Raw genomic sequence first — 72,089 nt, 5'->3', positions numbered from 1 at the left:
TAAAATGGGTCTTGTCCTCAAGACCACTTGTAGGAATTTGAATTTCATGGTTTCTAAACCTCCAAGTTGCTTCAACCGTGAAAACCTTGCCAATGAATAAGGATTTAAACTTTCTTCTTATGAATTTATCGGTGAAGGAACTCCTTAGAAGAAACTTGTACACACTAAAAGACTCCTCCTCCACCATCGTTTATCTGGCTCTGATACCCCTCGATGCGTGTGTGGCCGATCTCCTTCTTAGGATGTTGATAAAGTGAGTAAAACAGAGAGAAAATAGGAGATAGAAGGAAGAAGATAAAAAAAGAAATAAATTAAGAAAATTAAAGGATAGATAGCTTTACTGGCAAAGCTATTATGTCTTGGCTAATTGAGAGGTAGCCAACCTCTTATTCTTATTGAGGAAGTCATGACCTCCTTCTCAAAATAGAAAAAACATAGGAACCAATTGTCATTCAATGTTGCCTTTTCATTCAAGATTATCTCTATTTAATAGGATAAGGGGAAATTACATCCCCTCCCCTATAGTTTGCCGAAATTATACGTGGATCCAAGGGTTTGAGCGAATTACACCCCCTCCCCTGAAGCATGAAACATTCTTACATTTGAGTCCAATCCGTTAAAGACCGTGAATTTGAATATGTTATATGGTGAGGTCATTTTTTTATACTTAAAATACCCTCATAACGAAGTGAAGTGATTGAAATACCCTTCATTTAAAATGAGTTTGAAAGGGGGAAATCCTCTTATCGTCTCTTTCATCCAAAAGCTTCTTATTCAACTTAGTTCTTCTGCAACCTCATACTTTATTCTTCAATCCTCAAACTTTGCTCGCTCTACTCTATCGAGGTACCAAAGCTTCGATTGAAGCTACAATCAAACCGTTCAGGATCGTCTTCTTCCTCACCAATTTCATCATCATTAGAGCATAAGAGAAAGCAAAATTGCAAAATCTCTCTTTACAACTCCGTTTTTCCTATGATCAACTTTTAATTGTTGTTCACTCCACAGTTTTGATGCTTTTCTCCATTAGATTCGATCTTCTGCTGAAAGGTCTAGTTGATCCATCGCCTGATATTCCTTTTGGATTTCTTACGATAGGACTTTTTAGGGTCAGTCGCTGGATCTTGTAAGGTTGAATCCATATTTAGGCTGCCTGTGTTCTGAGATCTCCTCGATGATAATGGTGGTCTGGTGTCATCTTGATTGCTTGAATTGGTCTTTGCTGGCTGGAGAGTCCAATGATGAGGGGATATCTGTGGATGGGTTTGATAACTCTGCATCTCTTGGTGTAAATCTACAAACAAGTGCCATAGATGTTAGATCTCTGTTTTACATAACCCAATTAATGAAATTTGTGCTTTTGAACCTGAGTCAGAACCTTCAACTTTTCGATCAATAGGGTACCTTCAACTTGTCAATCGGAGACGAGGAACCTTCTCCAACGACTCTCTATTTTGAGGGCAATACCCATTTTATTGGTTTTTTTCCCAAAGGGTATAATGGATATTTCCGCTAAAGGGTATAATGGTCCTCTCAGGAAAAGACTTAGATTAATAAAAAGTTATTTAAGTGTTTTCATGTTTGAACTTAACATAATCCTCACAGCATCAACTTCAGAGGAGGGGGCATAATTCGCTCAAACCCTTAGATCCATGCGTAATTTCGACAAACTATAGGGGAGGAGGATGCAATTTTCTCATAAGATAGTAAGTAGTTACAACTTGTAAGTATTGACTCTACCCACCCATGTACGACACTTTTCACCTAATATATAACTCTAAAACTACCCAATAACTATTTAGAAAATAAATATAAAACTATAAAAATAACTGCTAACCCACTCCCTCAATGTCACGTCATCCGCGACTCCCATACGTAACACCCTCCTGGCGGCTGAGTACGACCAGTCACCTTAGCCTCAGATTCATTCCGAATAGTGGAGGTCTGAGTGTTGCCCTTATGAGAATGAGTCCTCTTCGATGATTCTCCTTCGCCACTTGTAAAGAGTTGCAATGACAGTGGATCATGCTCATCCAGATTCACCAGTCTCTTTTTTGGGAGGACTAGCTTAGGTTCTGCTCTTGCAAATCCAGTCTGCAAAGGAATGCCTTCGAGGAAATTCCATTAGGAAAAGTGATGATAGGTGATTTTCCCTTATTGTCCTTGAAACCGACCAGTATTTGATTTGTATTGAGGTCTCCTTGAAATTGGAATCCTGTGATTGGAACGCGAATGTCGGTATATATCCCATGGGATTCATGATCTGTGTATGAACTTTGGATGTGCGCATATTCTGCCCTTGTTGTGTATGAGGTGCTTGATTGTTCCGTTTCAGATAAGGAAGGAAGTTGATCCCAAATTTTATAGTTGGAGTCACACAAGGATTAATGATGGGATTAGATTTGAAAAAATCCTTCATTACCTTTCTTGTGTTGATGGTTGTAAGGGGTAACTCAATCCCAAGCTCGAATGCAATATGGATGATGCTCTGAAGTATCTCATTCTTTATTTTTTGGGGGAAAGTTGGTGGAGACTTATCCTTGTGTGGCTCTTTTGGCTCCTTAGGGTTAATTTGATGGGTAGCACCATCTGTGGCAAAGAATTCATCATAAACCACACTTACCTCTGTTAGCAGACTGGTTCTTCTTGGTGGGACTGCCGACTTGGGAAGAAGAGCTAGCTCCGCTTCCGAATCACCTTGCGCTAGAGCACGTAAGTATTCTTGATGCGGTTTTAAATGGACAATCTACTCCATGGTGTCCAATTCTCAGGCAATTAGTGTAGATTTGTTGTGGTAGGCTTTCATAAGAAAAGGGGACTTGGGTTGGCGTAGGAGCTCCCAGGTTAATCGAAAATCAATCTTGCTACAGGATAGTTCGACGAGTTGACTGTACCCGATGGACATTCGATCTCGATGCATCGCCCAGCCTTGGAAAAGATGGATGTTAGGAGTTCCTGCTCATAGTACATCCAGTGGAGATTATCAATTTGTGACTATATGATTACTTTGGAGAATGGAACTCTTATAGATGCATCCTTGAGAAAGTGAATCTCCATCCCCTTGATAGATCTAATGCGACCCGCTCTGCTGAACATTGATCTGAGTTTAAGGATTGAAATGTGAACGCCATCAATGATGGTAAAGGGAACCAATAAGCTACATGATGATCGCCCTAAAATCGCTAGAGATATAGAAAAAAAATATCATGCTTGTCAGGCGCTCTGAAAGGATCAAACCAATAGACGAAAGACAATGGGTGGGCGTTGGGAAAAAAATTGCCTGTAATTCCGATCTCGTACAATCCCGTGAAATACCACCTTCAGGGTGACACGTGTATTGATACCAATGCAATGGTCAAGATTCGATTTAAATGTCTTTTCACTGATTTAATATTTTATTAGTTGTATCATATCTGGACCATTGTATTAGTATCAATACACATGTCACCGCCTGAAGATGGTATTACACGGAATTGTACGAGATCGGAATTGCAGACAATTTCAACCCGTGGCGTTGGGGAGATGAGCGGCAGAAGAATCCTAAAATCAAAATGATGGAGGAGTTGAGGCTGTTGTCAGAGATAATGCCATGGTGGATGAAGGGTTTCCTTACGACTACCCAAGGCCCAATGGATAGTATGAGGGCCTATGATTCATGATGAACCATCCGCAAAGGTTCCCGATCTGAAGAGGCAGAGCAGCCAGAAGCAAACGGTCGGGAAGTCAAGATTGGGAAGCGAGGTAACTGCTGCAAGGTTGCATCTTGGGAGAGTCTGCTTTGTCTTTTCTTCGCCCACACCACTAGAAAATGCTCGAGGATCATAAATTCGTCCTTTACCCTAAGGCAAGGACCCATGGTCGCTGCCTCATCGCCTCCGGCCACATCATCCCTAGTCCAGCACAGTTCCATTCTTCGTATTTTCTTCAATTTTATCTCTTGCACATTTTTTCATTTTCCATCGATACTAAGATTCCAATTTAGTGTATTCCTATCTGGGAAAAGATAATTCTCGCTCCATGAAACTACTCCGACTGGCAATCCTATCGAACCCATCAGATCCACCATGTTGGATGGTTTTAGATGGCTTTATTACACTGTCAGTCCATAAATGCCACAATCTGTTATCATTTATCACCACTACCCCTAATACTTATATGCTTAACTATCGGTCCGCAACTAGAACCCTTCAAATAGGCCCTTTGAAGTCTGAACTGGAACGATCCATCTCTGGTCATTCTTGTACAGATGTAATTAATTACTTTAAACACACTTCAATCTCGAGCATAGTCAAAAGAAATGGAAATGGACGGTATGAATTTTAAATAATGAAAAAATTTTCAAACGATATGGCCAAATAAAAGTTCAAATAAATAGAAAACAGTAAAAAATGGAAAACAGATTGTATGGTATGGATTTTAAACAAACAGAACTAAAAAAATGATAATATACTCATAAATTAAGGAATTATTATATGAATACCTGCATCTAATGTTCAAAACAACAACAATATCCAACATATATATATATATATATATGTCTGCATGTCTTATTATAAGCTTTGAGACATACCATTGAATATCATCCAACACCATTCTAAATTCATATACCACACATGTCCAAAATCTTATTGAGCAACGTGGCTCGATTATGTTGTTCATTATTGTCAACATAGTCAATACACTCTCGAAGTGATGTATGTTCAATTGGATTTGAGAGTCATTACTTTAGAAACACTTTTTCAACTAATGTATCACTTGATATTGCATCCATGCATTGAATTTGAGTTGAATGTGATATTATGAGAAATATAAATCATTTGAGTTAGCCACAAATTGACGAATGAATCAGATCGATCGTAGTTCGGGAGAGAGAGATGATCAATTACGTAAACACTATGTTCAACAAATCCAGTCTTAAAAAACGTCAAAAAAAGGAAAACACGTTTTAAACATGTTTAGAACGGGAATGCTTATCATTTACCATTTTTTCCCTTATCTTTGGTAAGCATAAAGGAATACATGTTTTAAACGATAAAAAATGAAAACGCGTTTAAAACGACGTTTCTGCTAACAATGATCTGGTCCATGGCTCCTCACCGTGCAAGACCCAGTCACCTCCTCCTCCCTTTCAATTGAATCAATAGGGACGAATAGGCCATTTTATAAGAAGAGAGAAACACAAGGGAGCAAGAGAAACTACAGTGTGAACCCAATAAGGGTCTCGAGATGGTATAGACTTAACATAGGATTGACAATCATAACAGGTGACAAAATGTTAGTGTGCTCCCCATTATATTATGCAGGGTATATTCGCAAACGGCATAGTAGAACACACCATTGTAGTGCGACAAAATGGTATCCCATATTTAGAGGGCAGCAAGATCTTTTGAAGAGAGAAACACATAAACACTCAGGTGCTAATGTACCCTATCTCAGCTTCAAGAACTCTTACCTATTTTACATTAGGAAAAAGGTTCTATGAGCCAAAGGTAGACGGCACTCTCTCTCTCTCTCTCTCCACATGAAATTACCCCTCTAACCCCCTCCTTCCTCATTTGTGCTTTCTCAATGCCACTTGTTCAGTGAATCCACTTTATATTTAAACAGAAATATAAGTCAAAAATCATACCAAACACCCAAAAAAAAATTATGATAAATAATGGAAATGAATTTCTGCCCACGAAATTGGCCTACATCATCAGCACGTCCCGTGTCTATTCCTTTCCTCTCCCAAAATAAAGGGTAGAGATGTCTTTCACATAGGGAGGAGAGAGAAATACATGGAAACACTAACATAAGCCACAGTTTTAGACAGTTCTTTTCCCAAATAAAAATATGGGATTAAGTTCCTTGTCCAGCTATATAACATATGCTAGTGCCTCCTCTCTCTCTCTCCTCCACGAGGCAGATTTGACATCTCATTTGGGGTTGGGGGGGAAGGAGAGATGAACACAATGAAAGCTAACTAGCATAGGCTAGTATAGGCTAGGGCAAGAGAACCCTGCTAGCACAGTTACACACCAGCATGCATGCCAATGGCAGGGTGCATGGGAGCATCTTCCACACAGGGGCAACATGATCATTCCACAATCACCATGTCTAAGCGTGTACCTGCACCAGCGGGTAGCATTCTTCCTTAAATATTACTGACCGCCTACACTATCAATCATTAAATCAAGGGAAAATTAAATAGTAGAAATATCTAATCTGTCAATCCAAAAGATAAAATAACTAGTTTGAAAAATTATACCTGCAGCCTCACATTAGCCCCCGAATTCTTTTCCAGTTTACCTTCATCTAAATAGCAGCTCAGTTAAACCAGTTCTGCACTGCTAGTAGGAGTTTCTATAGCACCAGAAGATTAACTAAGTTTACTTTGAAAAGCAAAATTTCAGTCTCCTACAAGAACAAAGTCTCACATTTCACGGTATAAGACCATCGCACTTCCTGAATGAAAATGACCTCAATCCAAAAGCTCAAGCAAAATTTCAGTTCACCAATAAGAAAACATAATCAAGAACAAAACAGCATCACAGTGAGATAGAGATGCATGATAACACAGTACGCCTTTTATGCCTCTGTAATTGGGTACTCAAACACAACATCTTTCCCTGAAAGCTTCCGGTAAACTCCTGAAAATGTCTCCAACTTGAATTCAGTGAAGTTCCGCTCCTTTGCATCCAGGTAAATCTGCCACAAACCAGAGACACCAGCTTATTAGGGCAGGAAACAGAGGAAGAAAACTAGCACACTATACTACAGAAGCAGAATAAAAACCAATATAGAAAAGAACTCATAGCTCAAAATAACAAACTAAATACAAAAGCAGCTACAGTACAACACTAGAATGAACAAACAGGCTATACCTTGATTATTTTGGACCCATCAATGCGGTATCTGACACGCTTCCCAATAATCTCTGAAGGATAAACAATATCCTCCAGCATGGCATCATGCACAGCAGTTAGAGTGCGGCTGCGAGGTCGCTGAACAGCAGAACCCTTCTTTGGAGGTCTCAAAATCCTTCGGGTGGCAATAATGATCACTTCCTACCAAATGATCATATAGATAAGTGGAAGCAAAAAAAAAGAACTGGACCAATAAAGAATAATTCTATAAAGAAAAGAGCTACACAGAGCACGAGGCTACCACTACTGCAGGGTTTGGGAGGGGGCAACTGTATGCAGCCTTACCCCCTGCTACGCAAGAGAGGCTGTTTCCAAGTTCTAAACTTGTGACCAATATGTTACAATAGTGCAACTTAACTGTTGTGCCACAAGACTGTCCACTAATAAAGAATAATTCTATGAAAGCCTTAAATTTATACATCATCCTGGATCCAATTAACACATCCTACTCAATAGTCTATATCCCATTGCAATAGTTACCCATGCAAATGCCATTAATTGCCATTCGTTATTTGATTAGGATCTTAACCCAAAACAATGGCATTTGATCAAGGGTATCAAGTATCAACTTTTTGTTGTTTTACAGAAGGTATGCTTAATCATTCTTCGTTGTTGATGCTGTCAAACTAGTAACATGAACAGTCAATTAAATATTCTTGTCTGCATACAAATCAAAGAATATGATTTCTGTTAGAGGATAACGATGCATGCATTCAGAAAACTGAGATCCACGATCTTCAGATATAGGAGAACTTGGCTTCAGTGTCAAGCCAACAATTCTTTTTCAGTACTGACAAGTTGAAGTAGAAGTCTTCTTGAGGAGGGTCATGGTGCTGATTTAGTGACTAATTCCCATATCATAACTGGCTTCCATTTTAACCTCTTCGAGCTTAGGTCTCATCCAAATTTACAATCAATGAAAGGTCTTAGGGCCTCCCAATAACAGGATCATTTTTTCCCCTTTTAAATAAATTCAAGTATGTACATGAAAATGGAAACAAATCATCATTAGGAAGTGGGAAGTAAAGCTTCAAGTACCGTGCCACTGAACTTCTTCTCCAACTCCCTGACAAGCTTAGCATGAATTTTGCGGAAAGCTTTCCTAAGTCTGTAGGGAACATGGACAACAACAGCCTTCCGATTCCCTGAAACATCCATCTGACTGCAAGAATGCAAAAAGAAAAAAAAAAATTGACTTTCCATGGAAGTTAAAACCATGTCTAGCTATATAGGCAGTTCACTTTCTTACACAGCTGAATTTATGTAGAGATCCTTCAAGTCACTTTTGAGTTCCTGGCTGCTAGTCTCCAAGTCAAAGAGTGCCTGCAAACACAATGGAATCAGGCTGATTATCATGGGGTAATATACACTAAGTTACAAGGTAAGAGTTAAAAGCAGTGGGAATGACCTGAGCAACTGACTCCTCAAACTCAGAAGGCTCGACATCCTTGTCTTTCTGGATTTTCCTTCTAAAAGTATACATCTTGGAAAATCTGGACTACATGGAGTAAGGGTACAAGGCTTCATCAACAGAGGCAAATATGAATCCAACAAAGAGAGAACATGCTTGATAATTACAAGAGCAGATAATACTCAAATAACAAAATTTTCATCCTTCACAGTTAAAACAACTTTTATTGTCGGTTGCTATTTCCTCACTGATAATACATCCTCCCAGGTAAGTAACTTTTTTTCCCAATGATTAAGAGTACAACAGAGTGTAATACAAGCAGAGAACCAAAATTATCTAGGAGGGACTTTAATGTCTCTACACTAATGAAAATCCCAATCTCACAGTTGAATACCCAAGAAACCAAAATTTCTGAATTGAAAAAGGAATAATAATGGAACCGTTAAAACAAGTGGGCTGGGAAGTTCAAGAAATATAACATAAAAAGTCAGAAATCCCTGAAGAACAGCAGATGGGCATGCAAAACAATCATTTGTGCCAATGATACTATCATTTTGAAAACTGAACTTCACATGCAACTTAACTCAGATACAAACCCATTTTACTTATCATCTCTCCTTGTTTCTTAAGGTCACAAGGAAATTCATCCAGAGTCTTGAATTTCGATAGGAATACTACAACAGTGGCAAGGTACAACAAAAACGCTTCTAGCCAATATTTGCGTATAATATCTATATTCCCGTGCAGCAGATATCGTATAGTTCAGTTTTATGCAGATCATTATAACCACCCAATTCAATAGACGCTATTCAACGAAACACAAGTTTGATCAATCTAATGCCATCAACATCCAACATGTAAGAACCAAAAGGGCTAATACATAATCTCACAAACCATCTCAATTCTCAGCTCCTCGGAAAAAAACCAATCAATCAAACATGAAAAGGTACATCACCCTCTTTTAATTCATTTAGACAAGAAGAAAATATAATAGAAGATTAACAACCTAAAACCCTAACAACCCAATTGCTTCGATCCCAGAAGATAAAACTTTAAGATAGTAGATGATTTATGAATAGAATACGAAATCTAATTCATTTAGACAAAAAGAAAATACAATAGAAGATTAAAAACCTAAAACCCTAACAACCCAATTGCTTCGATACCAGAAGATAAACCTATAAGATAGTAGATGGGTTATGAACAGAAAACGAAGTTCAAATCCAAAACATTAACGATTTACAAAGACCATTCATGAACAAATCCAATTGAAAACACAAAAAAATTACATTCCCTATGCACTTGCAGACTCATCTCTTACCTGATCGCGGTGGTATCATCTGATATGTTAACAGTTAATGTCGTCTTTTCTGTATAAAAAGGCCATAGAAATTCAGGGGTGACAAGCAGTCAGGCCGGGTCGGTCGGACCTAGTTGGGTTCGGATAATTTCTACGGCTGAACCGGAAACCGCCATGTAGCTAAACAGGCTTAATAAGGGATAAGTTTGATAATCAAGTCAGTCGGTCTCAGGCTCTAATCAAACTATCATAAATGGGCATTAACTAGGTTATAGGCCTATTTAATCTTAAACGCATTTAAACAGACCCTCTTTAAAATTGGTCTCTTAAATGTGCATGAAGAAGAATACCAATAAAATGAGGTAAAGATAGACATAAGAAAAAAAGATTCCACAATTAAAATGGATTAAGCCAAAAATAGGCAAAGCAGTTAAGTTACTAAGGTACTAGGTCTTTAATTTATGTAACCCATATCAATTAAACTATGCTTGAAGAAAATTAATGTTAAGATAACAATCTCCACCATATCACATAGCCTTAGCACCAAATACCAACAGCATAACAGAAAAAAAAAAAAAAATAAAAAAAATTCAACCAAAGGATCGAGCTTAAAAGAGTCGGTTCAAGTCAGGCTTGTAAATGTGTTAGGCTAATCGGGCTAGGATCAAGCCCAACACGTTTATTAATCGAGTCGGTCTAGGCCATGCCATAAATGTGTCAAGCTTGGTCGGGCCTACCTATGTGGGCCTGGAATTGACACCCCTAGGTATTCTTACACTGACAATGTAGAGTTTAATTTATACATAAACAGTTGACCTATGGTTAATTCTGCCACTAAGAGACTTGACCTAACTCACCGTTGGATAACAAAGGCAATGTTATGTTGGGTTGGACTTCCATCTCAATGCATCATGTATTGAACACTTTTCTAATAATTTTTCAGCCGGTGGATTGTTGATACTATCATATGGACCGTAGGATGGATATAGAACTATGTAAACTGATCATATTCCAAATCTTGGGTATCCAAATTCAGTCATATGTTCTGCTCGGTTAGGAATAAGATTTTCAAGTAAAATCAAAATCAAATCATTTATTAATAAATGGTATCAATGGTTTCAATTTAAATTGTTCGATTCAGTTCGATTTTAATTTTAAACTTCTAATTAGGTTTTTTTTTTTTTATCCAAATGACTTATTTTTCCTTTAATTTTTTATTGAAGTTCACAAGCACTTGGAGGAAGAATTGCACAAGGAGGAGGAGATGTGGTGGAAAAATTCAAAAATTGATTGGTTGCAGGGTGGTGACAAAAATTTTTCTTTATTCCACGTATCTACTATGAGGAGACGTCACCGGAATAGAATATTGAAGCTGAAGCTAACATCAAGGCAATGGTCTTCTACTAAAGCTTAAGTATCTAATGTTTTTTGTAACCATCATAATCTTTCTTTACTTTGCAAAATGCCTTTCTTAATGAAATGGATTATCCAGCCACTCTAGGTCTTCTTTCAATGCTTGAAAAGCAGATGAACGAGTTTCTATGTTTGTTAATAAGAGGATTTGGCTAAGGATCTTCCACTTAGTAGGATCCTGCTGAGAACCAACCTGCCTCACCGACAAAGGAAAGGCATCGATCGGTGAGAAAAGAAAGGCAGTTAGAAAGCCCATTGACTTTGCATAGTACTCTTTCTAAGTCAATGGCTCGTTGATAACTTGGAATTGTGCTGGTTGACCCAGAATCAGCAGATCTCACAGATCGAGATCGATACTCGCACTAGCGCTACCCCTAGAGGCAGCACTTCCCCAGGGAAAAAAGCTTGAATAGCCTGTTCGTTTTGGTCTCACTCTTTTATAGGGGAGGAAAGGTATCCTTTGTCATAGGAAAAAAAAAACCTAGAGGTTTTTAGTTTTTTATTTTTTTTATTTTTGAATTAGGATCCTCTCCCCATGTGCATATAACTAAATTTTGGTTGAACTAACGTGCACTGTAGTTTTTCAGCTTGGTTCTGGCACGCGCCTAACTCTCCATTGGGCTCCCTCCGTTGCTTGTTTGCTCAGGGAGTTGCTTCTTTAGGTTGAAGCACATTAGCACAGTAGTTTGATTGCGTATTATGTTAGGTGCTCATGTTTTTTGGCTTTACAAGAGTGCACTGGACAATAATGCTTTAAATTATATTCTTGATGCAGTTCAGCCAGTGGTTACAGAGGATATCGATGAATTCCCACCCACACTAGAAGACATTCGGCATGCCCTGTTTGCCATAGCTCCACTCAAATCACTTGGGCCGAATGATCTCCCACTTGTCTTTTTTTAATGATATTGGGATGTTATTAAAGATGATATTTATTCCTATGTAGCGGAATTCTTCACTTCAGGTCATATCCCTATGGACTTAAATCGCACTTTTATATGCCTTATCCCAAAGGTGGGTAGTCCTGAAACAACTGATCAATTCCGTCCAATCAGCTTGTGCAACGTTGTATTCAAGATCATCATCAAATTGGTAGATGATCACTTACATGGAGCTTTGGAGCATATTATAGCACCTACCCAATCAGCTTATCCCTGATAATATTCTAGTGGTGCATGAGATGTTTCAACACATAAAGAAGCACAAGAGAGGTGAGGATAAATTCATAGCTTTAAAATTGGATATGCGAAAAGTATATGATAGACTAGAATGGAACTTTATTGAAGCTATATTGTTGAAATTGGGTTTTAGCCAATTTTGGGTAGTTCGTGTTGTGGTTTGCATTCGTACTATCTCCTATAATTTGCTTATTAATGGTTGTATCAAGGGAGAGATCCTTCTAACCCGTGGCATAGGTCAAGGGGATCCAATTTCCCCTATAATTTTTATCCTATGTTCCCAAGCCTTCACTTCTATCATCAATCAAGCAGACAGGCTAGGGGTGTACCTATTACACACCTCTTCTTCGTCGATGATTGTCTTTTGTTTTCTCAGGTCAAACTGCAAGAGATTACCACTCTTAAACAGTGCCTTGATTTATACTGTAAGGCAACAGGACAGGCTATTAAATTACAAACGTCTGCCTCACTTTCAGTCCTAATACCCATATGAAGTTCAGAAGATGATTTTCTAGAGTACTCAAGGTACCGTATGGGGATGGCCTTACTAAATATTGGGGATTGCTGACTGGCTTTGGCATCTCAAAATAGATTATTTTTCAAGAAATGAAGGAGAAAACTTTGAATAAATTACAAAGGTGGAAGGGAATCTATTCTCACATGCAAGGAAGGAGGTTCTTTTGAAGACATCTATGTCTCCCATGGCAAATTATGCTGGTTTGCATTTCAAATTACCTGTCTTTTCATGAGTCTATTAGAAAGGCATCCTCTAATTTTTATTGGGGTGAATCTGAAAAGGGGAACGAGATACATTGGATTTCTTGGGCTAGATTATGTCATTCCAAGAGTAAAGGAAGATTGGGGTTCAAGGAAAATCAAGCTTTACTTGTAAAAGCGGCATGGAGGATTTGGTCTTCACTGGACTCATATTGTGCCCATTTTGTAAAATCTATATATTTCCCAACAACTGATTTTATGCATGCTAGGTTGGGAAATAGGCTATCATGGGGCTGAAGGAGTCTCATACAAGGCAAAAATACTTTGCAAACTGGCTTGCTTTGGAAAATAGGAGATGGTAGTGTTGTGAACATATGGGCCGATAAATGGATTGCCTCTTAGCCCCAATTCAAGATTCAAAATCAGAGGCTAGTTGGTTGCACTTTGTCAACAGTTTCTGAGTTGATTGACCCTATTACACAGATATAGAAAATGGATATGTTGCAGCAACACTTTCAACCCTTAGATAGAGAGGCTATAATGAAAATTAAACTCAGTCTATTTTCTCAAGATGATATTCAAGTATAAGGGGCATGTGCTTCTTCATCTCGGTTCTATACATGGGATCACATTCCTGAATCGGTGTGGAAGAGGATATGGTCAATCCAAACATTACCAAAGATTTAATATTCTATTTGGTGGGTTTATAATCAAGGTATTGCTACTAGAGAAAGACTGCACTCTCACAACAGTCCAATAATTTCAGCTTGTATCAGATGTGGAGAGGAAAAGGAAACAGGAGATCACTTGTTGCTAGAATGTTCCTTTGCTAGGGTTGGGTGGTTCGGGAACGTGGTAACGTATTCACATCCATCAGATCAGCATCCAAAAATCTCTGAGTGGTTGAGTAGCTGTGATTTATTGTTCTGACAAGACAAGAAGATGGCTCGCGAGTGTCTTTCCTATGCTTCTTTTATATGTTGGTATCTTTGGTGCACAAAAAACGATCTAGCTTTCAATACCAAGAACAGGACCCTGGTGAAGTTATTTCTATTGCAAAGAAAGCTTATCTAGAGTATCATTTGGTAGCTTTTTCTCCAACCAGGCCTAGTGCATCTCCTTTCCCCTTTCCCAGCTACGGCCAATTAGGGTCAGCCCAGCCTAACCCTGCCCTGAGTGTGGGTCAAGGTTGGATTTTTCAAGTCCTGAATTAGGATCGGATTAGGCCCAGGTTCTGCTAAGGAGAGTCAAGATTAGGCTAGGGTCTTCAAATGCCCGACCCAACCCGACCCTGTTGCAACCCTATGTCCACCTCACTATTAAAGCATAGTCGACAAAAAATGGCTAGTGAAGGACTTAAGGAGGGGAAGTTGAGAGAGATATCGTATTGTGCTTTAAAATATATAGGGGTAATTCTACCAAATATATATATAGAGGGGTAATTGTTTCCTACAATATAATCTTTTTGTTTTTTGGTTCTCTTTCCTTCCAATGTGCTCAATGGGTTGCTATTATTTTATCACCTCACCCTTAAATTGATTTATGGTATCAACTCTTAAATTGTCTCATGTACACTCATCCCTACCTAGAGTTATACACACTCCACTCATTTAATTGATTAAGTGGATAGAAGAGGTTCCATTCTTAAAAAAATAAATAAGGGAAGGTGTTCCATTGTAAGAAAGAGAAAGGTGTAGCATCATGGAGAGGACAAGTCGAGTCTCATGAGGAAAGGACATCGACTCAATATAAAGGAACTCAGTTGAGGTGGGAGAGGGTTTTGCTAAAAATGCTAATGCCCTGTCATCATTGCCATTGAACCACCTTTAACATGATTCTCTCTCTCTCTCTCTCTCTCTCTCTCTCTCTCTCTCTCTCTCTCTCTCTCTCTCTCTCTCTCTCTCTATTACACTTTGTATCTCTCCCCAACTGTTATGAATCAAGATGATATAGTAAAAGAAGGCAACTTGACGGCTGGCATGGAAGGTATCACACCATCTATGACTCCGAGTAATAGGTAGAAGATGAGGTCTATGACCTCAAAGAATCATGTGTAAAGCAATTGGGAGGGAATATAATTTTAGGGAAGTTAGTCATAACAAATTGCACGAAAAGGCTATATAATGTGTAGAAGCCATGAATGAAAGAGGCTGAAAAATATTTACTCTATTTTCTCTTCTCTAAGGAGGTCACTATCCTCGAAGTAGTGGATTAACTATTGGAAACTCTAACATTTGGCTCTTTCATTAGGAGGAGCCACTCCAACTATGGCCGAAGGCACTTGTTTCCGTCAGCTTGATAAGTCCCTCAAGACTCAAAGAGAAGTAGCTAAAGCACATGGTGATCTCCTAGATTACCTTTAATCCACCATCACTTTGCAACAACAAACCATGTATCAGCTTATGTTACGGATCACCACTATGGATGGTCACCTTAAGCAAGCATTGCACCTCTCATCATCATCACCTTCCCTTGAGATGTCCGATGGCAAGTGAATCATTTTACGGATTCTATTTTCCACACTCACCATTGTTGGCTCTGGCCATTCATACCTATGCAATCCACCTGGATTTTCCTCATTTCATAGTATCGATCCAATCGGTTGGATCTTCAAGTCTGAACACTTTTTTGATTACCACAGTACCATCAACAATCATCGGCTTTATATCTCATCATTCTATATGGATGGCCCTGCTCTTATGGTTTCAAAGGATGTTCCATGCCACTTAGTTTCTACATGGTCAACCTTCACGAGAGCAATAAAACTTTGTTTCGGCCCCTCTGAATTCAAGGATCCATAGGGTGGTTTTGCTAAACTCATGCAAACATCCATGGTGGCAGGTTATCGGTCCCGATTTGAAGCCTTGGAGAATCGTACCACTAATGTATCACCATCATTCTTGATTAGTTGTTTCATCTCTGGACTACATTCAGAGATCCGTAATGAGGTTCTGGTCTTCCAGCCAAGTTCTATGTCTCAAGCAGAAGCAGTGGGTCTAGCAAGATTACAAGAGTCCAAGTTCAATGAGACATGTCATCTCCAATACCGCCCTATTGTGCAGTCCCATGTGAGCCCCTTTTGCCGATCCCCACTATTTAACCACAACTTTACCTCATCTATTATGCCATGTATCCCTATCATACGCCTTTCTTCGATCAAGATGCAGTAGAGGAGAGAGAAAGGGTTGTGTTACAGTTGCGATGAGAGGTTTTCCCCATGACATATCATTACAAAATTGGACAGTTATTCCTCCTGGAATACGACGGTGAGACGAATCCGATTTCTGGGGTACCAAAGATTCTTGTGGAGGAATATCATGACAACCATCGACTGAATCCCTTTCTGTGACCGAGTTATCTTACCATGTGATGTATGACCAATCATCATTGATAACCCTGCGCTTTACAACCTATATAGTTGGTTTTCCTGTTCAAGTCCTTATCGACAAAGGGAGTACACACAATTTCATGTAAACTCATGTGACCCACCACCTTGACCTTTTGATTGAGGCCACTGAACCCATTCAATGATGGTAGAAAATGGGGCACGACTCCCTATAGAGGGCGAGGTTAAGTATTTTCCAGTCAAGCTTATTACTCATCTAGTTTTAATTGATGTTTTTATTCAGCCTCTCTCAGGAGTCGATTAATGTTGGGAGAACAATGGTTGTCTTGATTGGGACCAATGCTATTTTACTACATTAAACTTACCCTGGAGTTCACATCAGGCAATAGCAGGGTTATCTTATAACACAATTCAACTCCAGTACCATCACAGTTACAATTCCATTAACTCATGCGTCTAGTTGACACAGATGCTCTAGAGGCCTTGTTCCAATTGGAGTTCATTCCGGCTACAACCCTTGATTCTCTGAACGTGAATACTGATCTCGAAGAGCTTTTCATGACTTTTACCTCGATGTTTGACGTTCCTAGAGAACTTCATCCTTCTTGACCACAGGACTATGCGATTCACCTTTGCCCGGGTCATAACCTGTCAACGTCCGACCATATCGCTACCCCCATTTTTAGAAAATTGAATTAAGCGCATGGTGGCTGAGGTGTTACAAACTGGCATCATCCGCCCAAGTACCAGCCCCTTTTCATTGCCAATGCTCCTAGTCAAGAAGAAAGATGGAATATGGCAATTCTGTGTGGATTACTAGGCAGAACTATTAGAGATCGATTCTTAATTCCTATTGTCGATGAGTTACTTGATGAATTGCATGGTGTACAATACTTCTCCAAATTGAACCACATAGTAGGGTATCATCAAATTCAAGTTTGAGCAGAGTACACAAAATTGCCTTTCTGACACACAACAACCATTTTGAATTCTTGATTATGCCATTCGGCCTAACTAACATGCCTTCTATTTTTCAGGCGACAATGAAATCAATTTTTCGGCCATATTATGAAAGTTTGTTTGATTTCTTTGATAACCTCCTTGTTTATATCCCTTGATGGTCAGCACATCTGGAACATCTACACACGGTCTTCAAGTTCTAAGAGACCATACTCTGTATGCCAATTAGTCCATGTGTATGCTCAACCAATGTTTAGTTGAATATCTAGGCCATATTGTTTCAAACACCGGAGTTAACATGGATCTCTAGAAAACCGCAACCATGATAGATTGGCACATTCCCACTTTCCTTAAGGAATTACGCGGATTCTTAGGTCTAACAGGGTGTTACTGAAGGTTTGTTCATAATTACGCCTAGATTGACACTCCTCTCACTGATTTACCAAAAAAAGGTGCCTTCTTATGGACTTTGACATCTCAAGCAGCCTATGATTCCTTGTGAGCAACGAAGACTTCAGCCCCAGTGTTGGCCTTGCCGAATTTATAACTCCTTTTGTGGTAGAAACAGATGCATCGGGGGGCATTGGAGCGTTGTTGTTGCAAGACGGCCACCCAATTGCTTATTTATGCAAGAATTGTCACCTTGTCTGCAAGAAGCCTCTACTTATATGAGAAAAATGTATGCTATTACTTACGTGGTCATACGTTGGTGCCAACATCTATTGGGGCACAAAGTCTAAATTAAGAATGATCAATAGAGCATGAAGAACACGATCGAGTAGATTGTGCAAACTATAGAATAACAACATTAGTTCTCCAAACTCTTGGATTTTGTTTTTTAGATTGCTTATCGACTAGGGAAGGAGAATATGGTTGCAGATGCTTTTTCATACTGGCAAACACCGACTCTAAATGTCATGTTATCACTTCCCTATACTAGACTTCCTTGCAACACTACAATTTGAGGTGGCCATAGTTCAGGAAGTGAAGGATATTTGTGAAAGACTTCATGCCTATCCAACTACCTACATAGATTACTCTCTGCGAGATGGTTTGCTATATTTCCAATAGCCTGGTTATTTTGTCCACATTTTCTTTACGTGATATGTTCCTACAAAAATTTCATTCCTCGCCAATAGGAGGTCATGCCGGGTTCCTTCGAACCTATAGACGGATTGCCACCAATATATATTAAAAGGGGATGCGACGTGATATTAAACAATAAGTTGCCCAATGCCAAATCTGTCAGCAAATCAAGGTGCCCACAACCTCTCTAGTAGGTCTTTTGCAACCCATGCCGATACCGTAACAAGTATAGGAGGATGTCATGATGGATTTCATCACAGGCCTACTAAACTCTATGGGGAAGACAACCATTTTGGTGGTAGTTCATCAACTTATCGAGTATGCCCATTCCTGTGCCTTGGCCAGTGGGTTTACTAGTCATAAGGTTAGAAATTTTTGCTTATCAAATTACAAAACTCCATGGGCTTCCATGATCGATTGTTAGCGATTGCAACCCCTTATTATTCAGAAATTTTTGGCGTAATTTGTTTCTCTTACAAGGGACTACCCTTTCCATGAGTACTACTTATCATCCCCAATCAGATAGGCAGATTGAAGTCCCCAACCACAATGCTTGGAGATGTACCTAGAAAGCTTTGTGCTTGATGAACCACGACAGTGGGTTAAATTCCTTCATTGGGTGGAATACTGGTGCGATACCTCCTATCATTTGTTGCCGACATGACTCCATTTCAAGTCTTGTATGGTTGTCCGCCACCAACCCTTGCTCATTATGTGCTAAGTTTTTTGCCGATAGAAGCAATGGACTAGAAGCTGCAGTCAAGAGATTTTGTCCTACACACTCTAAAATCCAATCTCCTTCGGGCTCAAGCTCACATGAAACAACATGTAGACAAAGGGAGAATGGATAAGTATATGGATGTTAGTGAGTGGGTATTTGAGAAACTACAGCCAAACTGACAACATTTCGTTGCCCTACTTTTAAATCCCAAACTTGGCCGCATATACTTTGATCCATTTAAGGCAGTGGAACGAATTAGCAAGGTGGTCTACAAGTTGAAATTGCTTGCTAGTGCTCAAATTCATCCAGTTTTCCACATTTCTCTTTTTAAGGAAGTGTGTGGGTGGACCAACAGCCCCATCTAGGGGTGTCAATCGGTCGGGCTGGGCCGATCTCGGTTGGGTCTATGTCCTCGGACCATGACCTACCTATTTAAGGAATGAGTTGATCTCGGTTGGTATTGTGTCGGGGTCGATCGGATTTCGGGCCATATTCGGGTCTTAAACGGGCCTTAAACAATCTTTACTTTTCTTAGATTTAAGTTAACTTTGATTTATTTTGTTAAATTATCAACAATTTTGAAAAGATATTACACTTAATTACAATCAATAACTGATAACAATATCAATATATATTCCATTTTATCCCCAAAAAATCAAAATACTTATATTAACAGTCAGGATAAACGTCAGTTTGAGTCGGGCTTGTAAACGGGTCGGGCCGGTCGGGAGGCCCATCAGGCTTGCCCCTTGAACTATGCACTACCTATTTATAAACGGGCTAGGTTTAAGCCCGACACATCTATTGATCGGGCTGGTCTAGGTCGGGCCATAAACTTATCGGGCTCGATTGGGCCTACCGGTGCGGGCTTGGAATTGACACCCCTAACCCCATTTATGCTCATACCCCTTACTGTGGTTGATGACGATGCAACTCTAACTCTAGTTGTTGTCTTAAATTTTAGACAAATCGGACAACATGATCAATGGATTACCCAAGCCTTGATATAACGGCAGGGTCTTTCGCTTGAAGAGGCTTCTTGGGAGGATGTGTTCACCCTTCATCATTTATACCCACACTTGAACCTTGAGGACAAGATTCCCTCCGAAGAGGATGGCAATTGTTATGAATCAAGAGGATGCAGCAAAAGAAGGCAACATGGTGTCTGACGTAGAAGGTATAACACCATCCGTGACTCCCTTAAGGAAGAGTAATAGACATGAGATGAGCTCTATGACCTTAAAGGATTATGTGTGAAGCAATCAGAAGCATATAAGGGGGAAATATAATTGTAGAGGAGTTAGTTATAATTTTTTTTGGTAGAAGGAGTTAGTTATAATTAATTGTATGAAAAACCTATATAATGGGTAAAGGCCATGAATGAAAGAGGCTGAAACATATTTCCTCTATTTTCTCTTTCTTTTAGTAGTGAGTTAACCATTGGAAACTCTAACACCAGCTCTATCTCAATCTCAATCAGAAATTTTCTCTCTCTCTTTTTTTGATATAATTGGCTAGAAATTTTCTCATCCAAAAGTCCAGAATCTATATAATTTCTTTTATTTTCTTGTCATCCAAACACAGGCTAACTATCTCGTCAAGTGGTTGTGCTAGAATTGAGAGTTGAGGGTTTGCACAGTGGAGCAGCCAATCCACCCCACTGCCCCTGGTTTCCTTGACTATTCGGATCGGGCCATGGTTTCACGTATCAATGTCATATCAGTTGTATTGTATTAGTATTGGTTGAAAACGATTTTCGATTCCTATTTGATCCGGATCAATTACTCGTATCATTTCAGGGGTAAAACAGTAACAAAATTATATTTTTTCAAAGAAAAAAAAAGTATAAAACTGATCGATACTCACCAATTCGATGAGATCCAAATTGGATCAGTATCGACTGAAACCAATACCGATACCATCCCCTAAATCAATGGATTGGACCAAATCCGTAGCTGATTGCGTATAGAATGCAGAATGCAGAATCGTGCAGTGATCTAGAGATTCTCGTCGCGTGGTTATTTTAGTGCTCAAATTCATCCAGTTTTCAACATTTCTCTTTTAAGGAAGTGTGTGGGTGAGCCAACAACTCAATCTAGGGGTATCAATCGGTCGGGATGGGCCGGTCTCGGTCAGGCCTAGCTGGGCCTATGTCCTCGGACCATGACCTACCTATTTAAAGAATGTGTCGATCTCGGTCAGGTTCCGATCTTTAATCGGTCTTCTCCTATTCGGGCTATAATCGAGCCTTAAACGGGATAATATAGCAATAAAGCCTTAAACAAAACATATTCCTCTGTTTTCTCTTCTATTAAGAGGCCACTACCCATTGCAAACTCTAACACCAGCTCTATCTCTATCTGAATAAAAAATTCTCTATCTCTCTCTTTTGATATTATCAAGTCAGAAATTTTCTCATTCAAAAGTCCAGAATCTATATGATTTCTTTTCTTTTCTCGTCATCCAAACACAGGCTAACTATCTCGTCAAGTGATTGTGCTAGAGTTGAGATTTGAGGGTTTGCACAGCAGAGCAGCCAATCCACTCCACTACCCCCGGTTTCCGTTGACGGTTCGGACCGGACCGGACCGGATCCGTAGCAGATTGCCTGTAGAACGAGGTATCGTACAGTGGTGATCTAGAGATTCTCGTCGCGTTGTTATTTTAGACCGTCAAACATCTTTTAAGTCATTTTTTTTTTACACCGTGGGCAGCAAGAAAAACCCCCATTCCGGCTTCACTATTAAACCCTGTGACGACTGCGTTTTCACTCACTTTCTTCTTCATCCGTCGGCTAAGGTTGACCTTCCTCTCCGTTCAAACCTATCATAGATCGGCCTTCTTCGTTTTGCAGACTCTTGGGGATCAACTGGTTGCAGTAACAATGGTGGTTAAAGACGAGAACAGTGAGAGATCACTGGAGTTGTTTCTGAAAATCGGATTGGATGAGAGGACTGCTAAGAACACCATTGCGAATAACAAGGTTACCGCTAACTTAAACGCCGTCATCCAGGAGGTATTGAATTCGTTTAGTTTCTCTTCCAAATTAAGGGTTCTTAGTTTTAGTGTCTCTTCCAAATTAAGGGTTCTTAGACAAAATTAATTTTGATTTTCCAGGCAGCTGTGACTGATGGATGCAGTAAAGTGGTTGGGAATCTACTCTATACGGTAAACTTATTAAAACTACTACTATTGATTTGTCTGCATGGAGGGCTACCATGTTCATTTGTTGTGTTGGTGTGTAATTATGAGTGACAGGTTGCTACGAAATTCCCTGCGAATGCACTTAAACACCGGGCGACGTTACTGGAATCTGTTGTTTCATCGAAGGTTGGATAGATATTCCAAATGAAATGGGTTTGGCTTTTGACTGTGTTTAACGGAATATTGTGCATGATTTGTTCTCTCTCATTGGAATGTGATGTTGCAGATTAAAACACCTGCTCAGTTAGAAGCAGCTTTTTCATATCTTGGGAATGTTGGGCCAGATGAATTTCCAGTTAATGAGTTTGAAGAAGCTTGTGGTGTAGGTACGTTTTCAAAGAGTAGTGAAATAAGTTAATTAATTATGTCAAATTAATTTGACTGCCTTAAACCTATAATAACTTGGTTGCTATTCACCTGCAGCTTACTTCTCAATCTTCATTTGGTGCTCTTTTTTCCCTCCCCACCACCCCCCCCCCAAATCAAAACCAATTTTAGTAAGCATTACATTTGTGTGAAATTGAAGCCATATTAGGATACATTAATTAGTTTAAACTCAAGAGAGGCTTTTAAGACTGCGGTCTACTTTATTCCGACTCATATTTTTTGGTGGTTGAGTTAATCTAACTTCCTTTTTGATAATTCTTCCATTAAAAAAAGAGGGTATTCCTTTTTGATAATTCCCTTGCATGTTTGAAATCTCTGTTATGCAATCCGCTGTTTTGTACTGTGGTCTGTGGAGAAAGAAGAGTGTCATGTCTCAACACAGACACAAAGTGTCAGTCATAGAAATTCTCAAAATCCAGAAATGGGAGTCATTTATATTGGGTTGATTTTTTACAACTGACATGTCCAAGTTTATCTTTAAAGGCTGAAGGATGCCTTGCCTTAGGATTGTTTTAAAATTACAAAGAGCAAGTTTTGCGTGCTTGTTGTCTTAGATAAATGATGTTATATAGGTTTTGTTGGCAAGTCATTGGTAAGGGGAACTAAAAATGACAGATAAGTTTGTGTATGGTAAGCTGTATCATGAATTTGTGACAAATGTGAATAAAAACAAGTGAGAATAATCTAAAAGAAATTGGGGCAATAAAAGAAGCATCAAACTAGGACCATTTTAAAGCAGTAAATTAAAGGAAAGGAAATAGTTATCTTCCGTGTACTAGATGCACAGCCTTGTCCTAAAAAGCGTGCTGTCCTAGATGCACAGCCTTGTCCTAGAAAGTGTGCTGTCCAGAATGGCATGGTTGTATCTTAAATATCTTGAAGAATTTTCGCATAATTTTCTAGTTAGTTAATTTCTGGCTGTCCATCATCACCTCTTACCCCTATTTATTGCATTACTTTTGATATTTTTGTTCCATTTATGTTTCCATCTCTTGGAGCTATTCTAAATTCCTTCACATGTGAGCAGGAGTAGAGGTTTCTGCAGCAGAAATTGAATCCACTGTTACTGAGGTTTTTGAAGAGAACAAGCATGCCATCTTGGAGCAGCGTTATCGAACAAATGGTAAGTGTTAGTAGGCCATGTGTTTCTGGAGGTACCTCAGATGGATATGGTTAGAATTTATTTACGAAAGAAAATACTGTTGACAGGATTTAGTATGTGCTTGTAGAAGGTTATGTTGATTACATCTTAGCTCTATGCATCCCTTGCTTGAAAGGTGGTAAAAAGAGAGAGATTAGGTTGTGTTTGTTGATATAGCTTGAAAAATGGCAATTTGGGGTGCATCTTATAGTATATTATAGTTTCATTTCTTTGTGTCCCTTTTTTTTAAGAGGAAAAGGTAATATAATGATATTTCCATCTCTCCCCCCCCCCTATCCCAAGTGGGCCACTTCACGCATAGGTGAATGTATAGTTGCATTTGCAGTTTTCCCTTTCTGGATAGCTTGATGAAGGGTTTTGTAATGCCAAATCAACATTGGTTTTTGATATTTTATTGATTTTAGAATGGGGGACAATTTTGAGAATAAATGTATTTGAAGACTATGTTCTGAATGTGTGTGTGTGTGTGTGTGTGTGTGTGGGTGTGTGTGTGATTTCCTTGCACATGTCATGGGTTGGTTCTAATGAACATATTGAGGCCTGTGGAAACAGTAAAGAGGGCTCAGAACTTCCGTTTTTTAGGCAATTTCATTTAATTCCTATGTCATATTGTTGTGTTGAAGGCCCTTGCACTAATTTAGATCTAAATGCACTATGTGACTAAATGGTGCTACTCTCCACATCTGCGTTCTCATTATATGATTTAAGATGCTGAAGTGGCAAGAGATCTTGGATGAATTTTTCCTCTAGCTCAGATAATAAGAATTTTATCTTGCAATTGCTGGTTGGGGGACATCCTCCTAAGTGCTAAAATTCCTATAGAATGTAACAAGGCAAAGCAATATTGATGTGCATTTTTAATCATAGTTGTCAAGGCATTGCCTGGGCAACAAGGCGAGGCGACCACTAGTCTTATATGCCAAGGTGTTCAGACCCAAAACTTGATGACCTTGCCCCGTACTTATAAATTTCAATGATTTCATGCTTGTACCCTTATATGTTTCACCTCATATGTAATAAAATCTGTTATTCCCACATCTCTCTTTGTATTTCCTTATTTTTTTCCCCTTAATTTTCATAGAAAAAGGAAATTCTCATTCACTTCTCTCTCTCATTCTGCCAGTTCTTCGTTCATCCTTTTTTTTTTCCTGCCTATTTTTTATATAGATTATAAAATAGTGAAACCCTGGTGTGTCCCTTCTCACTAATCCACCTCTTGGTATTTCTTATTTTTTCCCAAAGTTAGATTAGATAGGAAACCATCCATTTCCATCTCTCTCTCTCTCTCTCAAAACCTGTTCCTCTATCTCCCTTCTCCCCTTTTCTTCTATCAAAATGTGGAAGAAGAAGAATAAGAAGTAAAGGGATATTTGTTTCTGCAACTTCAGTAATTTGTTAGCTTCCTAACTAGGTGATAGACGGAGTTGTAATCCTAAAGAATGTTCAAAATTTGATGGCTGATAATGGTTTATGATTTTTTATTTATTTAATAATTAAAAGATGATTTATATATATGGATTGACATTGGTCTGGCGTGAAGCCACGTAGAACTGATCCCTTGATGGAAATGTAAAAAGTGAAAAAGCCATTGTAACCTGAAACACTGCTTGGATTTTGATTTATGTGGATTTTGTGATGTGAGTTTGCTCGGTATCTATTTGTTCACTTAAAAAGAAAGGACTGGAGAGGTTTTGTGCAATTATGTTCATCCATTTGTATTCATTACAAGGAGGCTTTATTCATGATGCATTCCAGACACCTTTTTATTCAAATTATAGCTACCCCACACCATTTATCCCTCCTGGACCAACCTCCCTCCTCTCGCTTGAAACCAGTAGAATATGAGGAATCATATCTTCAAAACCTGTTATTTGAGGTTTGAGATTACCTCTCTCTCTCTTATTCATACACTCCCATTGGGTACCACAAACCCACATTTTGGTTGGTTGGATCAAATAAGTTTCTTTGTTATTTTTTTGTTGCATAAATAATTCATTACCAAGCAGAAGAAAACTTATAGCCCCTAAAGAGGGGGGGGGGGAGAGAGAAAAACGAAACCCAAACTCAAAGAGGAGGGCTAATTCCTGATGATGGGGCTAGATAGCTCCCAAGAATTTACAATATGACAGATTCTAGGAGAGGGATTACAAGTAGAAGAAACTCGAGAAATCTTGGCCTTAACATCAAAAGAGATGGAACCCCAAATCTTATCAAGAGAGTAAGAGTTGGAGGTCCACTTCCTACGATTTCTTTCCATCCAGATCTGGTTTATGGTTGCGCAGAAGGCGAGCTTTCCCATAGTATCACATAAAAACTTTCCCTGAAAAGTCATATCCACCCAAATTCATTTCCTATGGAATGCTAGAATTCTTATGTTGGCTGGCCTGCACCTAGCAAGGGTCTCTTTCTAGATAAAGGAGGAGACAATGCAAGTGAAGAGGAGATGCTCGATACTTTTCGGCTCATTGCTGCAAATGATAAACATAGGATCAGCTGGAATGCCTCTGTGTGCAAGGATTTTTTGAATGCTCTCCAAGTCGTGAAGCTTTGGTGGAAAATGTGATGCTTGAACCAGATGAGATTGTGCCAAGGGGAGGGCTGGCCATGACTCTTGATAGGCTCCTACGCGGCTTTGGCAGTGAAGAGCTTTGAGGAGGAAGGCAACCAGAGGATAGAATCCTACCTTTGCCTCTGAGATTCCGGGATGACTTGCAAAGAGTTCCAAATGTCTGCAAGTTGGGGTAAGGATTGAGCTGGGTAGGGACCAATTGCCAGAGGATAAGATATCGGCCACAAGGGCATACTTGGGCAAACTGGAGCCATAGATTGTTTTGGCACTTAAGGCATGATATAGAATTCCTTTGGGGTGCCAGGGTTCTAGCCGACGGAAAGTATTAGTCCCGTTACCAATTTGAGAGGAGATGGCTGCATAGATAAGAGCGACGAGTAGCAATGATCTTACGCCAAACCCATGATGCATTTGGGGGAGTTTCACTGTCCAGAAAGTATCAGATTGAAGCAGTCTCGAGTAGACTCAGTCAACCCGTATGCTCTTCTTGTTTGAGACAATTTTCCAAACCAGCTTGATGATACCAGCCAAATTAACATCATTGATCCTTCTCAATCCTAAACCCTCGTCTTCCTTAGGAAGACAAACAACAGACTAACTAATAGGGCGGAGAAATCTGAAGCATTCACCTTCATTTCTAAAGGAAAGAGGTAAAAATGGACTCAAGCTTGGAGATGATGGGTTTTGGCAACCTATATATGCCCGACTAGTAAATATAAGAAGCTTGAAGAATAGATCTGATGAGCTCTAACTGACCAGTAAAAGAGAGGAGCTTTCCTTTCCAGAGTTGGAGACGCTTTCTAATGAGGTCAAGCATATGAGTGATGAGCTGAAAGCCTGGTAGGAATAAGAGGGAGCCAAGATACTTTACCGGAAGGAGACAGATGCAAAACCCAGTCTGCTCAAGCAGAGAAGCTTTGGAAGAGTCAGAGATCTTAGTGATGCAGTTGGGCATGGGAAAATTTGGGGTTAATTCAGTATATTGATTATTAATTTGTTCCCTTATTGTTAAAGTAGGGTGTCCATTAAATAAGTTGGGAGATTTTATTTCAGTTGCTAATCTAGGTTAGTTTCCATTGTTGGGGTTTTATTTTCCTTTTTATAGCCATGTAACACAGTAGAGAAGGACTGACTTGAAGTTTTGAAATTGAATATTTGCTCAGCTGAAACCTTGGCTGCCGTGACCGCATACCTATCTCTTTTCTGATTTTCTCGCTCTTCTCTTCTTTTCTGGTTCTGTTTTGCGGCCGTCTCTCTTTGCCGGAAAGCCCCCTGTTTCTGGCAATATTTACAGCTCTATTCAAGCCCTTAGATCTCCTTAGTGCCTGCTCTGCTTGGGCTGAAGTTTTGATCGAAGGCTTCCCCTCCTTGGGCTACCTTAACCCTAGAATCTTAACTTCAACAGGTCTTTCTACTGAGAGACTCGAACCCAGGTTCAGATCTGGGTCTGTATCTTGTGCCAGATCTGACTTGCAGAGTTCAATCCTTCTTGTGCCCTTGTAGTCTGCGGCTAATATTGCTGGGTTCCAAGGAGCTGGATGGTGCGACCATTCACCTGAAATTTCAGGCCGGCCCGATGCCAAACCAGTGAATTCTCCATCTCAAAGCTCTGCTGACTCCACCGCTGCAACCCTATTCCAAGGTTGAAGAAGACTCCAAGCTTCTCTCTTAAACTGTGAGCTTTCTTTTTCCCCTTTCCTTAAAAACGCCCTTCCTTTTAACCCCGTATTTACACCCTGCACTTAAGCTGTTTGTTATTCCTAGTTTACCCCTACCAAATAAATACTAATCACCTTTATGTCCTTCCCATAGCTAACAATCTAGATCCTTACACATTTTGTTTATTTACGAGTTTGCCACTCCTCATAGAAACTTTACATTATTTACAGAACTGCCATTATTCTTGATATCTGTTATTTTCATTATTGAATGGGCCCCTAAGCGATCCGATTCCTACTTTTTGGAACCTGGAGCTGCATCACTCAACCAAGAAGATCAGAGACTTTGCATGATTGATACGCAGCCCAGATATAGTAGCAAATTAACAAGTCCCTTTGTTACTCATGGTCGATATGTGTTTTGAGGTTTATTTTTTATTTATTTTTTGTTATTTGATTTATTTGCTTAATAAGTAATCAGTAAAAAAATTGTGAGAAAGGCAACTGGATCTTGGGCTCCTACTGAAACCTTTTTTATTCATGGGTGAGTCTGTTTAAGGCCATTACAGTTGGATTTTTTGTGACCTCAGTTTATTAATTAAGAGACGGGCCTTTTAGATTATATCCTCGGATCCATCATTAAACATCTTGATTGATGGTGCTAATACACAATCCACATTGGGTTCACCTATTCTGAACTACTCCCAGTCACTCCCAATCTGCAAACCTTTGCTCTAGTGTAAATGTTTGTTCAATAACAACAACAACGACAACAACAAAGCCTTATCTCAATTCAATTTAACTGACCTCAAAATCAGTCCCATGCAGTTGGTATGATTTCCATTATTTATGTCCGTACTTTGGATCTTCAATGCTTTACTGAGTCATAAAGACATCTAAAGCTTTACTCTATGATTTTGTCTCTGAGGGAGTGATTTGTGATATATGGGAGCTCGGTTTGCATTTGTATAGCATGAGACAGTGGGTACATTGACAAAAAGAGTAATGGTGTGAAGTGGCTCCTACTTGGTTATTGTCTAGATCTCTGGATTGGTCATGCAAGGACTAATTTAATCATATTTTAGGCCCAAAATATGTTTTTTATAACACAATTTCATTAACGCATACAAGGGATCTAAGAGCTTTTCTTTGGAAGTTTCTTTTGGATACTAAGCAGCTTTTTTTAGGTCTTGATTGTTTTAGTAGATTGGATAGTAGTAGGTCTCATGAGGTGGTTGCTTTAGGCAAGGGCATTGATGTTCTTATTGGAGCAGATTTCTGTTGGTTGGCTTTGAACTATGTGAAGTATAAGATTTATTTTGGTTCTTAATGAAGGTTTGTTAACACACAAAAGAGGAGCTTTTCTTTTTTTAATTTTTAATTAAGGAGCAACATGGTTTTAAGTATCGGTGCGTATCGTGCCGTATCGGCCGATATGTATCCGTATCGGTAGGCATCGGCACGATACATACCGATACGCTACGGGGAATTTTGGGCTCCCTTTTACGTATCGCTGTATCGTGCGTATCGTACCGTACCGTATCGGTACCGATACGTACGATACTCTACGATACGAACTTTTAAAAATCTGGAAATTCCCGAGAGTATCGGTACGTATCGGTACCGTATCGGTATGTATCGACCGTATCGTGCAGTATCGAGCCGTATCGTACTGTATCGGTACTGTATCGGTACGTATCGACTGAAAATATGAAAATTCCCGTGAATGTGCCTTTTATTGTTTGAACAAACACTTCAAACTCTCACCAATAGTTTTCTATATTTCTCTTCTTTCTTCCCCTTTGATTCGCACACCTTTTTGGAGACTCAAATGGTAGATTGAAAGAAACATTGTCGAAGTGAATGGTTCAAAGAAGGAGAAAAACATAGTCCAAGAAGAACCTTGAACTTGAAAGTTGAAAAATTTGAATAGTAAGTTCTTGAATCTTTACTCACTTTTTTCAACTTTAACCTTAGATTTTCAAGTTTTTTTTACAAATCTAAGGTTCATCATAGGGGTGTCAACCGGTCGGGTCGGTTCGGTTTCGATCGGGCTTAATCGGGCTTAAAGACTTTCAATGGCTACACCGTGTCCGCCCATTTAACTAATCGGGCTTAGTTATTGAGGGCATGGTACACTTTATATTCGGTCGGTTGGTCTCGGGCTATAATCGGGCCACCTTAATCGGGCTTTAGTCGGGCCTTGGATTAAGCTGTGACGGAATACAAGACATCGTACACCAACAATCTCCACCTTGGTTTGAATTCTGTCGAGCCTCCTGTAAAGATAACCTGTAGACGTCTTCATCCCTGTACCTCATCAGAGGGACAAACCCGCACCTGTTTGGTGCATCCCTCATCTTCAACAATGAGTAATATTAATCAAGTCCAAACAGGACTCGAACTTCTCTGTAGTAACTGGCTTTGTAAACTTATCTCCAGGATTGAGATCTGTATGAATTTTTCTCAAGTGAATACTGCCTTTTGACACAAGCTCCCTGATCTTGTGAAATCTCACATCAATATGCTTTGTCCTTGCATGAAACACCTGATTCTTTACAAGATGTATGGCACTCTGACTGTCACAATGTAACACTGTACCTCTTTGCTCCAACCCTAACTCACAAACCAGTCCAGCCAACCAGACTCCTTCCTTGGCAGCCTCAACTGCTGCCATGTACTCTGCCTCTGTAGTGGACAATGCAACTGTAGACTGAAGCATTGCCCTCCATGATATAGGTCCACCAGCCAATGTAAATACATACCCTGTAGTAGACATCTTCTTGTCTAAATCACCAGTATAGAATTAATATAACCTTCCAATTATATGGAACTTTCCTTGCCATTGAACATAACACTTATATCTTTAGTCTTGCTCAAGTAGCTGAAGATCCACTTAATTGCATTCCAATGCTCCTTCTCTGGATTACTCATGTATCTGCTAACAACATTGACTACATGAGACAAATCTGGCCTGCTATAAACCATAGCATACATGAGACTCCCAACTGTGCTAGCATAAGGGACTTGAGACATCTGCTCCACCTCCTCATGTGTTCATTCCCTTTCAGATAACTTGAAGTGGCTAACTAACGGAGTGCTAACCGGCTTAGCCATTTCCATGTTGAAACGCTCTAGCACATTTTCAATATACCTCTTCTGAGTTACCCAAAGTTTATCTGCATTTCTATCTCTAAGGATTTCCATGCCAAGGATCTTCTTAGTAGCACCAAGATCCTTCATCTCAAATTTAGCACTCAACAAAGACTTCAAAGAGACTATATCATGTTTGTTCTTTACAGCAATGAGCATGTCATCAACATAAAGCATCAACAAAATCATGGAATTATCACTTGACACTTTATAATAAATACAACTATTATACTCACTTCTTGTGTAGCTAATCTTCATCATGTGGGAATCAAAGTGCTTGTACCACTGCCTAGGAGATTGCTTAAGACCATAAAGAGATCTATTAAGTAGATAAACATGATCTTCCTTTCCCTGCACCTTGAAAGCTTTAGGTTGTTCCATGTAAATCTGTTCCTCCAAGTCACCATAAAGAAATGCAATCTTCACATCAAGCTGTTCAAGCTCCAAATCATACATGGCCACCAAAGCAAGTAGTACCTAGATCGAAGTGTGTTTTACCACTGGAGAGAATATTTTATTATAGTCTATCCTCTCCTTCTGTGCATAGCCCTTGGGTACAAGTTTGGCCTTATACCTTTCACATTCCTTCTCAGATGGTGCCTCTTTCTTACGAAAAATCCATTTACACCCAATGATTTTTCTTCCCTTGGGTTGTTCCACAATCTCCCAAGTCTTGTTCTTCTATAGAGATTCCATTTCCTCCATCATAGCTACCATCCATTTATCATGTTATGCATTTTTCAAAACATCATGGTAGGAAGATGGATCACTTGTACTTACAGTGAGGGCATAGGCAACCATGTCCTCAAACCCGAATCTCATAGGTGCTTTATGAGTACGTTTCCCTTTACCCTTTGCTACAATATAGGGAACTTCTACTGTTTCCTGTTGTCCTGGTAAGTCACTGGATGACTCATTCTATCTTGTTGTTTCTGACTCACCTAACTCCACCTGCACAGTAGAACCTTTTTTATTTTCACCAACTATTTGTGAATTGTATTTTGACTTCACCATATGAGACTCATCAAACACGCCCCTGCTAATAATAACTTTCTGTGAATTTGGATCCCACCACTTGAATCCCATTTCGCCTTTCTTAAAACCAAGAAAGATGCATTGCTTAGACTTTGAGTCTAACTTGGAACGCTGTTCACTCTCAACATGTGCATAGGCTAGACAACCAAATATTTTTAGAATAGAATAATCTACTGGTTTTCCTGTCCATATCTCTTTAGGAATTTTACAATCAATCGCCTTTGATGGAGACCTGTTGATGAGGAAACATGCCATATTCATTGCTTCTGCCCAAAATCTCTTGCTCAACCCTGCATTCAGCCTCATTCTCCGAGCTCTTTCTAGAAGTGTTCTGTTCATCCTTTCAGCTACACCATTTTGCTGTGGTGTCTTTGGAACCGTGAAGTGACGTGTAATCCCTTCAGCTTTGCACAATTTTAGAAACGGCTTGTATGTGTACTCCCCTCCATTATCTGTTCTCAAGTACTTAATTTTCTTTCCTGTCTTCCTTTCTACCTCAGCCTTCCATTCTTTAAATTTAGTGAACACCTCACTTTTATGCTTCATGAAGTAGATCCAGACTTTCCTTCAGTAATCATCAACAAAGGTCACGAAGTATTCTGCCTCACCTTTAGATTTTATTGTTGAAGGACCCCATACATCGCTATGTATATAATCAAGCACCCTTTTACTATTATGTTTTGCAGTTTTGAAACTGACCTTACACTATTTCCCGAACACATAATACTTGCAGAGTTCAATTTACAAGTTTTCATTCCCTTCAACAGTTTCCTTTTATGAAGCTCCATTAATCCTTTTTCTCCCATATGCCCTAACCGCATATGCCACAGATAGGTATCATCTGTATCAGATCTTGCATCTGTATCAGAGCCTGCATCTGTAGTCACAGATGCTCCACCTGTAACAGTGCTCCCTATGAGTCTGTATAAGTTTCCTGTTAGTTGTCCTTTCATGACAACCATAACACCCTTAATAACTTTGAGAACTCCACCTGCTATTATGTACTTGCAGCCATTTGAGTCAAGTACCCCCAAAGATACTAAATTTTTCCTTAATTCTGGTACATGTCTCACATTTGCTAAAATTCTTATTATCCCATCAAACATCTTGATTTTGATAGTGTCTATCCCAATGGTCTTGCACACGGCATCATTCTTCATTAGGACAGACCCACCATTATATGGTTGATATGTAGCAAACCAATCCTTATGTGGACACATGTGATATGGACATCCAGAATCTAAAATCCAAGAATCAGAAGGTTGATTCTTACTTGATGATATAGAGAGTACATCTCCATCATCTTCATCTGAATTGTCAGCCACACTAGCTTCCTCAGATGCCTTATCTACACCTTTCTTCCTTAAGTCTGCCTTCCTCTTCAAGCACTCTCTCTTCAGATGACCTTCCTTCTTGCAATAGTAATAAGAGACCTTTGTCTTGGCCCCTTTTGATTTCGATCGACTCTTCCCATATCCCTTCTGATTTGATCTCCCTCTTTCCTGCTCCTTGTCACATCCGAAAAGACCTTCTCCTTGAGATTTTGTACTACTGGCCTTCTTCCTTGTATCATTGGACATGAGGGCAGCCGCGACTTCATCAATCTCAAGGGTCCCGAACAAGAGAGTTGTTACTGGGTGATCATATGATTCTGGGAGCGACGACAACAACAGTAACGCCTTGTCTTCATCCTCGATCTTAACCTCCAGGTTTGCAAATTTACTTACAATCTGATTAAACATGTTAAGATGTTCTAATAGATCCGTACCTTCCTCCATCTGTAGAGAATACAATTGTTTCTTCACGAACAACTTATTCGTTAAGGACTTCGTCATGTAGATGCTTTTAAGTTTTGCCCATAACTGCGGTGCAGATTTGATACCCACAACATATTGTAGGGCATCATCAGAAAGATTCAATCTAATAGCACTTACCGCCTTTTCCTCTATCTCTTTCCAATCTTCGTCAATAATTTTTGTAGGTTTCTTCGACTTTCCCAACAATGTTTTCGCCAAACCCTGTTGTATCAGAAGATCTTTTATCCTTTGACGTCAGAGGGTGAAATTGTTTTTCCCATTGAACCGCTCGATATCATACTTGACATTCGATCCCTTCCCTGCCATCGTGATAGTAAATCCTATAACTGAAACCTAGAGCTTTGATACCAATTTGTAGAAACGCAACCTTAAAACGATGCAGAAGATAATGGAAAAACAAGAATAAACAATGAACACAGATTTACGAGGTTCGGCAAGATTGCATACGTCCCCGGTGAGATGAGATCCCGCTTCACTATCAATGGAGAATAGGGTTACATCGCTCATCCTCACTCCTCTCAGTATTGCTTGCATTACAGAGAAAGAAACACGTGAATTAACAGCGGGACCGTTGTCTTGCTTGTCGAGGCGTTGCACCAGTAATTCCTGGATTAAACTGTGACGGAATACAAGACATTGTACACCAACAATATGCTCTCTATTGAAGCAATTAATGACCATAAACTATTATGCCCCCCTTCTCTCTCTCTCTTTATATATATATAATATATAGATCTCGTAGCATAAGACTACACACTATACCATAGTGATATATACATAAACCAATACATGAGTTAGAAAATGAACCTGATTCATTTAATTAAAAAAAAGTGTCAAAACGATAAGGTGTTTGAACGCCTTGCCTTTTCAGAAGAGACTAGATGCCAAGGTGAGAGTGATGGTAGGATGCTGAAAATGTTAACTTTTGCATGTCAAAACAGTACGAGGAGCCTCGGATTTTTTCTTATCTCATTAGATCTTTTTGGTTTGTGGCTTGCACACTAGAATATTCATTGAGATGGATGATAATTTGGCTAAGATTATGGAGATCTACCCTGAAATCTAGGGTCTTAAGATTAGTAGAACAAAAACGGAGATAATGGAACGGGCGGATAATGATGTGGTGAAACTTGAGGAGAGAGAGAGATCCCACAAAGCGACTCTTCCAGATATTTGGGGTCAATCATAAACAAATAAGCTGAGATAGACGATGATGTGTCTCACAATATTAAAGTTGGATGGATGAAGTGGAGAGGTGCATTTAGTGTGTTGTGTGATTGACGTATACCTTTAAAGCTTAAAGGAAAATTCTATAGAACAATCATAAGACCGGCTATGATGTATGGGGCAGAATGTTGGGTAGTCAAGAAGCATAACATTGATAAGTTGAGGGTAACAACTAACAAGAATGATGATGTTGAGATGGATGTGTGGCAAAACTAGGAAAGATAAGAGTGAGGAATGACTAGGTTAGAGGTTACAGGAGTGATAAGATCCAGATAGAAGGAGTTAAAAGAGTTAGGGGTTGGCCTAAAATGGCCATAGAAGAGTTGGTAAGCAAAGACATGCAAAAGCTAGGCCTGGATCCTAGTATGACATCAAACAGAGTTATTTGGAGGGCAAAGATCCATGTTGCTAACCACACTTAAGTGGGATGTTCTGGAGGTGTTGCGTTACTATGTTTCCTTTCCTTTTCTTTCCTTTGCTTTATATCTTACCCTATCACACATCCATGTAGCCGACCCCATTTAGTTGGGAAAGGCTTGGTTGTTATTGGATAATAATATGGCTAAGTAGGGGGGTATTTGTCCAAAGATATGTTATAGAAATAGAAGTCCTTTTTAAAGACCGAGTTTAGTAAGGGTGGGTGACTTTTTTATTGCTTCCGTTTACTATTTGGTGTCTTTCCTTTTGCTTTTTGAGTTTATTTCAATAAATTGCTACTTGTCCCCTAACCGCCCAGAAAAAAAAAAAGAAAAGGAAAAGGAATAATAAAGAAATAAAGCACAATTCATTCTAAACCCTAGTTGAACACTTGATGGTTATAATTGGGTTCATTGACCATCCTTTATTCTCCTTCATTGAGCTCATCATGCCCCTTGAACTATAATTTTAATTCTTGAAGTTGAGAAAACCTATTCTATGTCGTAGGAAAGCCCAAAACTCTGTTTAACCTTGATGTGGGAACAAAAAGTTGTATGGAACTTATGCTAGGAAAAATTTGGCAGGCCTAGTTGTCTGATTGGGGGTTCGGTGGACCTTTGATATGGGTTTCTATTAACCTAGGGCTGGACCTAAACTTGTGCTTTGTTTGGTTTGCTTTAGGGTCTCATAGTTCCATTATAAGACAGTACCTATCTCTCTCTTGCTGGCAGAATGGTTTTCTTTGGTTGGCCTATGTAATTCTGCCTTGTGTTACCCTTGAATAGAAAGGGCAATGTCTTGATTGGCCACGTGTCAAATTCCAGACTTGTATTCATCAAATACCCTCCCATGTATGCCCTTGCATACATGTATTTTCAGCTGTCCATGTATGGGCATACATCCTCCCATAGACCTTGATTTCAAAGCCTTGCTTGCTACTTGGGAACTCCGATTGGGCTGTAGATGTGTGTGCAGGGGACTTTGGGATCTACCAGTTGACAAAATTCGGGCCTCATCCAACATGCCACGTGGTAGGTTTTTTTGGGTCAACCAGATAAACTTCGCTTGAGTGGGACTGGTTAAAAAACAGTCATGTTATAATTGTTTCGCTGCCTTGGGTGTTTGGGGGGTTTTGTTCACTTCAATTTTCTCTCTTTATTTGGTTTCTTTATGGGTCTCTAGAAGAAACATGGATAAGAGTCCTATTGAGGGTACTAGTTTGCTAGACAAAGTGCAAGTCTTAAAGAGAGTCAAATTAAAGTCCTATTTAGAGTTAGTATTAGGGTTGTCATATATATTCTGATTGTATATGGCTTGCCTCGGTGGAACAGCCTCTCCGCAAAATGGGGGTTAAGGCTGCGTACCATCCGGCCCCTCCCTGCAGTAGCGGGAGCCTCATGCACTGGGTACGCCCCTTTATATATATGCTGATTGTGCGTGAAAATTTTTAGACTTTGGGGATGGAAATTGAGTTTCGTTTAGTGCTTTTGGATGCTAATGAAAGATAAGGGGCAAGGAATTATTGAAGATTGGATGCTTTCTATTCTTCACGACTTCTTTTGTGAGTCAATTTTGGTTTTTGGCCTTTTCTCTATTGCCATTGGAAATCTGATGTTCAGTTTATTCTCATGTTCCTTAGTTGGTGATCTACTTGCACAAGTACGAAAGAGGCATCCATGGGCTGATCCTAAAACTGTGAAGGTGATTTTTTTTTCAATTTATTATGATTATTTTCTTATGAGATAATAGTTATTGTCTCTGAAACAAATTTAGTTGTTTGTGTGTTTTTTACTCAATACCTTGCTTCCATGTCTTCTTCCTTCCAACAGCAAGTAATAGATGCAAAATTATATGGATTACTTGGTGAGAGGACTGCAGCAGATGATGAAAAACCTTCAAGAAAGAAGAAAGATAAGCCTGCCAAAGTAGAGGTAGGGCATGTTTGTATGCCCTTACTATTTAGTTCTCTGCAGGTAATAGATGAATCAACCTCATTTTTGCTCATTTCTGTAGGATCAAGTCCGTGTTGTGGATACTCCTTCAGTGCCATCCCCTGAAGAGGAAATTAACCCTTATTCAATATTTCCTCCACCCGAGGAAAATTTTAAGGTATTTAATGGAATAAACCTAAATTTAGTCTTTATAACAAGAAACTTGTTGAGATCCTCATGCAGGGTATGCCAATCTATTTCTCTTCTCACAGTAAGGAACGTGTTATATACTTGTATATTGTATCTCTTGGAAGTGGACTTTGAAACTCCCTGAGAAACATATCCAAATGGCCTCTGATACTATTTAAGATTGTCACATTTCTGCATGAAAATGTTTGGAGAGATAATTGTTAAACTATATACGTTTGGAATTTGATGAAGCTGATTGTCCTTATAATCTTCATTGTTAGGTTCATACTGAAATATTCTTTAGTGATCGCCCTGTATTGAGGGCATGCAACACAAAGGAATTGCTTGAGAGGCATTTGAAAGCAACCGGGGGTAAAGTCTTAACTCGCTTCCCACCAGAACCAAATGGCTATCTACATATTGGTCACGCCAAGGTATATAGATCTTCCTCCAGGACAAATCTTGGATTCCCTTTATTTTCTTAGACATTGATGGCCACTTATCTTGCGAAAATAATGCAGGCAATGTTTGTTGACTTCGGGCTGGCAAAAGAGAGAGATGGATGTTGTTACCTGAGGTAAACATGGGTCTTCTCAGCTTCTTTCGTTTCTTTATTTTGTTTTCTTGTGTGGCTATTAGAATTGATCCACTCTGTAGTCTTATTGATTGCATCATCCTTTCTGCAAAGACTCAACTTCGTGAAAGTTTTTTAGTTGGTTAAATATGTTTGGCTATCTTGTGGTTGATAATTCTGTTTTAAAATCCCATTCTATTTCTGTACCTGAGGACAAGCTAGAGTTTGATAATTTTAATTGCACTGTTCAATTGATCAAGTAATAAGCTGAAGAACAGAAACAATTATCATTTTGTTACTAAATCGAATGTGAATTACCAAGCATGCCTAAGTAAAATCATCATGCTTATAAACACTGAAACCTCATGCTGTTGCACTTCCTTGACTGGACTGGATTGATTGAGTCTGGAAACCATGACAACAAATAACCTGGCCCAAAGCTGATGGTTGATTCAGTAGGAGTAGTTAGGAATTTATTTCCCTATTTGCGGTTATTTGGTCATTTTTCTCTTTTGGTTTACTGTGTAGTAGTTGATAGGGATGGACTGGAGTTTGTCTCATACTCTACCATTGTTTAAGAGTTTGTTTAGAGTTCTTTTTTCCTCTTCAATATATATATATATATATATATGAATGTAACACACGATGGGGGAAGATTAGAGTTGAATGAATTGGAAAATTTCAGAGTTTAGTGTGCTGCCCTGCTGGCTGAGAAATCCTTCTTGTCTCTTCTATCGTGATTATTGTTCCCTCCCAGTTCTGTTTCCTCTTAATTTTCTGTTTATTCTATTTTTTTTGTTCCTTCAGTTTTCTTTCCATTTTCTCCCTTCTGGTTGAATCTTAAATCTTTATTCCCAGTCTCTGTTTCTGGGCAGTACTTGCAGCTCCAGATATTGTTTCGAACTCTCTGGTTAGACGCTCAATTGAATTTAGATTTAGGAGTTAACTCTTCCCTTAGGGTGACCCAAACTTTAGATGCTTGTCCTCCAAATCACCTTCTGCTGTGAGATTGAAACCAGTAACTAGACCTAATTCTACTGGTTCGGCCAAGTTTTGTTTTCAGGAATTTTGTTAACTTTTCTAATTGCTGTTTTGAGTGATTGTTGATTGGAATCAAAAGTCCTGTAAATTGAGCACTTCAAGGTTCACTTTGATCAGAGTTCACATGAAGGAGAACTCTCACTTGGAATTTTAACTGCTGTTTCGGTTTATCGTGGTGAAGAAGAAGAATGCTCGTCTTATTCACAAGGACAGCTGCTGTTTAATATTTCAGAAAAGCTCCATATACAAAATTGTTCTGGTTTTACTCCAGTCTAATTTTAAATTCCTGGAAGACCGTTCCCTTCAAATGTTAATTACCGTTTGGTCCAAGTTCCTATTTACCATACCCAAAGGGGTCCTGAACTTGTTCTGAATATGGTTCCATCTGGGGTTCCGAAACCCGATTTGGATCGTCACAGGGTCAGTTTCAGCAGAGCAAGGGAGGAATCCTGCGGCTTCCTGTAGAGGGCTTCAACAGCCCTCAACTCCTGTTCAAAGGTGGTCCCTGATGGCCTTAATTAAACCCTAAAAGGGCTTAGGCAAAACCCTGCTGGTCTGGGAGATATTGAGGAAATCGATGGACAAGAAAAACCTGACAATTGGCTGATTTCAATCCACTCTTTGGCTGCCTCAATCTGAGTTGTATTTGTGCTTCTGTACTTCAAAATAGCTTGGAATAATCACCCTCACACTCTCTCACAGTAAGCAATCAAAAGAAATCAAGAAGAAAAGAAGAGAAGGATGATGAAGGATAGTTGTTGGTGGGATAATGGCTATCTCAGCCTGGGCCTGTCACCCACAACTATCTCAGTTGTTGTTCTTCCTTTTTCATGAGATTGGAGCAAGCATTGGCTGCAAAATTATTCATTCATTAATTGTGTAAAAACTGGTACGGCCGCCTTTTTTTAAATAGAGTGAAAACTTGCAAATAGAAGTTAGTTCCAAAATAGGAAACTAATATGGTATAGCAGCTAATCTGTAACTTGAAGACTAAGAAAACATAAGAGACCAATATAGGGACCTTCTAGAAGAACATGGTTGACCAAGTTAAACCATAAGAAGACAAGAAGGCAAAAAATACTTCACGTGTAACTGTTCACATGAACAGTAACACAAGTTGCTGGAAGCTGCTGGACATGCTGGATGATGGCTGCTTGGGATATTCTAGAAGACCAATCAGGGAAGTAAAATATGCACTAATCAAGGGGATGCTATGCTGGTTCAATGGCTGCAGGAGTGGACCAGCATAGGTGCAAAATTGGGCAACAAGGTTGGCTTGATGGAACTAAACCAGGTCCAGACTTGGGACAGAACTGAACCATGGTTTTGGTCAGTTTGAGTTCTCCTTTTGACAGCCTATCTACATCAGGCTGTTTGGTAGCTAATGAAGGAGAAGATACTTGAAGGTTTTATAATTCTTGACCAGGGGTAGACTTGGAAGCAAATATAAGGTAAGGCTAAGAAATAAATAATGAGAGAGTGAGGGGTAATAAGGAAAGTGGAAATAAAACAAAAGAACGAAGGAATCATCGGAGGGGGTTGGGTTGTCTTCAGCCTTCAGCCAGGAAGAGTGAAACTACTTTGAAGAGAACTCCTGCATGCAAGACCCAATCGACTCAAGATTTCTGGCGAAGGAAAGTGACTCGATTCTCTACTGATTACACACCCTAACAGCAGTAAGCATCAGCAAACCAACAAGATTTAAATATCTGAAATCATACCTGGCGGTAGAAGGAGAACCAGGTCTGAAATCTGTTCTGTAACTCATAAATCCAGCAAGCATTTGAACCATATTGCACAGGTAGGTCTGCCCCTAGGGTAGGTATTAGCATACCAAACACAAAAGTGAAAGAATCAGGGATGAGGGAGATTGGTTGAATCCCTCTCAGCCCAATTGGTTCATTAATTAAGGAAGAAACGGGAAGAAGGATAAGAAGGAAAAGGATAAAGGAAGAAAAGAAAGGAGGAGGAAGGATCGATGAGGAGGGAAGAGAAGGAACAAGGGAGATGAGAGGAGAGGGGGTCGATTGACCAGCAGGTCCTCACCTTAGCACACCATGACAAACGACTTTTCAATTCATTCAATCTCGTTGTCTCTTATTTAGCAAATTTTGTCGGTATAAAGAAAACTCCCTTACATAGAAATAGAAACCCAACTAAAATATGAAACTAACAAACTAGGAAATAATTCCTGCGAAATCTACCCACCCAAATAAAATAAAATAAACTAAATTTTACATCTATTGTTGACTACCAGCCCCATTTAGACCGAAAAATCGGATTGGACTCTTCTTTTTGGACTTCTGCATCAACTCTCCCCAGCTTGAAAAGAACTTGACCTCGAGTTTTGTAGAGTCGAGGGTTCAATATTGTGATGAATTTTTATATGCAACCCATAGCAGCATTCTGGTAGCTCATGGATGTTTGGAATAGTCTTCCAGATGGAGTGCTTTCTCTTCAAAGAACTTTGGTGGCATGACTAACTCTTATGTGCTAATCTCTGAATCAATATCAACAGTGAATGCCATCGATGTAGTCCTCAACTTTTGTAGCCTTCTCATCGAAGAATTGAGCCATGGATTCTACATCTTCAAGAACATCATTATGAATGTTTATGATTTCTTGTTTAGTGTTCTCGACCACTACCTTATCTTCCATTATTTCAGTGTTGTCTCCTTTGATCTCTTCAACATAGACCTCTTCAGTAGAATCTTCTTGTTACTCTTCCGTCTTTGAAGCTTCAAGCGTTTTCTCTTTTTTTTCATCACAGTTCACTATGATCACTTTGGCTTTATCTTCAACTTCAGGCTCCTTTTCTTTGATGACTGCTCTCTCAATTTTCTTTGGTAGTGTAAATTTGATATCAGCCTTTGTCTTAACGTTGTTGGTGTCAGACTTCCAACACTCCCCGAGAATTTTATAGACTGCTGCTTCAAGTTCTCAACTTTAAATTCCTTTTAGTGGTAATCTTGTTGAGGTAAGAGCTTTCTTTGTACATGTTCTGGTAGGTACTTATTCTTCAACTTGTGCGTCATTTCCAAGTCCTAGGTTCATGTCTTGTCTTCTAACTCTGAGCTTCTGCGCATGGAATCTCCACCATTCTTTGACACGACTAGTCAATCACAAATAAAAAAAAATATAAGCTTCCCCTCCTTTGTCAAGTTGTGCCAGTCAAAATATTCTTCTAGAGAATCTAACCAATCAAGGAATAGGCATGGGCCCTTCTATCCAGCAAAGGAACTTTCTAGCTTCACCTTCTTTATGGTAATATCAGTCCTAGGAGGTGCATAGTATCTAGGTACAAGTCAATGCTCTGCACCATCCTTGTCATGCGTCCAATGAACTGCTTCAACATCTCAATCACCAATGAACTGTTTCAACATCTCAATCACTTACATTGGAGTCATGGGTCTGGTTTGGGGTTCTGGAAATTACCAACATCCATAGCTCTAAGTCCAAATTGATAGGGCTAGACTTGCTAAAACAGCAAGTAACTAAACCCAAAAACAACAGGCCCATTATCTCTTCTTTTTGGAATTCTGCATCATGGTTGCATGAATACCTCTCTGTATCGTGTCCATCTCATTAATATTGTGGATATTATAGTCATGCTAGAAAATCTATGATTTGAAGCACATGACTGATTTGGTGCCTTGGCATCGAGGATAATCTGAATTGCTATGATGAAAATGATATTTTTCAAAGGATTTGTTCTGCTTGCTTCTCAAGGATAACTTTTTCCCCTGATAACTGACAACAGGAGCTTTTTTCATACGAGAGAATAGCGAGAACACGACATCAACTATCTGCACACTATATTAATTACATAAATGCACCCCAAACACTACATCCTTCTCGAGGATAAATTTTGATTGACCAGATGTGAATGTGGGGATTCTAATTGCCTGTTTCATTACTGAGGGTAAGTGGATGCTAAACTTCGGAAAATATATGGCAAAATCAATTTTCTAATGATAAGAATCTACCCAAATGATGGCCTATAAAGATCTTGAAGCTTCATCCAGAAAAGCAACGAAAAAGTCTTCCTGAAACCCATAAATTGAAAGTATTTTCACACCTGTCGGTCTGTCCACAGGATCAATTGTCTATCATTCTCAGTATTGTAGCACTAGTGAATAAAGGAAACACTTGCTTGCTTGACTGAAAACTTTATTTTTTTCCATATCTTAAAAAAATTTTTTTTTTTTTTTTGAGGAATAATTGCTCCTTGATGAATGTAATGAAGATTCTCTTTCTCCATCCTTGCATATATTTCTTATTTCCATGTCTTTTTGCTTGCATTTACATGTTATATTACGGACTTAAAACAGGGATTATATGATTATGTCTGTAGATTTTTCACAAGAGGGGCTTCTAAATCATTGTTTTGTTCATGAAACACACGTACACATAAAAATGTACAGAAAATATATAAACTTCTAGATTTGGGAGAAACAGGCCAAGTTCATCTTGTATGTAGTTACAAATATAATAAAATAATACACATCATGTTTGCATTATGCTTGTTAATTTGAGGGCTGTAGTTTAGCTATTGCATTGCTTGGGTATGAAGATGGTGTTTGTTTTGTTCTTTCTTTTTGAAGTTTCAAACTGCTTATGACATTGAAAGAAGCGAAAAATACTTCACAGTGCTTTGTATTCTGAACTCCTCATTGATTTGACTTTGCTAGGTATGATGATACAAACCCTGAAGCTGAAAAGAAGGAGTATATTGATCATATTGAAGAAATTGTTCAATGGATGGGTTGGAAACCCTTCAAGGTATAATTTTTCAATATTGACAATGATTCATTTAATACCTTGCTTTGGCAGTACTTGACAGTTTTCTGCCTTTGCAGATTACTTATACTAGCGATTATTTCCAAGATTTGTATGACCTTGCTGTGGAGCTGATACGTAGAGGTCATGCTTATGTTGACCACCAGGTTGTTGTCTGGCACTAATGGATGGGGCACTAGTATTATTTAACTTACAGGATTCTACATGATTATGGTCATATGCAATTTTCCTTTTCAAGATATATTCAATTCAAATTTATTCTTTGTATCCAATTGCTCATAAGTTGATTGGCATTTACTGCATAACTTGACATAATGTAGTTTTGGTGTTACTTGTCAACAAGCTGTGGAACAAAATCTGATTTCCCACTGGGAACTTTTTATTTTCTTTTATGAGTGAAAATTATCTTTGTTTCCGTCGGTCCTTCTCCTTTTTCCTTTTATTCCTTTCTCTCTTCTTTTTTTTTTTTGGGGGGGGGGGGTTTTGGGGGAATGTTGAATTGATGGATTGATCTTTCTAACTGACTGAATGGTTTTAAATTAATTCTAGACTCCTGATGAAATAAAAGAGTATCGGGAGAAAAAGATGAACAGTCCTTGGAGGGACAGGCCAATCGCTGAGTCATTGAAACTGTTTAATGAGATGAAACTTGGCATGATTGATGAAGGGAAGGCAACCCTTAGGATGAAACAAGACATGCAGAGTGATAACTTTAACATGTATGACCTGATTGCTTACCGTATAAAGGCAAGGCTGAGCTTCTACACTAATTTTATTTCTGAAATTTACTCCTCTAAATTTATTTTTGATTACAGAATTCTGGAATTTCTTACATTTTTATGATTTGATTCTGGCCAGTTTACTCGTCACCCACATGCGGGAGACAAATGGTGTGTTTATCCAAGCTATGATTATGCTCATTGCATTGTGGATTCCCTTGAAAATATCACACACTCGGTATGTTTTGTTGTTTTAGTTTTGATAGATATGTTTTCCTTGATATATTAATCTTTTGGATCCATGCTTCTGATGAAACAATGATGCTGGTTCTTGTCATTTCCATATATTTAAAACAAGAAGTATTGCTATTGCCTGTAGTTTTCACTTAGGTGAATTATTGTCTTTGGGAAGCTAGGTTTGAAAGAAAAGAACTGTTGCTAAAGCAAGTTTAGAAATGACATAGCCACTTTTCCCCTAGATCAAGGAGAAAAGAGCTGCTATGAGCATATGATTCCACACCTGTCTTCCTTTTTTTAATGTAATGCTAATCCCGAACCATGGAATTGCAATGGAAGATTAGCTTTCGATAGGATCACAAGTATAGGAATAGGGATAAGATTAAAAGAAAATTGAATAATTCAATCAAGACAAATTTGATATGTATAAAGTTCTGGTAGATTGCTCTAATCAGTCAGTATAATAGGTCTGTAAAAGATGATCTAAATCAGATATGGAGTAATCCTACTGGGAGTTGAGAAGTTGCAGAATTTGATGGGCCTGCCTGTGCGGTTTCTGATTAGAATATAGAAATATAATAACAATTAGACAAAGATTAACTAGATACCAGAAAACAGAGACAAAAGCCAGGTTACAGAAATCAGAATTGAAGGATTTCAAATTAATGGATGAAGCAGGTCTATGAACAGATCAGAATCCGTATTCAGACCCAAAAAAAAAAAAAAAAAAAAAGAAGAAATTAGACTTGTTCCAATGAAACCCGAGAAAATAAAAGGCTAAACCTATAATATAACTGTCCAAAACGTGTTTTCAGCCCATTGGACTGGCACCGGTACTTTATAAGCCTCCAACCTCTCGAATGCAACTTCATCAATTTCCCTGGTGTTGGAAAGAAACTCATGCTGGAGTTTTGAAGTATTGAAGTATCCTCATTACTTGATTAGGACCAATCTTTTTGGTCATTTAGAGGGAGAAAATATGTTGTACACATAAAATCAGCAACGTATGGTCCTTTCTCACTGATGGGTTAGGATGAATTAAATAGGTGACTTTTCTTCAATAAAATCAACTAACGCTTCTTGTTTGGCTTCATTAGTACAAACCACTACTTGTTCGGTCATTACTTTCTTTCTTGTCTTCATTAGTTTCTTTGATTTCTTTGGTTGTACCTTCAGTTGTAGTCATGGTTTTAAGTATCGGTGCGTATTGTGCCGTATTGGCCGATACGTATCCATATCGGTAGGCATCGGCACGATACATACCGATACGCTACATGGAAATTTTGGGCCCTCTTTTGCGTATCGACGTATCAGTCATATCGTATCGTGCCCTACCGGTACGGTACCGATACGTACGATACTCTGCGATACGAACTTTTAAAAATATGAAAATTCCCGTGAGTATCAGTACGTATCGGTACGTATTGGTACGTATCGAATGTATCGTATAGTATCGAGCCGTATCGTAGCGTATCGGTACGATATGGCTACTTAAGTGTGAATGTGCCTTTTGTTGTTTGAAACAAACACTTCAAACTCTCACCGACAGTTTTCTATATTTCTCTTCTTTCTTCCCCTTTGATTCACACACCTTTTTGGAGACTCAAATGGTAGATTGAAAGAAACATTGTGGAAGTGAATGGTTCAAAGAAGGAGAAAAACATAGTGCAAGAAGAACCTTGAACTTGAAAGTTGAAAAATTTGAATAGTAAGTTCTTGAATCTTTACTCACTTTTTTCAACTTTAACCTTAGATTTTCAAGTTTTTTTACAAATCTAAGGTTCATCATACTTAGAATCACATTTTGTGCATCATTATTACATGAAATCATTGGATTTATAAGGATTTACAAACTTTTTTCAAGAGAAAATGAGGGTTTCAATTTTTTTCAAATTTCTTAGATCTACTCATGCTCAATGATTAAAAATGTTTAGATTTTTTATATGTTATATAAAAACAAGTGTTCTACAACTTCCATGGAAATTTTTGATTTTTCTCAAAAAAATATATTTGTCTATCAATACGATACCCTCATCATTTTGAACATTTTCAACTCAATATATTTGTCTATCAATACGATACCCTCTACTTAAGTATTTATGCATTCTACATGTTATATATAGCTTTTTTTAACTGTTTTTTTATGCAAAAGTGTATAAAAATGTGTTCCCTATCCATTTATATGCGTATCTTTAGCGTATCTTAGCGTATCTCCGATACGATACGATACCCTCCGATACGTATCTTAATTTTGACCGACCGATACGGCGACCGATACCGATACTTTAATCCTTGCTTGTTAATGATGCTGTAATTTACATTCAATTATAATGTTGCTTTTTTTTATTAAAAACTTAATGAAATGAACAATTGAAGAGACAAACTGGATTATGTAAAAAAGGAAGAAGAAAGAGTAAGTCATAACTCAAGGATCAAAAGTATAGAAATTCTGCAAATAGAGCTCAACACCACTTCAAATTGGCAAATCTGTTAGCAGTATCTATATTTATGCCATATTATGGTTTCAGTACGGATGAAAAATAATGACTAAAAAGTTCATCACTAATCTTCTGTTATTATTATTGTTATGTGGGTGAGAATTACATTGTAAATCTTGAATAGCAATTTTGAATCACTTGTTGTTGAGATGACCATAGTTAGTTTTATTTTTACCTTGGTTAAGTTTTATTATTTACTATTTACCGTAGTAAGTATTGTAGATACGGACGCTTAGTCGTCTTATAGATAGGGACGCTTAGTCAGCGTTACCCTACTTTCCTTATTTGATTTATTGTAATCTTGTTATAAATAAGAAAGACCTTTGTCATTACTGACAAGTCGAATCATTTCCTAATATCTGATTCTCAACTTGATAGCAAAGCCAAACACCCTAAAATATTTTTCTTCTTCTTTTTTGGTTTTTCTTCTCCGCCCTTGGGGGCCCTCGCCTCCTAGTATAGCTTGGTAGATTAAACCTCGTTCCATGCAAACCTAATCCCTAACCCATTGTGCCTTTTCACCGCACCCACTTCCACCTCCGTCGCAACATCGCTGCCTGCGCTTGCTCGCACGTTGCCATTGTCATCTCTCTTCTTGTCGTTGCCTACTGCTGCCTCTATTGCCTGCGCTCTCTGCTGCATATCGCTGCCAGCGCTCTCTGCTGCATATCGCTGCCAGCGCTCTCTGCTGCATATCGCTGCCAGCGCTCTCTGCTGCATATCGCTGCCAGCGCCCGTTGTTGCCTACACCTGCTCACTGTCTACACCTACACTTGGCGCTGCCTATTGTTTGTGCCTGTGCCTGTGTCTGTGCCCCTGTTGCTTGCGGCTACCTGCACCTGCACCTGCTGTTGCCTGTCACTGCCTGCATCTGCTGCCATTAGTGCTCCTTTGTGCCTGCCTGCGCGGTCCACGTGTTCTTCTCTCTGAGCCATGATTATAGTAAGTGATGATGCTAAGGTTGTTGTTGCCTCCTTTGAGGCCTCTAGTGGTCACCGTTCAAGCAATCAGTCCACTCTTCATCTTGGACCCATCAAACTTAATGGTTAGAACTACCTCACGTGGTCTCGTGCCTGCCTCCTTACTATCTGTGGGAACTTCTCTGGTTTTCTCACTGGAGATACTCCTCAACCGACTGATCCAGTCACCACTAACACCCGGTTAGCCAATGATACCATTGTTATGTCCTTTCTGATCAACTCTATAGAGCCTGCTATTAGCCCAAGCTTTGTCTTGTTTAACTCTGCTAAGGATCTTTGGGATGCAGTAAAGCAAATTTATTCTTAGGGGGGGGAACTATGCTCAAGTCTATGAGATTTTTCGTACCGTTTGTTCCACCACTCAGAAAGGGTTGTCTCTCTCAGCTTATTATTCCACCTTATGCAACCTATGGCAACAACTGGATTTCTATCACCCAGTCCTTATGGCTTGTTCTACTGATGTTGGTACACTTCAGAAGGAGTGTGACATGGAATGGGTGTATGACTTTTTGACAGGTCTTAATCCTGAATATGTTCAGATCAGGGTACAGATTCCAAGTCGCGAGACTTTTCCGACTCTTCTCCAGGCATATGACTTGGTTCTATCTGAGGATCATCGTCACTCTGTTATGCTACCCTCTACAGTTCCTATTCGGTCTACACTATTGGCTACTTTGGTTGTTGAAACCCCATTTACCCTCCTCGGGAAACTGTTCAGTGTGATTATTGTGGTCGCCCTCGCCATACTAGGGAAACATGCTGAAAGCTCCATGGTAGTCCCAAGGGGTGGGCGTAATAACAAAACTAGAAAATAAGGCTCCTAGGCCCATCTATTTGAGTTTGTTGACAATGCCTCCACTATTGCACTGTTCTCTCTGGATCAAATGGCTACCTTTAAGCAACTAATGACATAGTTAGGCACTTCTTCTGCTCCTCCTATGTCCAATCTTGCTCAAACAAATAGTTTTCTTGTTTCTTCCTCTCATTCTTCCTTATGGTTACTTGATTCGGGTGCTACCGATCACATGACAAGTAGCTTTGAGGTCTCCCATACTTTTATTCCTTGTTCCGGTTGGGATAAGGTACGTGCGGTTGACGGTTCCTTGTCCCCCATTTCTGGTAAATATTCCGTTTCCTATACCTCTACAATTTCTCTTCCATTTGTGTTGCATGTCCTAAAATTATGTGCTAACCTTGTTTCCATCTATCGTTTAACTAAGGAGTTGAATTGTTATGTTCACTTTTTTTCTGTCCACTGCCTTTTTCAGAATCTATGCAACAATTGGGTATGATCAGGTTCGTGATAGGCTCTACTACTTGGATTCTCCACCGGCTGTGCCTCCTCCTGTGGCAGCTCATACTCTTCGTTTTGGACAGCTCTCTCTCTCTCAACTCTACTAGTGGCATTGTCGTCTGGCACATCTTTCTTTTCATATTTTACATCGCATGTTTCCTACTTTAGTTAAACATTGGGGTTTGGAACAACTTAAGTGTGATGTATATGAGTTTGCTAAACATACACACACCTCTTACTTTTCTACTGAAAATAAAAGTGATATTCATTTTTCTATTATTCATTCCGATTTGTGGCGTCCTTCTCGGACAATTGATAGGAATGGCTTTCATTGGTTTATTACTTTTATTGATAATTGTACTCGTCTGACATAGGTGTATCTATTGCATAACAAGTCTGATGCCTTCTCTTGTTTTAAATCTTTCTATGCCATGCTTCGTACCCAGTTTGATGCCACTGTATGAGTCCTTCATAGTGACAATAGCATTGAGTATATAGATGGGGAGTTTTAGAAATACTTTGATTCTCAGGGACTTCTCTCCCAAACATCTTGTGGTAGGACACCTGAACAAAATGGGATGTCGGAGCTCAAGAATCGTCTTCTCCTTGACGTTACACGGGTTCTAATGTTTGCTACTGGTGTTCCTAAATATCTCTGGGTCGATGCCATTCTTACTGCTGCCCACCTTATTAACCAGGTGCCCTCTAGTGTATTTAGCTTTAAGCCTCCTATTTCTTTTCTCCCTAATCCTACAATTGTTTGTAGGCTTCCTCCTCGGGTATTTTGGTGTCTGTTTTGCCCATAATTCCTCAATTTCAAGGTCCATTCTTGATTCTCGGGCTCTAAAGTGTGTTTTCCTTGGTTACTCGGCGTCTCAAAAGGGGTGTAAGTGTTATCACCCTCCTACTCGCCGCTTGTATGTCACCATGGATGTCACTTTTCATCAGTCTGAGGTGTATTTCACGTCACCTCTTCAGGGGAGAATCTTGAGGAAGAGCCTCCTTTTGTTATTGATATGTCTCCAATTCAAGGTATGCCTCCAGTTCAGGGGGAGCCACTAGATCAGCCTATAAGAGATGTGATCACTTACACTCAGAGGTCCAAGGAGCAAAGCACCACTGGTAACCAGCCATACCCTTTTGAAGCACCTCCATCGGATCCACCAGTATCAGGGAATATTTCTCCCATACTTGATATTCTACCTGTTACTTCTTTAGTCTCCCATACTTGATATTATACCTTTTGCTCCTATGGTGGACGATCTTCCTATCGCTATTAGAAAAAGGAGTTCGTTCCTGTACTAAGCATCCCATCTCCAATTTTGTTTCCTATACATCTTTATCTCTTTCCTATAGGGCTTTTGTTTCTTTGTTGTCTTTTGTGTCTATTCCACAAGGTTGGAAGGAAGCCATAAATGATCCGAAGTGGAAAGCTGCAATGGTTGAGGAAATGCTAGCATTAGATAAAAATGGTACCTGAGAACTTGTTCTTCCTCCTCAGGGAAAGAAATTAGTTGGGTGCAAGTGGGTGTTTACAGTTGAGTGGTACAAGTGGCTAAGGGCTTTACCCAAACATATGGGATTGATTGCTAAGAGACCTTTGCCCCAGTTGCAAAGATGAACTCTATCAGGGCATTGCTATCTGTTGCAAATCTGGGATGGAATCTACAACAATTGGATGTTAATAATGCGTTCCTAAATGGAGATCTTGAAGTGGAAATTTGTATGGATGTTCTTCCTAGCTTTGCCACTCCTTCCAGTTCCGGATGTGTCTACAAGTTGAAGAAGTCATTATACGGTCTCAAGCAGTCTCCTAGGGCATGGTTTGGCCGGTTCATGAAAGCTATGATAAGCTTCGGATATAGGCAGAGTCAAGCTGATCACACCTTGTTCACAAAGGCGAAAGGTAACCAGGTCACTGCCCTGATAGTCTATGTTGACGATATTGTGATTAGTGGTAACAATGATGAGGAGATCTCCAACCTTAAGGCCTTACTAGCGGCAGAGTTTGAGACTGAGGACCTAGGACCCCTTCGGTATTTCCATGGGATTGAAGTGGTTAGATCTAACAAAGGTATCTTCATTTCCCAATGGAAGTATGTTTTGGATCTCCTTAGTGAGACAGTTATGCTTGGGTGCAAGTTTGCAGATGCCCCTATGGAGGTTAATCATCAGTTGAGCAGTGCAATAGGTGACTGTTGATGAAGAGCAGTACTAGAGATTTGTTGGCCGTCTGATCTACCTGTCCCACACCAGGCCCAATATTACTTATGCTGTGGGTTTTTTTAGCTGTTTTCTTCATGATCCCAAGACATCTCACATTGATGCTGTGTACCGGATTCTACAGTATTTGAAATCCGCTCCTGGAAAGGGTATTTTGTATTCTAATCAGGGACACTTGAAGATGAAGCCTTTACTGATGCTGACTGGGCTGGATCTATTGATGATCGGCAATCTACCTCTGGGTATTGTACTTTCCTTAGAGGGAACCTTGTTACTTGGCGTAGCAAGAAACAATCTGTGGTATCTCGGTCTAGTGCTGAAGCCGAATATCGCGCAATGGCCCAAGGGATTCGTGAGCTTGTTTGGCTTAAGAGCCTACTAGGTGATCTCTGAGTTAATGTAGAAGGTCCTATGCGTTTGTATTGTGATAACAAGGCAGCCATCAACATCACCCACAACCCTGTTCAGCATGGTAGGACCAAGCATATTGAGATTGATGGACACTTCATCAAAGAGAAGCTTGACCAAGGGACTATCTGCATTCCCTTTGTTAGTACTGCAAATTAGTTAGCTGATGTGTTTACCAAGGCTGTTCACTGTAAGGCATTTCATCCTCTTGTCTCCAAGTTGGGCATGCATGATATATTTGCACCAACTTGAGGGGGAGTGTTGGGATGCCCGTAGTTAGTTTTATTTTTACCTTGGTTAAGTTTTATTATTTATTATTTACCGTAGACCGTAGTAAGTATTGTAGATAGGGACGCTTAGTCAGCGTTACTCTACTTTTCTTATTTGATTTATTGTAATCTTCTTATAAATAAGAAAGACCTCTGTCATTATTGACAAGTCGAATCATTTCCTAATCTTTGATTCTCAACTCTTGTTTCCCCCTCCCCCTCCCCCTCCCCCTCCCCCTCACACATTTAATAGTTGAGGGGAGAAGAAATGGATGGGTGCAATATTAGAAAAGGTGTAACTAGAAACAAATGTGTTTATTTGAGCTTTGTTATTTGTTAAGATATGCACTACCTCAGGGAGAGTCCTTGTTGGGTTATTTTTTGTTGTCATTAGTATTCCTAGTTAGATTAAGTCTAGGATTGAGTCTTGTCCAGTATAAACTCCTACTAGGAATTTATTTGTTTTACTTTTGTAAATAAAGGCAGAACACCACGATGGACACACAGTCTGAATCGATTGTGGTTCAACATCTTCTCCATTGTCTCTCTCTCTCTCCTTTTCTTCTCCTCTACAGGTCCTGGTTTGTTAAGCTTAGATTTGTTACATGGTATCAGAGTGATGATGAAGAAGATTTTTTTTTCTCCAGTTATTGGTTTTTTATTTCGTAAACTACTGCTGATCGAAGGCATTTGTTCCTCTTCATATTGCTGATTTATTGTTGTTTCTTATTAGGTGAACTTGCAGATCTTCCAATTTCTGCCCTATTCGTCCCAAAATTTTCATCCCTTCCGCATTACTGCTCCAATCCAACCCTGTTCTGCTGCTGGCAGTAATATCAGTTTTTAAGTTTGTTTCGAACTCACCATTGGGAAGTTGTTTAATCTGAAACTTGGGGCATAAGCCCCCTTCCTTGGGTGATCTGGACCTTAAAGTACCAGCCTGTAAGTGCCCTCTGTTGAGAGAACAAAACTGATACTAGGATATGGTTCTCCTCCTCGCTCCGGCAATTTCTTCTGTCGGCTATTGTGGATCTAATGGTGGTTGAATCTTTTGAGTATATTGGATTTCAGAAAGGAGTGGATCAGTGACTTACCTTTGGATAAATCCTTCAAAGATGATTTATCTGTGTATGATTGCTTAAGACCAGTTCTGGGTGTATTGCCTCCCTCTTCTTGTTGAGAAGAAGAAGGGTACTTTATTAATTATATAACAGGACTGGCTATACAAATTTACATATAACCCTTGCTTTCTGAACTTTATTTCGAATTTCCCCAACCTGATTCTATTACCAAAATTGCCTTTATCTGTAATTTTAATTCCAGATTGCCACTATTCATATTGCAATTGGGTTTTACCTACCATAAGTGTGGCCAAAATTTACAAAATTGCCCCCTTCCATTGTTATACTGGGAGCCAGTTATTAACAAGACCGCCACCCTAGCTGGTACACTCAGGATAAATTACAAAATTGCCTTTCCTTCATTATAATTGAGTCTCTATGGCCATTTGTGGGGCTGCAATACCCAATTTAGGGTCTGACCCCTATATCGTTAGTTTGGAGTTGCAATTTTTTGAAGATTGGTACTTGCATGGAGTGGTGATTGTGATTGTTACTATTGGAGATTATTTGCTCAGATTTGTTTAAATCTAACCTATCTTGAATGTTATTTGCTATCGTGGGGGGAAGTTTGATTTTTTTTTTATTGGGGTCTTCTTTACGGATGCTCTTGATTATGGGTTTATTTATGATACTCATTCTTTGAGATACTGATCAATGGAATGTAATGCTATAGATGAGAAGGAGATTGAAGATTATTATCTGCTCAACTCAAGGCATCAGTTCAATTATCTGCTCAACTCAAGGCATCAGTTCAAGATCTGCTCAACTCAAGGCATCAGTTCAAGATTAATTTAATTATTAATTATTTGTTCTTGTTCTCTACAACAATCTTATCTATGAAGATGTTATTTAGCACTAATGCAATTTATTTGGTTCACAATAACCTTATGTTGTCTGATATACAACGACCTTATGCTGAGTTATTTGATACTTTTGTTTGGGGTTAAAAAATGAGTTTGATAGTGTTGGATGGGGTAAGGACTTGTGTCTACTATGACACTAACCATCTTTATTTATACCAATGGAGAGAAGGTTCTAGAGAATTGCATAGACCATTAAACCCCTTATGGTCTGTTTGGTAGCTGATACTTTCACTAAAACCCATTATTACAACACTCCCCCTCAAGTCGGTGCATAGATATCACATATGCCCAACTTGCAGATAATAGGATAAAACATCTTACTACTAAGACATTTAGTAAAATACATCAGCTGGTTGTTCACTACTGGGAACTAAAGGCAAAGTGATAAGGCCTATATCCAGCTTCTCTTTGATGAAGTGTCGATCGATCTCCATATGCCTGGTTTGATTATGCTGGACAGGGTTGTGAGCAATGCTAATGGCAGATTTGCTGTCACAAAAGAGTTTCATAGGAAGGGTAGTAAGTACAGCCAAATCAGTGAGAAGATCAAGAAGCTATAGGAGCTCACAAATGCCATGTGCTGTAGCACGGAACTCTGCTTCGACACTTGAACGGGCAACCACGGCTTGCTTCTTGCTTCGCCACGTAACAAGGTTACCACCAACAAAAGTGCGATAACCAGTAGTAGACCTACGGTCATCAGGGGAACCTGCCCAATTAGCATCTGTGAAGGCTTCCACCCTGAGGTGATCATGAGGAGAAAAAAGGATGCCACGTCCTAGGGCAGATTTCAAGTACCGGATAATATGCAACACAATTTTCATGTGAGTTGAGTAGGGATCATGTATTTACTGACTAACCAGGCTGATGACAAATGCTATGTCAGGGTGTGTATGAGAGAGATAGATCAACCACCCCACTAATAGATCAACTACCCTACTAATCTCTGATATCTCCCCTTATCCACAGGATCGCCTTCTTTATTACTCAGGTGACCATTAGCTTCAGTAGGAGTGTCTGTCGGCTTACACCCTAACATGCCTATCTTAGAGAGAAGATCAAACACATACTTCCGCTGAGACAAGTAGATCCCACGGGAAGACTTGGCAACTTCAATGCTGGGGAAGTAACGAAGTTGTCCTAGATCTTTGATCTCGAATTCTTCACTCAAGTATCTCTTGAGGCGAGAGATTTCTACCATATCATCACCAGTAATAACAATATCATCTACATAGACTATTAGGATAACAATCTTCCCGCCAGATCTCTTGATGAACAGAGTGTGATCGGCAATGCTTTGAGAGTAACCTGTAGCGACCATAGCCTTATAGAAATGTCCAAACCAAGCACGATGAGATTGCTTCAGCCCATACAGAGCACGCTTCAGTTTGCATACCTTCCCTTAGGTTTTGGAGCAAGTGAACCCAGGAGGATTGTCCATAAACACTTCCTCCTCAAGTTCCCTATGAAGGAAGGCATTCTTCACATCTAATTGCTGGAGATCCTTATCTAAGTTGGCGGCATAGGCCAAGATAACACGAATTGTGTTCATCTTAGCAACTGGAGCAAAAGTCTCCTGGTAGTTTATCCCGTAAGTCTGTGTGAAACCTTTGGTAATAAGTCTGGCCTTGTACTGATCCACTGTACCATCAACCTTCTGTTTTACTGTGAAGACCCACTTGCACCCAACTGTCTTCTTTTGTGAGGGAAGACACACTAGATCCAATGTGTCATTCTTCTTCAGAGCCTGCATCTCTTCAACCATAGCTGCCTGCCATTGTGAGTCTGCACTTGCTTCCTTCCAGGTATGGGGAATGGACACAGAGGAAAGAGAAGCCACAAAACTATAGTAGGAAGGAGAAAGTGAGACATAAGAAACAATTTTAGCAATAGGATGTAAAGTACAAGATCTAATGCTTTTATGAACAACAATAGGCAACTCAAGAGATTGATCAACAGAAGGAGAAGGAGAATTACTAGGGTCCAAGGGGACAAGATCAAGTTCAAGAGGAGACAATTGGCATGGTAGGGTAGATGCTGGATGTGTAGTGGTCTAAAGTCTACTCTCTGCGACTATACACGTATCTCCGGCTGAGGCGAAGTAGGAGAAGTAGGAGTGTCACTCTCTCCCTGAAACGAAATACTGGCAGGGATAGCAATTTCAAGAGAGACGGCGGCACATCTTTCACAATGGAAGGAGACTCCCCCTGAAGAGGTATCGTAGTGTAGTATGACGTAGATTTGTGAAAGACAACATCCATAGTCACAAACTAATGCCGAGTAGGAGGATGAAAACATCGATAGCCTTTTTGAGTAGGCGTATACCCCAGAAAAATGCATCAAAGACCACAAAATCAAACTTTCTATGAGGATGATGATCGTGAGCATAGCAAACACTATCGAATATCTTAGGAGGAACAGGAAAAGCAGCAGAACCTTGGAGAAGATCTAGAGGGGAGCAGAAGGCATGGACCTGAGAAGGCATTTGATCGATAAGAAAGGTAGCAGTGAGAATTGCGTCGCTCCAGTATTGGGGAGGAACATTCATCTTAAACAAAAGAGAGCGTGTTACCTCACAAAGGTGGCGATTCTTCTGCTCAACAACCCCATTCTAAGCCGGAGTATCTACACAACTAATCAGATGAATCATCCCATGATCAGAAAGGTAAGCTTGAAAGGACCCTTCAAAATCTTCACGACCATTATCGCTTCGAAGGATCTTAATGGTAGCACCGAACTGAGTCTGAACCATACGGTGAAACTACTGAAAGCAACAAAAGGTCTCACCCTTGGTTCGAATCATATAAATCCAAGTAGTCCGAGAATGACAATCAATAAAAGAGACAAACCACCGATGACAGACACATAGTGGGATGGACCCCAAATATAAGAATGTATCAATGAAAAAGGAGTGGCACTTTTATTTCCAGAAACAGAATAAGTGATTCGATTTTGTTTGGCCAAAACATATGCCTCACAAAAAAACTGATTCGAATTACAATTTTTAAATGAAGGGAAAACTCTAGCTAAAGTTCCCAAAACGGGATGTCCCAATCGACGATGCCACTGTAGTAACTTAGAGATGGGAGGTGGTGTAGAACATGTTTGAAGAGCCTGACTAGAGACCAATGCCGATTCATCATCAAGCAGATACATACCGTTACTTACCCTACCAGAGCCAATCGTTGCCCCTGTCACCAGATCCTGAAAAATACAATGAGACGGGAAAAATGTGACTTTACCATTAAGACTGGAAGTAAGACTACTAATGGACAAAAGGTTAGTGGGAAAAGAAGGAACATTTAATACAGTAGAAAGGGATAAAGAAGGGTATAGCTAACGGAGCCCTTTCCCAGAATAGTGGAATAAGTCCCATTAGCCAATTTGACCTTACCATTACCGGGACAAGTAGTGTATTGTGAAAAAAGAGGCAAGCGGCCTGTCATATGATCAGAAGCCCAAAGTCTATAATTCAAGGGGTAGAAGGGACAGACATAGTATGGCCACAAAAAGAGATACCTGACCCAAAAGAACAAAGCTCGCAGTGGCTGGTGCAGGAGAGTTTGAACGTGTTAAGAGGCGCTGAAGGGCAGTAAGCTCATCAGATGATAGCGAGGCTACTGAGGTGCTAAGAGTAGAGTCAAAGTCAGGGCTCTCAGTATGGTTGGCCTGCCCAGAAGTACCGGCACGACCCTTCTTTTGCCATTTTCTATATGTATCAGCAGGACGGCCATGAAGCTTCCAGCAGTGCTCCTTGGTGTGATGCTCCTTCCCATAGTGATCGCACTTCATTAGAGTCCTAGTAGAGGAGCCACCAGACTGTGGGGCTGTACTAAGGGATTGAGTGCCAGTGACAAGTGAAGATCTCTCAGTAGGAGTGGCGGCTTTCAATGGAAGCATAGTAGTATATCGATTGTCCTCAAGTTGGATCACAGCATATGCTTGATCTAAGGTAGGAAAGGGGGTACAGCTCAAAACTTGGGACCCTAGCTGAACAAACTTCACATTCAGACCTGCCAGAAAGTTAGACTCTGATCTTGTCTTCTCGCTTACGAAAACTGGTGACATCTTCAGGGGTGGAAGGAGTATACTCATAGAAATTCAGGTTAGTCCATAGTGCCCTCAACTCATAGTAGTACTATGATAGAGCGAGCCCTCTCTGCATCAGATCATGAGCCTTCTGGCGAAGCTCAAAGACCTAAGCATCATTCCCTGCTTGGGAATAAATATCTTGGATAGATTTCAAGATGTTTGCAGCGGAGTCAAGGAGGAGATAGCCACGCGAAAGCTGTGGCAGCATGGAGTTGACAAGGAAGGCCATAACCAGAGAGTTGGCATACTTCCACTTGTCAATCTCAGGACCGGTGGTCAGACGCCTCGTGGTTCCAGTGAGGTATCCTTAATAGCCACGGGATTTGATAGAAATGTAGACCGAGCGTGACCACATAAGGTAGTTTGTGCCATGGAGCTTGATAGCACAAGGAGGAAAGGTAGGAAGAGCTGTGGTGTCTCCGCCAGTAGAAGCAGATGAGCTGATAGACATGGTTGCTACTCAAGGGGGCTGTGCAAATAGAAGAGACATTAGCCGGAGATAGAGAAAGCACCAAAACAACCAGAAAAAGCTAGAAAACCCAAAAAATCCATAAAAGGTAAAACCCTGAGAAAAACGATTTTGGGGATAGCTTTAGAACAGAGACCTCAAACGAAAAAGTGGTTGGTACATACCACTAGGAGGATAAGGGGTACCAATTGTAACAAACATTAAGACGATCGGAGTATCTTTTAGGGAAAAAGCATCCCGGCAATAGAAAAACGATTTCAGGGAGAAAACCCTGAAAAGTGATAAAAAAGGTTCTAGGTCTCTCAGATCATTATAGAAGAGAGTTTGGGAGCCCAGAGGAAGGATGGATGGAGGCTAGAAACCCTCTTGGTGGTTTAAGAAGCTCCCACCACGAGAGAGAAGCAGATGAAAAGAGATGGAGGGAGGCGCAGATGAAGGAAGCGTTGGGAGAGAGAAATGAGAAAGAGGCAAAGAGATGGAGAAGAGGGAGAGGCCAGAGGGAGAGGCCTTAGGGTTTTAGATCCTAAAGTTTTGATACCATGTTGGATGGGGTAATGACCACTGTTAGTTAAAACGCGTTTAACGTTTGCGTTTTTTTGCCGTTTATAACGCGTTTTCCCGTATGCTATTATACAATACGGAAAAAAAGGGAAACGGCAAAAGAATCCGTTTTAAACGCGTATCCGTTTTTTAAGGGTAAAATAGGAATTTTATTAAAAAAAATTAATTAATTAAAAAAAAAAAACAGCTATTGGTAAAAGTGAAGAGTGAAGACAATATGGTACTTGGTTTTTGGTTTTTAACTTCCATACTATCTATAGGAAAAAAATCTCATCTTCTTATAGCCCATTGAGTAAGGAGAAGCTAAAGCTAGCAACATCTCATTTTCTTGTAGCCCATTGGGCTATTTTATCTTGGGACTCCCAGAGCTTTTGGAACATTAGATGTATGTATACAGGTAATAATCTCTCAAATTGCATGAGTATACTACCATTTTTTTGGTTTCGTTTTTTTGAAAACTACACGTTTAATACTCGTACCATTCGTTTTCATCCGTTTGCCGTTCCTTGTTTTTTTGACCGTACCGTTCATTGTTTTTATCTATTTAAAACCCGTACCGTACGTTTCTGTTTTTTTGCCGTTCTCGTTTTAACTAACAGTGGTAATGACTTGTGTCTAATATGACACTAGCCCTCTTTATTTATAACAATAGAGAGAAGGTTCTAGTGAATTACAAAGACCATTAAACCCCTTAGGGTCCGTTTGGTAACTGACGCTTTCCCGAAGACCCATAAAACCCATTATTATAACAGATAGTTATTAATCTGATCTCTAATCTTGTGATCTTTAGTAATCACATTATTGTTACCCTCTTGTTGGAGTGCCTTCCTTGAGAAAGGCTTGTGATGTAGTTGTTGGATGCTATACATTTATTATGATCTTCGCTGTGGAGAATACTAATTGCCTTCTTTGAGAAGAGCTTATGATGATGTTGTTGGATGCTGCATTTTTATTTTTCTTCTTTATAAAGATGACTATTTACTACCTGCATTCCTTGGAAAAAGCTTTTGATGTTGATGTTGCTAATATGATATTATGGATTGTAGATTGGTGTTCTCCACTGCATATTTTGTTCATTGTTGATGGTAATGTTGAGTCTTTATCTACTGATGCTGTTGATGATTGGTGTGCTTGAGCTGGTATTACTACCTAAGTGGATTTGGCGTCCACGACTGCTATATATATATTTGTATATTCAAATCTGACGATGCTTTTAATATCTATTCCTGTTGTTCCCATGGTTCTAAATCTTGGGTGGATATTTGATCAAAACTTTTTTGGGTCTATATCTAGAAATTTGGGTCAAAATTTCCAAAATTAGCCAAAATTAGGGTCTAAATTTCCAAAATTTAGAATTATGGTTGTTCCAACATATATGGATACTCCAACTTGAGGAGGTTTTAAGTTATGTACTACCGCAAGGGAGAGTTCTTGTTGGGTTATGTTTTGTTATCATTGGAGTTCCTAGTTAGATTAAATCTAGATTGAGTCTTGTCCAATGTGAACTCCTACTAGGAGTCTATTTGTTTACTTTTATAAATAAAGGCAGAGCACCACGATGGACATGCAGTCTGAGTCGATTGTGATTCAACATCTTCTCCATTGTCTCTCTCTCTCTCTCTCTCTCTCTCTACTCTTCTTCTTCTTCTTCTTTGTTACAAGATCAAATCAATAGGTGACATGAGAAAGGGAAGATCAGACTAAGATTGTCATATTTAACACGGCCAAATGATTGCACCAATGAAAATTGGTACGATTCAATGTTTTTTTTTTTCCCTTTGGGAGTGGGGTTCTTTTCCCTCAACTCAGCTCAATCTTGTCCCAACTGAATGGTCGGCTACATGGATCCTTTTCCCCTAATATCCTCTATTCAAAGCCATACTTGTTAATTGTCGTAAGCTATGCATTTCTTTCTGCATTTCTCGTAGAGTCGTTTCAGGCATACCCTTGGGTCTTTTAGCTCTTTCAATCTGGAATCAAATCGCCCATTTGTACTTGAGCATTCAAAGGCTTTCATTGCGCATGTGCGTACCACCTCAAATGACTTTCTCGCAACTTATCATATATTGGATCTACTCCTAAATTAGCTCTAATTTGTTCATTCCTCAGTTTATCTTTTTTAGTTTTACCACTGATCCATCTCAACATCCTTATTTCAGTCGCACTAAGTTTATTTCTATGTTGTTTCCTCATTGCCAATGTTCAGCTCTATACATCATTGCTGGTGGTTTAATTGTTGTATAAAGTTTTCCTTTGAGTTTTAAAAATGACATGTCGATCACAACACTCTGGACACACTCCTCCACTTCATCCATCCTATTTTAATCCTTTGTGTAACATCATCCTCTATTTCTCCTTCTTTATTTATGATTGAACCTAGGCTTTTACTCACTTCAGGAGTAATAATATAAAGGCTTCCAAGGAGAAGAGGAAGGCCCAATCATACGCTGGTCAAGTTAGATGTGTGAATTTATGTTTCAATGAAAGTCATGGTCCTTAACAGAGTAGAATATGAAAAGGAATCTGTACCATGTAGATGCGATAAGCTTAAGTAGTGGAATATTGAAAATTTTAGTTGCTATTTTTTAAATATAAAAGTTTGTTAAGTTCTTGTGACACTGTGAGCTGGATGTATGCTAAGATCCATATAGAGTGAGATTTTGAGTTATGTAGTCCCTCTTGTCTGTTTCAATGACAGCTTTCGTTATCTAAATTTATAAGATCCATTTATCTATTAAATTGTCCTTTGATTGGCTTTCTTATCAACTCCTTGCATAGTGATCTTTCAATGCTCAATGAATTAAGGACTTTTGATATATGGAAGATATGACCTTGTTATTTTATTATTTGTTAAACATTTATGACTGTCATCAGAAGATACTTGATGTTGTTTCTCTATTTACCAGGTACAACACAATGATTTTTGATGCACTTTCTACCTTGGATGATCCAAATGGATCAGACATTAGTTCCATCATGAGCTATATTGAGGTAATATGATCCTCCTTTCATCTTTTTTGTCTTGTGCAGTCTTTCTTTGGTTTAATTAGTTTGGGTGAAGCTTTATATTCGGGTTATTGGGAAACAGTTCTATGCTCATGCTAGTGGCAGAAAAAAAACATTATTGTCGCATTGTGAAAAAAGAAAAGAGAGCGAATCATGATTTCAAGTTCTAAACAAGAAATAAAGGTATAAAGTTTAATTCCCTTTAGAGCTTCAATGTATAAAACATCAAATAATGTTAAATCTGAATATCTAAACAATAATTGATTATTAAACTTGCCAAAATGAGCAAGTTATTTTGGTGTTGATTATTCACATGTTGCGATTTTGAGCATATCAAATGAATGTATTTTTGTGAGGTCTTTCTCCCTCAACATGTCTTAATCTCTTGATTGAACTAAGGGTGTGAGGTCCATCTCTCAAAATAGGAAGATTCTTATTTCTTTTCCGATTCTGCACGGCAATCCTTTTCAATTCCTCTTAGTAGGTTACCTACTAAGAATTGGTTATTGGTTGATATAAAGGAAATAGCTGGTCCATGATAGAGGTAATCCGATCCCTCGTGTTTTAGCTGACCCAAGTCTGAAGTTTGGTTTCGTCTCTCTTTCACTTCTTCTTTATTGATGCCTGAACCCTTAATAAGTCATATTTCACTGAATGAAGTGAAATTTGAGTCAAAGTTGTGGTTGGTGTCTGGAGCACTAAATAAGTCACTATATGGCGTAACGTTCCTATTCCAGAAAAAAATTGATAACAAATATATATTTTTTTACTCCTATTCATTTGGAGTGCTTCTTTTGGAAAGAAACATATTTTGTAACACTGAGTAAAAAGTATTTCTAAATTAGGAAAAAAACGTGTTCGGATTGCACATTAACAGAAGTACTTCAATTTCTACAAAATTACATAAATGGCACCCTTCACTAATGATTAGAAAAATGTCATCCATTCAATAATAAGTTTCATTTGTCCTCGTGAATTTTAAAGCAACTATGATGGCCATATATGATTAAGTAGGATTTTTGAAGTACATCGCCATAATTAACAAAAAAAGAAGAAGAAAGAAAGTCAAATGTAATCACATACATGTTAGTTGTTACCATAGGTATTGAATAATAAGCAAACCCAACAAAGAAAATAAAACTACAGATGTGCAAATGATGCACTCGGAAGGTGTGTAAGAGAATGAACTGCAGATGTGCAAATGTCAAATGTAAATATCTGCTTTCCAATTAATCATAACAAAAAATGGAAATAATAAACATCGAGTTTCTGCCATACCATGATGCCTAGTCAACTGGTTCGCAATGTTCTCCTCCTTCCTAAGAATATTCATCTCTCTCACGTTGACTAGTACTAGCATTCATTGCATCTGTTTGGTCATCATCCCCACGATAAATATTGGGTGGAGTGTTATCCTTTGTCAAATCTTGTTGTCCATAATGTCCGAAGTTTTCATCTTGTTCACTTCTTGTTACTGAGCACATGTATTTGTGAATGGCACAACAAGCAATGCCGATATAACTTTGACATCAAAGAGAGAAAGGTCGCGTACTGTTCAAATTAGGAAAAGTTTTACTACGAGGGCGGACCTTGGTGCAATGGTAAGGTTGCTCCATTGTGACCAAGTGGTCACGTGTTTGAGTAAGGAAACAACCTCTTTGTGAAGTGGGGGTAAGGCTGCATATATTATGACCCTCCCTAAATCCTGTAGTGGCAGGAGCCTCGTGCATGGTACAGTTTTTTTCCCCAAAGGAACATTTTATCACATTCCTTGACGAGAATGTTTGTGGTTGAATAGATCTACAACAGTTCCTGGTTGTCTTCCACATTCCCTAAATCTCGCAAATGGTAATGTTCTCCTTTAAATGTCGTTAAAAAAAATTTGTCTTCGGGTAACTGGAGTCTACTACATAATACTTTCCTACCATATAATGTGGCGAAAAAAACAATTCAAAGGCACATCAAAATTGTTAATTGGAAGTTTAAGATATTTTTTTGTTTTTACATTTACCTTGGGGCAGAAGAGGAAATTTCAAACATGGATTTGATAGTGCTAAAGCAAAGACCCAACAATTGTTTGTAGTTCCCTCCCAACCATAATAGAAAAATGTGAATCATGTCATGAATATGCACACATGACATTTTGAGTCGTCAATGACTTTCTTCCTCTATATGGTATTTTCTTTGCACCAGGAACCAATGCACTTTCATATTTGCCATCGATGAAACCAACAGAGTCCTAATATGTACATGAATGATAACAAGTTAAACAAGTTTTGCACCCAAAAAAAAAAATGATAACAAGTTAAACACAAGAAGATTAGAAGTTCTAAAATATACTTCACATAGAAAATCATTCAATCTTACCTTGAAAGATGGGAAGTATTTAGGATTTTCAGTAATCTCAGTTGGCATTCGATCAAAGGAGAGTGGTTGGATAATTTCTCTTCCCAGTTTAACGAAAGCCTTCTATAATCTCCTAAATTATCGGCTTATGGTCCCCTAAATGCTGGAATTTTTCTGCCATGTCTTTGTAGGAAGTGTTATGACCAACTATAGTCATGAACATTGCAAGTTGTTCGTCAACCTTCATATAACTACTATCTTGAAACCACATGTGATGTCTCGTTAAGTTACAAAGATTGATAAAGACATGCCTTTTCATCTGAAATTGTTCATAGCACCTATTTACATGTCCAACCAAGATCTTATGGACCTGTTCAAGCCCCATCAGTTTACTATCTCGACATGGCTCTCTAGTGAAGTGATTCATTACCATAAAGCATAGTTGTCAAAGCATCTAGGTGACCTAGGTGTTGGAGGGGGCCTAAACGCAAGGCTTCCATTGTGCCTGCCTAAGCAACCAAGGTGCATGGACGCCTAGGAGACTCCTCCACATTTATACAATAAAGTAGTAGGACTGTTAACACTGCAGTATCTTCTTTCTCATCATGATTTCTATCAGCATGATTACCCACACTAGTATCCATTACTGCAAAACAGTTATAGTTTTAACATTAAAATGATAACCATGGAAGACATCAACATGGTGTCCAAAATAGTATTCATAAAAAATATTTAAAGAAAATCAATATGGAATTCATCTGAAAAATAATATAGCTAATCATCCATTGTCAATGGTCATCAATAATCGTACGAGTTTGGGTTACAATAAAACCAAAGAAATACTCGTGATAAATCAAGCATCTCTAGAAGCAACAACTCTCTGGGTGTGGAGCAATGAATGAAGGCCTCTCTCCAGCCATAATCCGATGTATTGCCTTCTTAAGGATCATTTCCCACATCAGAGAGTGTTTCAAGCACTTGTATGCATTTAGAATTGGAGAATGGGTTATCATTCACTGTTTAAGGTGCAGATGTGGCATTGTGCCTTTCTATCCTGGCTCGACTGATTTTTGCAATTTCCTGGCAGGCCATTGAGAATTCTGAGCTCCTGCTCTTCCTCCTCTTGATATTAAGGGTCCTATTATTCTTGTGGGTTGTAGTTGGCTGTTCACCACTGGCTCCACCTCCTTAACATCAGTAAACCCACCATCCGTCGGATGTACTTCTCCTGCATACCAAAGTCATGATTATCCTCATTGTGTTAGGCAGTTCCTCAGTGTTTTCAAATGTGACATACCCGCATGCATATGTATTACCAGATATCATTTGTAGTTTTGGCTACTGAGGAAGACCAAACCTTCTGAATTTTGACCACTGGGGGTTGGCCTGATATCTGTAAGAATTTAATATAAAAAAAGTAGCTCATCTATTAAATTATAATTTTTGTAAAAAATAGCTAGTAAACTCTATGTTACCTTGATGTGCCTGTCCCATATGGATTTATCATCAACAGTGCAGGTCCTTGTGAAAGAGTTCCAACCAAAGCCAAATGTTTCCAACAATTTTTAAACTGGCCCCCATCTTGCTTCAAATTGTTTATTTTGTTCTGTAACTGCAGCATTGTATATCTGTGACCAATTTTTGCCTCAAACTTTGTTTTAATATTTTTCCACTGTGCCTTATTGAACATACTGTTAGTTCGATTTCCATTCTTAACCTCTTCTTGTAGAAACGCAAACCTAAAACGATGTAGAAGATAATGGAAGAACAAAACAAACAATGCACACGGATTTTACGAGGTTCGGCAAGGTTGCCTACATCCTCGGTGAGATGAGATCCTGCTTCACTATCAATGGAGAATAGGGTTACAACGCTCGTCCTCACACCTCTCAGTATTGCTTGCATTACAGAGAAAGAAACCCTCGCTACAAACATATAGCGAAAAAAACCCTAATCCGGAAAGTACACAATTGCCCTCAAATAAAAAATTCGAGTGGGGGGCGCCCTGCCCCCTTTGCAACCCCCACGGCCCGCTAACCGGCTAGTGGGACCGCCGTCTTGCCTGTCTAGGTGCTGCACCAGTACTCCCTGGATTAAACTGCGACGGAATACAAGACATCATACACCAACACTTCTATCATTAGCATAACATATATTCCAATGTTTTCATCTGTACACTTTGTTCTCTCATTCTCAGGTTGTGAACTGGAGCCATTTCTTCTTAACCTTATACCATCAAAATTAATCAAGATATGGTTATGTTCACGTGAATCATATATGCTTCCAAGATGTACAATCAATATAATAACAAAGAAAAGTGGAAAGAAAAAGATTATGCTGCACAATTTTACAGTTACAATCAAGTTCTTCAATCAATGTGGAATAACTTTGGAAGCAGTCCAACACATGATCAAGAACTAAAGAAAATTTCATCTACTTTTGGTGTTTTACATAAACAACCTTCTATATAAAAATCAATGTCATAGAAAGTGGAAAGTATACTGACAAGCCTATGAAAAAGATCTTAAAAAAGGGATACAACTCCTGAGTCTATTAAGTAGTATAGATCGACATTTGAATATTTGATGCGTTATTGTGCTCGTGTGCTTTTTCATACTTTTGAGAGCTTTCCCCATCATTTTTGCAGTATTCTGATTGGCGTTATTGTGAACATGTGAACATATCCTCAATTAAAAGAAAGTGCAAAAAGGATTTCCGCAGGATTATTAATGGAAGATGCAGAGATGTCAACTAACCAACTACTAAATATTTCAGCAAAGGGAAAGGTGCTTTTATGACATGCATGCTAGGAGCTCTCTGAAGTTGTGGAATATTTTAGGAAATGAAGAGCTTCTTTGTTATTATTATTGAATTTGTGGGGACAAGAGGAAACATATGTCAACCAAAAGAGTTCTGTTGTATGATGAAGATGCCACTGCACTTTACTGGTAAAGTTTCTGGGAATCATACCTAACTTGGGATTGGTTTTGGTCTTCACCTTCCACACATTAACAACTGTCAACTTACCATTGACCATCTTACTTATTGAAACAGTTTTGTTGTATGTTGTGTATTTTCTCTGTTTTAAACAGTTCAGATACAAATGCACCACTGCACCATTTTTTTTGTGGGGGGGGGGGGGGTCCTCTCTCTCCCTCATCATTTAAGTTGGCATAACTGCGTAGGAAATATGTATCACGAAATTGAATTATATTTTTATTATTGTAGCTCTCTGCAGTTGAGCCTATTAGAGTTTTCACTCTTTCTGAGAGAGACCTCAGCTAATCCCAACACCAGAAACGTCTGCGACTGAGTGATGGCACACTCTACAAAATGCAAGCATCAGTGAGATGGAGATGGGAGAGGGCAAGAAGTAGTAGAGCAAGAGAAAGAGTTTGAGAGTGAAAGTTTGCATACCTCCAGAAAGTGGGAAGGTGAGGAGTACCGCCAGAGGGATATGGGAGAGATGGGAGAGTGTACGGGATGAAGGGGTGTTAGGTGTAGGCATCAACTGTTCAAGTGTTTCTCAGTATTTTTGTTTTTCTGCTAAGTTCATTACAAAAGAGTATAAAAATGAACCGGTGCTACCAAACATGTTTCTGTGTTTTTATTGCATCAAAGGAACAATAGAAATACTTAAAAAGAACGTTACCAAACAGACCCTATGTTGTTGTCTTCTTGTTTTTAGTGGATTTCAATAGAGTGATTACACTATCTCATAATTCCTTGACATGTATGCAGAAAAGGCATGAGGTTCCACTGCCACAAAATTTCAGAAGGTTGTTGAGTTCAAAGTTGAGAAGACTTGTTGCACAGGAAAAGCTTGAAAAGGTGAGTGGTTTTATTCAGTATTTCATCAAGCTGGTTTCTGATAATGTCGAATTCCCTCTCATTCTTAGCTGCTATTATCTACTTCCCACAAATCTCATGGTCAAACTGAAATTCTGAGTTGGTTTTAGTCATTTTCTCTACTTAGTCGCATGGGAGACCATATGCACATGTTGCGTAGCAGTGTGTCTATTCTTAGCTGTGCTGTGGAGCATTGCTTTTCAAAATTGATCTATCGATGTTCTTTAGTCTGTAGCTGCCCTGGTTTACTTAGCTGTTTGTACTTTATTCTCCTTCGCTAGTACAAAAAATTTAGTGGACGAGACATGATGTGATTCCAGATTTAGTTCCAGATGATATGGTTTTGCCATGTTAAATGGGAATGTGCAATTTTTTCAGGTTCTCTATGCATACTGCATGAAAGTAGCATCTCTTGTGCATTGTTGTTGATAGATTCTTAGTAAAATTTTCTCTTTAGTTGGCTAATTTGCAACCCTCTTGGTTGTTCTTTGATAGATTTGGATTACTCTTCAAAAGGCTGGTTTGATGTTAAGGATGTAAATGGGCCACGCTGAGTTGATTTTATCTCAGCTTGGCTTCTTTAGATATGATACATGGGCTGGATATAAAATAGGGAAATTTACCACGCCACCCCCTAGAGAATGCCACAATTATAAGACCACCCCCTCTGTTTTACCAAATTATACTCAGACCCCCTACTATCAGTCACTGTTAAGGAATATACCATATATGCTGATGTCAGCAATTATTTTTTATTTTAAATACCAAAATGCCCTTATTAAATGAAGTACCTAAAATATCCTTATTTTAAGATACTATTTCTTTCACCCATTCCAAGACCTAATTTACCGTTCTCCCAAATCGTGGGATTTAGACCACTGGCGATCGTTCACGGCGACGGACGGCGACCTTGCGGCCACTGTGTTTCTTCTCGCGAGGCAGCAACTGCTATTGTCAGCTCCAGCCTCTACTTCATATCCAGAAATACCAGAAGTCTAGAATCCTCTCCATCTCTCTCTCATTTTTTTGGGATTCCACCGCTGCTCTTCCATGGCTCGATCCCTCTCCCAAACCCTAATTCGAGTCTCCTCTTCTCCATTTCTCAACTAAAAGCCCATCTTTCACACTATTGTCACGCAGCTGATTCAGGTTGATCTCGACTCCGAGAACAAAGTCGAGGTTCTGGGAATGCAGAGACTTGAAGATGCAATCCATGGAATCATCGTTAGAAGATCAGCACCGGATTGGTTTCATGGGATCCATGGTTTCTTAGGTTTACATTGCATTTTCTTTCCTTTCTTCATAAGAGAAAGATTGCCTTTTCTTGTAACGATATCCTATATTGTTTTGATTCATTCATTCATGGTTGGTTGGCAGAAGAAAAAAAAAATCCATTTTCAATTTCTTTTGCTTCAAAATTTTGGAGTTCTGGATTGGTAACCATCAATTGATTGGTAAACATTCAATCTTGATTCCTGATTGAGGAAATTGGTAAACGAAATATCCGAACCCCAATCAAGAGAGGAAATGAAATGGTTGGATATTCGAAGGTTTACCAGTTTAGATGAAGCAATGAAGGCATCAAAGTGAGCCTTCCATCGAGCTACAGAGTGGAATGAAATGACGCGAGACGGCTGCGACGAGCCATCGTCGATCGGAGGGTTGTGTCTCATGGAGAAATTCGCTCCCATCTCTCTTCGAATTTCGATTTGTAGGAAGAAGAAATCTTTCCCCCTATTCCTTCTTCTTGCCTTGATGACGGAAGCGTGTTCCTCCAACTCTTCATGGTTCACGAGCCCCACGACCTAACACCACAGTTTTGCTATGCAATCTGAGGTTTGAAATTAACTTGTTATTAAAATGAATAGCAGAAAATCACGGGAAAATGTTGATAAATTTTGAAACTTTGAAATGCAATATAGATTCTATTTGGTCGGTAGAGGATGTCCCATAGTCTTCAGTCTAGAACTACTCGCCGGCGACAGAACCATCAACTCAGCTGGATCTTGTCGGAATCACAAGTCGCAGGTAGGGAGGGAAGGATGGAAGGAGAAAGTGATGAGGTGATAAGGATAGATAGAGGGGTATTTTTGGTATAATAAGATAAGGGTGTTTCATTCATAAGGGCAAAAACATCATTTCATAGCATTCCTTAACAATGACTGATGGTAGGGGGTCTGAGTATAATTTGGTGAAACAGAGGGGGTGGTTTTATAATTGTGGCATTCTCCAGGGGGTGGCACGGTAAATTTCCCTATAAAATATTTAAGTGATCTCTACTGACCACATTTTGGCTGAGCCTTAGCCAAACAATTTTGATATGCTCCTTGGGGTCGGATCTTATGAGCCACAAATAAAAAAGTGTTTCGTGATCAGAGATTAGAAATGAGTTGAGCTAAAGTTACTTTACAAAGTTCTTTGCACTTTAGCTTCACTGAATACCTTCCAGGGCCTCTGTAGGTGTTCATACTCTATTATTACCTCCCTTGGGGTAACATGAAAAAAAAAATGAAACCCTCCATTCCATCCAGACTCGTATGTCTTTCTGTTGTTTTGTGAGTTTGATTTTAACAAGTTATTGGTTATACCTCCTGGTATCTCCTTTATAGTATTTTACTTCCCAGTTGAGAGAAAATGGAACTGCTCATACAAATGTTGGCCTACTTAAGAACTAATTGAGTAGTCAATCAAATAGAGATAGATCAGCTCATTATGATCCAATTACCTTGCATCCAGCATTCTTCATGAAACAAATGCATAAGCCTCTATAATTCATGGCAGGTTACCTAGTTGTGGGCTGCTCTTGCCCAGTCATACGAACTGGTTAGTCAACCCTTGAGTCCCTGAAATTGAGCCCAAATACTAATACTGAAATTCTTTCAACTTGAAACTGCAAAAGTTGTTTAGGCTCCATTTGGATGGTTGGAGTTGCAATCCTGTCAATGTATGC

At 39.2% G+C, this 72,089-nt stretch overlaps 3 protein-coding genes across 5 annotated transcripts in view; 2 read left to right on the top strand and 1 right to left on the bottom strand.

The window, feature by feature from the left end:
• Positions 1-6,348: 6,348 nt before the first annotated feature.
• Positions 6,349-9,681, bottom strand: LOC122058800 (40S ribosomal protein S7-like). 3 transcript variants are annotated; one of them, XM_042621483.1, is made up of 7 exons: positions 9,641-9,658; positions 9,580-9,583; positions 8,317-8,406; positions 8,158-8,231; positions 7,947-8,070; positions 6,867-7,049; positions 6,349-6,690 (listed from the first exon to the last, which is right to left on the bottom strand). In XM_042621483.1, exons 3-7 carry the CDS (start codon positions 8,389-8,391, stop codon positions 6,571-6,573), a joined length of 576 nt encoding a protein of 191 aa, XP_042477417.1. In that variant the 5' UTR covers positions 8,392-8,406; positions 9,580-9,583; positions 9,641-9,658; the 3' UTR covers positions 6,349-6,570. The 3 variants fall into 3 exon arrangements, with proteins under 3 accessions (XP_042477417.1, XP_042477418.1, XP_042477419.1); XM_042621484.1 differs by lacking the exon at positions 9,580-9,583 and having other exon boundaries at positions 9,641-9,681; XM_042621485.1 differs by lacking the exon at positions 9,580-9,583 and having other exon boundaries at positions 8,317-8,401; positions 9,641-9,663.
• Positions 9,682-21,734: 12,053 nt separating this feature from the next.
• On the top strand, positions 21,735-45,227 carry LOC122059284 (glutamine--tRNA ligase, cytoplasmic). The gene is made up of 14 exons (XM_042621992.1): positions 21,735-22,056; positions 22,158-22,208; positions 22,299-22,370; positions 22,471-22,570; positions 23,659-23,754; positions 37,309-37,370; positions 37,499-37,600; positions 37,683-37,778; positions 38,071-38,223; positions 38,311-38,366; positions 44,096-44,186; positions 44,264-44,350; positions 44,754-44,951; positions 45,063-45,227. Exons 1-14 carry the CDS (start codon positions 21,925-21,927, stop codon positions 45,210-45,212), a joined length of 1,446 nt encoding a protein of 481 aa, XP_042477926.1. The 5' UTR covers positions 21,735-21,924; the 3' UTR covers positions 45,213-45,227.
• A 16,472-nt stretch (positions 45,228-61,699) lies between these two features.
• LOC122058693 (telomere repeat-binding factor 5-like) overlaps positions 61,700-72,089 on the top strand; it is an 11,472-nt gene continuing 1,082 nt past the window's right edge. Inside the window, exons 1-2 of the mRNA XM_042621355.1 lie at positions 61,700-62,929; positions 69,032-69,121. Of these exons, the coding sequence (XP_042477289.1) occupies positions 62,756-62,929; positions 69,032-69,121 (264 nt within the window). The 5' untranslated portion in view covers positions 61,700-62,755. The remainder of the gene's footprint in view (positions 62,930-69,031; positions 69,122-72,089) is intronic.

This window comes from Macadamia integrifolia, chromosome 13, assembly GCF_013358625.1.
Source record: "Macadamia integrifolia cultivar HAES 741 chromosome 13, SCU_Mint_v3, whole genome shotgun sequence".
NCBI classification, from domain to species: domain Eukaryota; kingdom Viridiplantae; phylum Streptophyta; class Magnoliopsida; order Proteales; family Proteaceae; genus Macadamia; species Macadamia integrifolia.
This window is presented reverse-complemented; position numbering and strand designations above follow the sequence as displayed.

Coding starts and splice junctions, on each gene's coding strand:
- LOC122058800 (XM_042621484.1), bottom strand. CDS start 8,391: ATGTATACTTTTAGAAGGAAAATCCAGAAAGACAAGGATGTCGAGCCT. Junction 8,232..8,316: donor TTGAGGAGTCAGTTGCTCAG/GTCATTCCCACT, acceptor TTGTGTTTGCAG/GCACTCTTTGACTTGGAGAC. Junction 8,071..8,157: donor CTCTACATAAATTCAGCTGT/GTAAGAAAGTGA, acceptor GCATTCTTGCAG/TCAGATGGATGTTTCAGGGA.
- LOC122059284 (XM_042621992.1), top strand. CDS start 21,925: ATGGTGGTTAAAGACGAGAACAGTGAGAGATCACTGGAGTTGTTTCTG. Junction 22,371..22,470: donor AATCTGTTGTTTCATCGAAG/GTTGGATAGATA, acceptor GTGATGTTGCAG/ATTAAAACACCTGCTCAGTT. Junction 44,351..44,753: donor ATGCTTATGTTGACCACCAG/GTTGTTGTCTGG, acceptor AATTAATTCTAG/ACTCCTGATGAAATAAAAGA.